This window comes from Nicotiana sylvestris, chromosome 12 (assembly GCF_000393655.2).
Source record: "Nicotiana sylvestris chromosome 12, ASM39365v2, whole genome shotgun sequence".
Taxonomy (NCBI): domain Eukaryota; kingdom Viridiplantae; phylum Streptophyta; class Magnoliopsida; order Solanales; family Solanaceae; genus Nicotiana; species Nicotiana sylvestris.
In genome coordinates, this window is record NC_091068.1 from 148,878,312 (window position 1) to 148,937,606 (window position 59,295).

The 59,295-nt window shown below is 38.6% G+C and overlaps 1 protein-coding gene across 1 annotated transcript; it reads left to right on the forward strand.

Moving 5' to 3' along the window:
* Window positions 1–14,672: 14,672 nt before the first annotated feature.
* LOC138883920 (uncharacterized) lies at window positions 14,673–15,218 on the forward strand. Its single transcript, XM_070164639.1, has one exon. It carries the CDS (start codon window positions 14,673–14,675, stop codon window positions 15,216–15,218), a length of 546 nt encoding a protein of 181 aa, XP_070020740.1.
* The last annotated feature ends 44,077 nt before the right edge of the window (window positions 15,219–59,295 follow it).

Here is a 59,295-nt window from a genome sequence, read left to right on the forward strand (position 1 = left end):
CTAGCAACCTGAAATGAAAAGACCATCTTGTTGCATCCTATTTGTTTCCGTGCATTTATTTGTCTCGGACATGCATGCTGCCTGACTTTGGAGTATTTGAAAAATATAAACAAAAAAAAATAATAAAAAATAACAGTGTATAAGGCTAATTTTCTACTTTGAAAAATAGCAATGCCCAATTACTGTCAAAACTCTGCCGAAATTTTGCGATAATAAAAGGGGAAAATGTTTTATTTACTAAGAAAAAGAAAAACAAAAAGATAGAAAAATAGTCTTTTATTTTTGGGAAGTTGTTTGTTGAAAAATAAAAGGAAAGACTTTTGTTCTAAATTAATTCGGTTAATTTGACCGAACTACGCGGGTCTGATTCTCACCGGATGTGAGATACGTAGGCAAACCTCATCGGTTCCGGCCCCAATTTTTAAAAATCAAAAAAAAATATTTTTCTTTAGTTCTTTCTTTATAAATGTTTCTTTAGAAAATACAAAAAAAAAGAAATAAAAAATTATATAGAAGTTTTCTTTAAACTCAAATAAAAAAAATAAAATAATAAATAGTCTCCTTCTTTCTGAAGTCTTTCATATGAAAAAATGAAATAAGAATTAAAAAGCAGCAACAAAAATCCAAAAAAAATACTCTTTGCTTTTTAGTCTCTTTTTTGTAAAATGTCCAAAAAGAAAATATTTGAAAAACTGAATTTCAAAATATTAGGATTTTTCTTTAGAAGTGCTTTTGTAAATAAATAAAACTCAGAATTCCACATCATTTTCTTAAAAGTCCCTCTTTCAAAATTTAAGAGGCAACATCATATACATTCTTTCTTCCGTAGAAAAGGTAAAACAAACAAAAAAAAATCAACCAAACACATTTTCTTTTTGTTTAAAAAATAATAAAGAAAAAAAAATTTCCAAAGTTCAAGTCAAAAGCAAATAATTTTTTAGAAGTATCTCTTTAAAAAAAAATAATAAAACAAAAATCAAAACAATAAAAAATCTTCTTTCTTCTTTTAAAGCATTTCTTTCAAAAATTCAAAAAAAAGGGTTAGTTTGGGTCATTTTTTAAGGTTTGGTCCAGTTGACCCACACAGCCTTAAAATCTTCGTCACCGAGGCGTTGAAAGGCCGTGTTGGCAATATTGAGTTTTCTAATTTGAAAAACGATAAAAAGAGTCATAAATAAGTCAGGTGATGCTGTTTTGTCATAAATAGCCGAATGTTCCCGAAAGGGACGCCGGAAGGCTGACTTTGCATAAACAGCCACCTTTGGGTCATTTTTTAAGGTTTGGTCCAGTTGACCCACACAGCCTTAAAATCTTCGTCACCGAGGCGTTGAAAGGCCGTGTTGGCAATATTGAGTTTTCTAATTTGAAAAAAAATGATAAAAAGAGTCATAAATAAGTCAGGTGATGCTGTTTTGTCATAAATAGCCGAATGTTCCCGAAAGGGAGGCCGGAAGGCTGACTTTGCATAAACAGCCACCTTTGGGTCATTTTTTAAGGTTTGGTCCAGTTGACCCACACAACCTTAAAATCTTCGTCACCGAGGTGTTGAAAGGCCGTGTTGGCAATATTGAGTTTTCTAATTTGAAAAACGATAAAAAGAGTCATAAATAAGTCAGGTGATGCTGTTTTGTCATAAATAGCCGAATGTTCCCGAAAGGGACGCCGGAAGGCTGACTTTGCATAAATAACCACCTTTGGGTCATTTTTTAAGGTTTGGTCCAGTTGACCCACACAACCTTAAAATCTTCGTCACTGAGGCGTTGAAAGGTCGTGTTGGCAATATTGAGTTTTCTAATTTGAAAAAAAAACGATAAAAAGAGTCATAAATAAGTCAGGTGATGCTGTTTTGTCATAAATAGCCGAATGTTCCCGAAAGGGACGCCGGAAGGCTGACTTTGCATAAACAGCCACCTTTGGGTCTTGTTTAGTATTTTTTATCCAGTTGACCCACACAGCCTTAAAAACCTTCGCCCCGAGGCGCTGAAGGGCCGTGTTTGCAACACCAGGTTTTTATTGTAATTTGAAAAAAAAAACAAAAAAACAAAAAACAAAGAGTCAGCGGTCGGGTGAATACCGTTTGAATTTTGTCATAATAAGCCGAGCCAGCTTCGGTCGCGTCTTAAACCGTTCTTGCCGAAGTAGCCTTAGAGTATCTTTCAGTTGTCGAAAGGTTATTTTCATAAAAGAACGGACAAGTTTGTAAAATGATCCTCCCCGGCCTCAAAATTCATGTGAAATTTGGAAGGGACCACGTTTGCAAAAAATAACCGTTCGGTTGCATTTTGTGAGTGTTGAAACCCAATTTTTATTATGAAGAAAAAAAAAAGTTTCATTACTTTTACCTTTCATTTGGCCCGAACTACGCAAGATCTGATTCATGCGGGGTCATGATACGTAGGCAATCTCTATCGAATTTGATCATAGCTATAAAATAAATTGAGAAAAAAAACAAACTGAAAGAAAAGGAAAAAGAAAATCGAGTGAAAAAGAGAATAGAAAAAAAAACAAAAAAGAAAAAAAAGAAAAAAAAGAGAGTGCAAAAAAATAAAAGAGCGGCACAAACAAGATCAAGAGTGACTAAAGAGAGGCAAGAATAAAAGAAAAGAGGTACATAGTGAAGAGGGCTAGTTTAGGGTCGGGATGAACCATGCAACCCGTTCAAACACATGGTAAAAGCGTTTAACTGTTTAGGTGCATTGCATCCCATCTTGCGATTTCCTATATGTTAAATGCTTCAAAACTAACAAGGTTGTGTGTGTGAGTAAATTAGCCAGGTTCTGTTCAGGTGATTGGTTTTGTTGGTATGCAGTGATGAGCAGCCTCGCACGCGCCACAACATTATACACAAAACTGAGCTCCACCTCCCAGAAACGCCCATCCTTACCAAGCTCCATATAGTCCCCCAATCAAATGTTCATCAGTACAATCCTCACCCAAGAGAGTCTTTCAAAAGGAATCAGTTCACCTCTATTGGTGAATCATACTCAGGCTTGTTCCAAAAGCTAGTCAGGCGAAGTCTGCTGCAGCCAGTGGCCCCAAATCGGCCAAACACCGAGTCACCCCTCCCCGCATCGAGCTAATACTAGATGTGAATGCCACTCTGGAGCAGTGGGGCACGATACAAAGGACTGTTGGTCATTAGACCCTCAAAATAGCATTTGAGGACTTGATTGAAGCTGAAAGAATCATTCACCGGGACGAAAAGGTTCCTAATATGATGAACATTCCCCTGCCTACTCTCACAAATGGGCCAATAGATGGAATGATATGTGAAGCTGAGGAATTTGATCCGGCACTGAAGGCTATTGCAGCCATTGCCGAGACAGAAGAAAAGCCAAAAAACGATTGTCAAGCTTGAAAGTTCCCCATCAGACGGGAGTCTCGGTAGCCAGTCTTGCTATCCTTTCTGCATCTGGATTGTCTCAGGGTGTGATCCAGATGTTTTACTTTATTGTCTTACTTTCCAATGTAAACCCTTCTATCTTCAAAAATTAAAAAAAAAAAAAAATCAAATGAAATTGATACTTCATTTTTCCGGAATGTCTCTTTTCTTAAAATCTTGTCAATCTTCTCATTCTCTTTTTAGTTCTGTTAAACGCAGATTTCAATAACATGACATGCTTGCGGACTTCATGCCCGGATCTTAAAACTCTGTCAGACCTCGAAATAATGAATCAAGAATTGGGTCGCAATGAAAAATAGCTTAAGGAAACAAGACAAAGAGTTGGAACAACTGAAGGAAAATTGATTCCCGAAATTGGAAAGGTCCATACATTACAATAAGAGTACTGCCAAAAAGAGTGCGTTGTACTTGGGACACATCGAAGGAAATGTCCTTGAAATAACTGTCAATGCAAATGTAGTCAAAAGGTACTATGTTGGATCCTTTATATAATAAAATCTTTTCCGGTTGAGATGACGAAGGCTTTCATTCTCGCTACCCAAACACTATCAACCCTTTGCAAACCCATTTGAGCTGGTTACTCTTCTTTGATTACCCTCTTTGGAACCTGAAAATATTATTGAAAATAAAATGAAAAAAATTGAAATGAAAAAGAAAAAAAAGAAGAAGAAAGAATTGGAAAAATAAGAAAATATATATACAAAAAAAGGGAGACAATGAAAATGAAAAAGGAAGGGAAGTGAAAAACAAAGCAAATTAGAAAAAAAAAACAAAAAACAAAAAAAAACAAAAGTGCCTGAACTACGTTTGACTTGATTCCGAAAGGATACGTAGGCAACCTCTCCTTGGGGTTCAGTCACACCAAAACTAAAATCCAAGAAGTCCCCCAAAAGTGAAACTGGGGCAGAAGTTATAATGGTTCGGCAATGATCCCGCCCAAAAGGTTCCAAAGTTGTAGTTCAATCCAAATTCTTTTCACCCCAAACCTTGTTCAAGTCCTTCTGATCAATCGGCAAAGCGGTTCAAAATAGGAGGATGGATTTATTTGGGTCTGATACAACAAAATGAGAGGAAATAAAATGAGAGAGTCTTGCTGGTGAAAACCCACACGGGCACCGTAAGGCGACGCTAAGCAAAGAAAATCAAAATGAGAAGTCTTGTTTAGTGAACACCCACACGGGCACTATAAGGAGATGGTAAGAAATGAAATGAAAATGCCAGCTCGTGAAAACCCACAAAGGGCGCCCATGACCGAAAATGAGATCCTCACAACCACCGTCATCAACAGAGTCCTAGCAAGGTTCCTCGGTATTCAAGGCAAAGTTGTGATAAATTTTTGGGAGTCAGACGGTTTACACAGATCAGGCATCCAGTCCAAAAGGCATGTCATGTTCATTGAAGTCCGCATGTACTCCAGATAAGTCCTTCTCTCCTTTCCCCGAAAGGGACACTTCTAGTTTTAAACTCATTCTCCATTCAATTATTTGTTTCTCTTTGAATCCCTTTTGGTCTAACACTGTTCCAAAACCAAGACAAAGAAAGGATGGCAAGACTGATTTACAGGGCTTTCGTTGGATACACGCTAATGTGCAAAGGGCACCCAGCCTCAGCAGGGGGCATCAAGACGACCTCGACTGGTCATGGCAGCCTATAAAGGCAATTGAAGTTGAAAGGTTTGGGTTTCACATGGTTAATCGCCTCCACGAAGTTAAAAAAAAAAAAAAAGAAATCCCCACAAAGCCTCCCTTTGTAAAAATTCTCCAGCAAGCTTGCCCCAACAAATCCCCAGCAAGTCCGTTCTGTACAAATCCCCACAGAGTCTCCCCTTGTACAATCCCCCACAGAGTCTCCCCAATATATATATAAAAAAAAATCCCCGTTGGAATTTCCCCAGCACATCCCCAGCATGCCCCGTTGTACAAAAATCCACACAAAGAATCCACTTTGTAAATATTCCCCCCACAGAGCTTCTTTTTGTACAAATCCCCACAGAGTATCCCCAATAAAATCCCCGTTGAGAATCTCCAAACAAGATGGGACACAAAAAAAAAAAGCCTTACGAGGCAAATCATCACAGAATCTGGACATACAAAGCTTGAGCAGTCAAAAGAGTTTCGCCATTTGAATCAAATCAATGGCAGGATTTCGCAACAAGAATGAGGACGCAACAAAGCAACTGGGAACGATCAAGGTCACCGAATCGACCGTCATTTCCAAACTAACAATTGTTCTTTGTCTGAAAAGTTGAAACAGGTATAATCCAAGACAACCGTGCAAGAAGCAGGTGTCGTCCAAAGAAGAAGGTACATGGGTACAAGAAATATCTTGGCAATAAGGAACTCACTCGAAAGGTAAGTTTCCACGAGACTCCCTTTCATCTTCTACTAAAACAAGAAAATCCAAAAAAAGGTTAGCTAGCATTCTCGAACTTTACCCCCAACCAGTCAGCATTAGGGTTTTAAACCCTAAACTGAACTTTTTTCAGCCAGCATTAGGGTTTTAAACCCTAAACTGAACTTTTCCAATCAGTCAGCATTAGGGTTTTAAACCCTAAACTGAACTTTTTCCTTTAATCAGCATTAGGGTTTTAAACCCTAAACTGAACTTTTCCTTTTAGTCAGCATTAGGGTTTTAAACCCAAAACTGAACTTTTTCCATTCAGCCAGCATTAGGGTTTTAAACCCTAAACTGAGCTTTTCCATGCAGTCAGCATTAGGGTTTTAAACCCTAAACTGAACTTTTCCTTTTAGTCAGCATTAGGGTTTTAAACCCTAAACTGAACTTTTTCCATTCAGCCAGCATTAGGGTTTTAAACCCTAAACTGAGCTTTTCCATGCAGTCAGCATTAGGGTTTTAAACCCTAAACTGAATTTTCCTTTTAGTCAGCATTAGGGTTTTAAACCCTAAACTGAATTTTTCCTTTTAGTCAGCATTAGGGTTTTAAACCCTAAACTGAACTTTTTTCCATTCAGCCAGCATTAGGGTTTTAAACCCTAAACTGAGCTTTTCCATGCAATCAGCATTAGGGTTTTAAACCCTAAACTGAATTTTCCCTTCAGTCAGCATTAGGGTTTTAAACCCTAAACTGAACTTTTTTCCATTCAGCCAGCATTAGGGTTTTAAACCCTAAATTGAACTTTTCATTTAGTCAGCATTAGGGTTTTTAAACCCTAAACTGAACTTTCCAGCCAGTCAGCATTAGGGTTTTAAACCCTAAACTGAACTCTTTTCCATTCAGTCAGCATTAGGGTTTTAAACCCTAAACTGAACTTTTCCTTTAATCAGCATTAGGGTCTTAAACCCTAAACTGAATTTTTCCTTTCAGTCAGCATTAGGGTTTTAAACCCTAAACTGAACTTTTCCTTTAGTCAGCATTAGGGTTTTAAACCTTAAACTGAACTTTTTCCTTTCAGTCAGCATTAGGGTTTTAAACCCTAAACTGAATTTTCCCTTTAGTCAGCATTAGGGTTTTAAACCCTAAACTGAATTTTCCCTTTCAGCCAGCATTAGGGTTTTAAACCCTAAACTGAGCTTTTCCATGCAGTCAGCATTAGGGTTTTAAACCCTGAACTAAATTTTCCCTTTAGTCAGCATTAGGGTTTTAAACCCTAAACTAAACTTTTTCCATTCAGCCAGCATTATGGTTTTATACCCTAAACTGAGCTTTTCCATGCAGTCAGCATTAGGGTTTTAAACCCTGAACTGAATTTTCCCTTTAGTCAGCATTAGAGTTTTAAACCCTAAATTGAACTTTTTCCATTCAGCCAGCATTAGGGTTTTAAACCCTAAACTGAGCTTTTCCATGCAGTCAACATTAGGGTTTTAAACCCTAAACTGAATTTTTCCTTTAGTCAGCATTAGGGTTTTAAACCCTAAACTGAACTTTTTCCATTCAGCCAGCATTAGAGTTTTAAACACTAAACTGAGCTTTTCAAGCTAGTCAGCATTAGGGTTTTAAACCCTAAACTGAACTTTTTCCATTCAGCCAGCATTAGGGTTTTAAACCCTAAACTGAGCTTTTCCATGCAGTCAACATTAGGGTTTTAAACCCTAAACTGAATTTTTCCTTTAGTCAGCATTAGGGTTTTAAACCCTAAACTGAACTTTTTTCCATTCAGCCAGCATTAGGGTTTTAAACCCTAAACTGAATTTTTCCTTTCAGTCAGCATTAGGGTTTTAAACCCTGAACTGAACTTTTTCCTTTGATCAGCATCAGGGTTTTAAACCCTGAACTGAACTTTTCCATTTAGTCAGCATTAGGGTTTTAAACCCTAAACTGAACTCTTTCCATTCAGCCAGCATTAGGGTTTTAAACCCTAAACTGAGCTTTTTCCATGCATGTCAGCATTAGGGTTTTAAACCCTAAACTGAACTCTTTCCTTTAGTCAGCATTAGGGTTTTAAACCCTGAACTGAACTTTTTCCTTTAATCAGCCTTAGGGTTTTAAACCCTAAACTGAACTTTTTCCATTCAGCCAGCATTAGGGTTTTAAACCCTAAACTGAGCTTTTCCTTCCAGTCAGCATTAGGGTTTTAAACCCTAAACTGAATTTTTCCTTTCAGTCAGCATTAGGGTTTTAAACCCTGAACTGAACTTTTTCCTTTGATCAGCATCAGGGTTTTAAACCCTGAACTGAACTTTTCCATTTAGTCAGCATTAGGGTTTTAAACCCTAAACTGAACTCTTTCCATTCAGCCAGCATTAGGGTTTTAAACCCTAAACTGAGCTTTTTTCATGCATGTCAGCATTAGGGTTTTAAACCCTAAACTGAACTCTTTCCTTTAGTCAGCATTAGGGTTTTAAACCCTGAACTGAACTTTTTCCTTTAATCAGCCTTAGGGTTTTAAACCCTAAACTGAACTTTTTCCATTCAGCCAGCATTAGGGTTTTAAACCCTAAACTGAGCTTTTTCTTTCCAGTCTGTATTAGGACTTTAAACCCTAAACTGAACTTTTCCTTTCAGTCAGCATTAGGGTTTTAAACCCTAAACTGAACTTTTCCCTTTCAATAAGTATTAGGGTTTTAAACCCTAAACTGAACCTTTCCCTTTCAGTCAGCATTAGGGTTTTAAACCCTAAACTGAACTTTTTCCTTTAATCAGCATTAGGGTTTTAAACCCATAACTGAACTTTTCCTTTAGTCAGCATTAGGGTTTTAAACCCTAAACTGAATTTTTCTTTTGGTCAGCATTAGGGTTTTAAACCCTAAACTGAACTTTTCCCCAGTTGGTTAGTATTAGAGTTTCAACTCTAAACTGAACCTTTCCCCAGCTAGTCGATATTAGGGCTCCAACCCTGAACTGAGCATGCATATCCTCTTTCATCAATTTTATGAACTTCCTGGCGGATAATTCACGAAATTTTCCTAGTGAAACTGGGGCAGAAAATTTCGTTCATTTGTTTTTCCCGCAGGTCTAACCTCGAGCCACACGGATCGAAACGACCCACAAGATGAGTCTCAACTCAGAATCTAAGAAGAAAAAGAAAAAAGATGTCCCGAGACACCGGAGAAAATGGAAGGCGGATCGCTCCAAGATTTGATCAAGGTCCCGAGTTCTACCAACCCCGTCATATTCAGTATCGCAGAAATAAATAGGTACCTACAACTTGCAAGCATCAAGATTCAGATCGGAGTCTACAAGCAGAATCAGCTAAGACCCAAGATCAAATCGCAAAAGAATCATAGATAGGAATCTTGTAACTAGCAGTTGACATGCATATAAGTGTTTAGTTCAGTTTCAATTTTTCTTTGGTTGTAATAAGGCGGTCAGTAAAGCAGCGATGACAACAACAACAGCAGTAACAGCAAGCATTGCAATCCCATGGTAGTCCCAGCTACCCAAAGTTTCCCGAACTACATTAACCTGATTCCCCTTTAGCCAGGGATATATAGGAAACCTTTGAAGCAGAGGTTCGGTTAAATCTTTATCAAAAAAAATGCTTCACACGGAGTACTCGGATAGGCAAAAATCGCTCACTTTATCTTTGCGCGAAAACCCTTCGTGTCTTCGGGCAAAGAGGGGCAGCTGTAAGCACGTGATTTTTGCCCTATATGAGAAATACTCCCAGAAAATGCAAAATAAAATGATTTTCCTTGGTGTGCAATTTTGAGTATTTTTGTGATATTTTTGGATAATTATTTGTATTTGTCTGTGTTTGCTTATTTGTTAAATTAATAAAAAATATAAAAATATGTCGCATTTTGCATGTAGGATTTCATTCTACAATTGTTAGTAATTAAATTAGTTTTACAAAAATTAAAAATTACAAAAATAGGCATCTTTTGCATTTTTAGCATTTAATGTCCAAATGAACAATTTTATGCTTAATTATTACTTAATTGTGCGTTAATTGTTATTGGGAGTTAATTTGCGCTTTTATAACTTAATTTAGTTCTTAATAATAATTTAAGTATTTTTATAATTTAGTTTTAGAAAATAAAAGAAGAAAAGATAACAAAAATACAAATAAAAATCGGATTGGGCCACTTCTTCAATTTTCAACCCCAGGCCCAAACAATTGTCCACGACCCAGTCCACTTCACACGGGTCGACCCGGTCCGCCCCATTAACCCAATACCCAACCCCTTTCTTCATTTTTTGGTCTAAACACAAAAACAAAACAAAAATAACAAAAAACCAAAAACCCTAAAGACTAACTCATCCGCCTCCTCTCTTCATCCTCTCAAAACTCCAAGCTCACAACCATGGCTGCCCAAACCATGCTCCCTTCTTCTGCGTCCACCACCCAGCACCTTCCCACCGCGAACACCACCACCATGGACGCAGCCCGGACTCTCTCACGTCCAAACACCTTCGACCAAACAGTCCCCGTCAACCACCAGCTTCCCCCTCGTCGTCACTGTTGAGTCGACGACCAAACAACCACCAAACGCCACTGCCCAGACGAACCCTCGCACCCCCAATGCTCGAACCATCGGACCCCCCTGTCGAGTAGCAGCTGTTGATGCTGATGTTGCTGCTGCGTCACGTTCTTCTCCGGCAAAAACCCAGAAAACGAACAAGAACCCGTCGCCTCCAGCTGCCTCCCCGTCATCGTCACGACCCAGTTCTGTCGCGTCTCCGCTGTTTCCATTGGCCAAGCTCATCGTCCAGTTCGAAGCCCCGTCCCCAGCTGTCGCGTCTCCGCTGTCCGTCGACCTCTCATATGGGTTTGTACTGAAACCTCGTCGTCCACGGATGCTTTTACTGCTTCACTTCGCCCCGCCAACTGCCGGTTTAGCTTCGGCGTGGTTTTCAGTTGTCAACCGCCGATATTGCTTCGTAGGTTCATGTTCGTTCGTCGTCTGCTCGTGTTCGCCATCGTTGGTTTGAGCTTTGGTCGAGGCTCGTCAAGTTCGTTGTTTGTTTGGTCGTTGTTCGTCGTTTCGATCCGGTTAGTAGTTTTTTTTGAATTTTATTTTGTCCGTATTTTATTTTGATATTTTCGAATCTAAAATCGGCAAATGTTTGTTTTGTTTATCGTTTGAATTAATTTTTAGTTCATGTTCATGTGTTGTTTGTTAAATTAATTTTTCAGATTTCAAAGGAAAGATTAATTAATTGTTTTTCATGTTTATTCCATGTTTGTATTGTTGTTTAAGTGAATGCTTGCTAGTTTAATGTTTGTTAGATTCAAATTAAAATTTAATTTATTATTTCTTCAATTTGTTTCATGTTGTTATGTATTTTCCAGAAATTATTTATGTTGTTTGAGTCATGTGAACCCGTCATGTTTGTTGCTAAAAATAGATTTAATTCATGTTCATCTTTGTTTGAAGTTCATGATTAAATCCAGTGATTTAATGTGAGTTTATGTTGTCTTTGATTTGTTTAATTTAGTATTTTGTTGTTTGTATTGTTGTGTTTTGCTCATACATTCATGGTCTAAATTAACCAGGATTGGTTCCCGATATGGTTAATTCATTCCATTAATTTTGAGTTGTGTTGTTCATCGTGTTCATATAATTGTTGTTGAAGATTGTTGAGAAATTGGTCATCTTGATCATATTTCGGTCAAGTTATGATTAATTGAGTGTTTAGAGCTGATGGGGGTAATTTGGTAAATTGCATTGCATTCGGGGGTAGATTTGTAATTGCAATAAGGTCGGAGGGGTAGTTTGGTAATTGAACATTATTTTGATTCTTTATGTTAAGCATGGGGGACAAATATAATGGGGTGGGGTTTTTGATGTACTTGTTTAATATAATGGGGGACAAGACAAAACATAATGGGGAGGAATCTTGCACTTGTTTAATGTAGGCATGGGGGACATATTGTAATGGGTTGGTAATGTGACATTTATTTAATGTAGGCATGGGGGACAAAGTTTTAAAATAAAGAAGACATTTGATAGTGGGACAAAGCATGCCATTGGGGGAATAATTTGGGTTTAGGAATTCAAGGCAAAGTCTTGCTATAAATATAGAGTCATTTCTTGACATTGAGGAGAAGACTAGAGAGTTTTAAGAAGGATTTTTGGGGGAGAGAAAAAGAGTTGAATATTATTGAGAGGATTTTTAGAGAGAGTTGACAGATTCTTTTACACTTGAGAGTTGACATACTTTTATACTTGAGAGAGTTTGTGATAGTAAAAGAGAAAGACAATTTGAACTTTCACTCGAACAATTCTGTTTGCTTTTCTTCGAGTGTTATTCAAAAGTCAGAAACTACTGCATCTCGTATCTTTTCTCTCTTCTGCTTTGACTGCGATTGTACTTTTGCACTGCTGAGTTTTCAATCTGTTACTGGGTTATTCTACTGGTTGTTACTGGTTTTGCGGTGTTGCTGAACCTGCTGTTGCCGCGTTATTACTGTTGCTGACTCCTACTTCTTTTGTTCTTGTACTGCTGTTTCCAGGTACACATTTGTACACTCTTGGCTTGAAGCGAAAAAATGAAATATTAATCAGGCTCCTGTTCCTGTTGAATTCTTTTGTTTGGATCTGTGTTTGAATATTAATTTTCCTCTCTTTGTATAAAAATGTAGTCGATTAATTAATGAGTAATGAGGCTGCATATGTATGATTTCTTCATCTAATAATGCTAGTTTAAATTACTTGAAGAATAGTTAATCGGCTTTGATATTATTGTGTATCCCTCTCATGTTCCAGCATTAGTAAATAATAGAGTATAAAAATGAAAGCAGTTTTTCTTTGTACAAACTCGATCGCAATTTTCCAATCGCATTAGCCGTAAACTAATAACTAATAGGTTACGTTTTCAGCATGTAAATAATTAAGAGATTTTCTTTTATTTTTAGAGACAAACTTAATAGAAAATATAGTCACTATAGGTTTATCCTTTAAAATAAAAATGAGACGAGCCTCGCCAAATAAATCACAAACCGCCGGGGCCCTCAATAAAATACATAACCATTGACTAGACTTTGGATTTGGTCGTTTAATGAACCTTCACGGCCTCTTCCTAAAATAACAATACGCTAGTTGCTTTAGGCGTACCTTTAATAATTTAACCTTCTTAAACTCGGGTGCACATTGATGTGACCCGAATCCAAATCTCAACGGAGTCGAAATGTGTTAACAACTACGGGTGCATTGATTGTGACGTGGTTCGAGATGCATTTTCATGACGTTGCAATTCTATAAAAATAAATGATAATAATAAAAGCGGTTTTAAACTTAATAAAAGCACATAAGTCACAACATGTATTTAAATCCGATATATTTAGCCATTATAACAATTTAAGCGACCGTGCTAGAACCACGGGATTCGAGGGTGCCTAACACCTTCCCTCGGGTCAACAGAATTCCTTACTTAGAATTTCTGGTTCGCAGACTTCACTTGGAAAAGTCGAAAATTTCCTCGATTTGGGATTCAAGATAAACCGGTGACTTGGGACACCAAAAGCCAAACCTTTCCCAAGTGGCAACTCTGAATTAAATAAATAATCCCATTTCGAATATTGTCACTTAAATTGGAAAAACTCCCCTCGCGCATTTATCCTTCGGGGCGGGCGCGCAAAAAGGAGGTGTGACAATAGGTAACCAATGGAATTTTACTGCTAAACCGAAGATCTATTTGCATAATGATGGATATTTTCTTGTGAAATTTAATACCCTAGAAGACATAGATGAAGTCCTATATTCAGGCCCCCATGCAATAAATAACAAGCCGATTATAATTAAACCATGAGAAACAAACTTTAATTTCGATGAGGAGGTCTTAAGAATAGTACCATTATGGGTGCAATTCCCAGAGTTGCCTCTAAACTGTTGGGAATTGGAAACACTTAGCAAGATTAGTAGTGTACTGGAAAATCCGATTTATGCTGATGAGTGCACGACTAAGGTAGAAATGATCTCGTTTGCCAGGGTCCTGGTCGAGATAGATGTGACTGTCCCTCTACCACAGATGATAAAAATCCAGGATCCAACTGGAAGAATATTTGAACAAGAAGTTTGGTATGATTGGGTGCCAGATTGTTGTGAGGTTTGCCTTCAAATGGGTCATGACTGCAATAATTCTTATGAAAGCCAAATCCCTGAGCAGAAGCAGAAGCGTAAAGAAAAGCTTGTGAAGAAGGTGATACCAAAGAAATAAGTAATGGAATGGAAAGCTAAACAAGGGACTGGCCTTGTCATACATATTGAAAAGAAGGGTGAGCTAAAGGATACAACTAACAATGACAACATGATAAATGTGAATGAAGTGCAAAATCAAACACTACAGGGGAGAGAACAAATGGATACAAATAAGGGAAGAAAACATATTTCTTGTAAGGTTGTGCAGGCGCAAACATCAAATGATGGTCAGGAGACTCAGAACAAAGAAGTATCTAAGACAGGAAAACTAACACCTATTTCAAAGGTGCAAAATCAAACATCACAGGAAAATACTTGGCTGAGTGTTAGAAGCAAATATGCTGCAAAGAATGTTACTTGTCCTAAGTCTGGTACTAGCTTTGAGACTGGCAATGGATTCAGTCCACTGTTGATCCAAGATACAACACAAAATCAAGCAAGTACAATACACGAGAGAGGTCAATGTAGACAGAAGGAGGATGAGGGGGAGTACTTCTATCACTTCAATATCCAAATGAAGCTCATTACTTAGAATGTGAGGGGGATGAATAAGTTGTACAAGCAAAAGGAATTAAAGTCCTTTATTATAGAAAATAAAATTAGTTTGATAGCTGTGCTGGAAAATAAGGCGAAGGAACAAAATGCTAAAAGTATTATTGGAAAAATTGCAACAAGTTGGGCCTGACATGCAAATTATAACTATAGCTCTAGAGGGAGGATATGAGTAATGTGGAATCCTAATAAATTGGATTTCAAGTTGATATCCATGACTAATCAAGTTATACATGGAGCAGTGAAAAGTTCAAATATTCCTGTTGAATTCTATTTTTCTGCTATCTACGGGCAATATACAATGGAAGATAGAAGAAGTTTATGGTTGCATCTGAGAGATATCGCTAATGGAATCCAAGGTCCTTGGCTGGTCATGGGTGATTTTAATACAATACTGAGACCTGAAGATAGAGTCAATGGTAATGTAGTGACGGATGCAGAAGCCAGAGACTTTAATGACTTTATTGTTGACACTGGAATGGGTGAATTAAAAACAGTTGGTAGGAATTTCACGTGGACAAATAGTCACATCTTCAGTAGAATTGATTGGGCAATTGGGAATGCAGAATGGATGATCCATATGGATCACATAGAGGTGCAGATACTAGATCCTCATTTCTCTGATCACTCTCCTTTATGTGTTGATTTTGCTGAAACAATTAATAACAGACCTAGACCATTTAAGTTCTTAAATTACTTGGAAGACCATCATGATTTCTAGGCAAAAGTAGAAACAGGTTGGAAGAAACCAGTTATGGGAAATTCTATGAAAAGAGTGTGGTTAAAATTGAAAAATATCAAGAATGAAATGAAGACACTTAACAATAAAGAATTTTTAAGTGTGGAAAGCAGGATAAAGGACACCAAAAGAGCTCTAGCAGAGCTACAGGAGCAGATGAGAGACTACAAACATGATGCAACTTTATTTGACACAGAAAGAAATTTGAAGAAAGAACTAGAGAAATGGTCAAAGGTCGAAGAAAGCATATATAGGCAGAAATCAAGAATACAATGGTTACAACTAGGGGATGCAAATACAATTTTTTTCTATGCTAGCATTAAAAATAGGACTGCTCGCAATCAAATCAAGAAGCTGAAGAACTATGTTGGAGATTGGATGCAAACTAAAGCTGAGGTAAAAGAGGAAATCCTTGGTTTCTATAAAAAATTGCTTGGGACTGCTACCTTACAAATGCCTGCAATCAAGCCATACATATGCAAAAGAGGCCATGTACTAAACAGAAGTCAACAACTAGCTTTAATTGTGTCAGTGACACAAAAAAAAAATGTATAATGCACTTCAGAGTATAGATGATGTGAAAGCCTAGGAAAGGGATGGTTTCCATGCCCTATTTTTTAAAAAAGCATGGTCAATCATTGGAGAAGAGGTTACTACTACTGTAATGTATTTTTTCGAAACCTCAACTATGTACAGACCTGTCAACTGCACCTTAGTGACCTTAATTCCTAAAGTGAAGAATCCTTCTTCAGTAAAGGAATTTAGGCCCATTTCATGTTGTTCTGTACTTTATAAACTGATCTCCAAGATCCTAACCACCAGATTACAAAGCGTGATGGGTGACCTTATAGATTATAGCCAATCAGCTTTTGTTCCCGGGAGAATGATAAGTGACAACATTATCTTAAGTCACGAACTAGTAAAAGGATATGAAAGAAAAGGGATCTCTCCAAGATGTATGCTAAAAGTGGACATGCAAAAAGCATATGATTCACTGGAATGGAAGTTTATTGAACAAGTACTGATACATATGAACTTTCCTAATTTGTTCATATAGTGGGTCATGGAATGCATAAGTTCAATTTCATACTCTATTGGCATTAATGGATGGCCTACGGAGCCATTTGCAGCTAAAAGAGGATTGAGGCAAGGGGATCCTATATCCCCCTTCCTTTTTGTTCTTGCTATGGACTACTTTTCCAGAATGTTGAAAGGACTGAGTGAACAACCAAATTTTAATTATCATCCCAGATGCCAGAAAATGAATTTGATACAATTAGGCTTTGCTGATGACCTACTATTATTCTGTAGGGGCGATTTAATATCTATCCAGATGCTTTATGACTACTTCCAGGAGTTTTCTCAGTACCTGGTTTGATAGCAAAAAGAGAAAAGCTCTATCTACTTTGGAGGGGTGAGAGATGAGACACAAAGGGCTATAATGGATATGATTGTGTTCAGTAAATGGGAGATACCATTTAGATATTTGAGTGTACCACTCAGTACAAAAAGACTGTCAATCAACCAATGCCAACCTTTAATTGAAAAAATGCTAGGAAGGATTACAAACTGGACAACAAAGTTCCTTTCCTATGCAGGAAGGGTATAGTTGATAAAAAAATGTTCTTTTCTCTATTCAGATTTACTGGTTGCAGATTTTTGTTCTGCCTACTAAAGTGATAAAGCTGATAGAAGCTACATGTAGAAGATTTCTTTGGACCGGAGGAGTGGATTGACAAAGAGAGCATTACTTACTTGGGAGAAAGTATGTTATCCTGCTAGTGCTGGTGGACTTAATATCCTAGATATATCTATATGGAACAGAGCAGCGATTAGCAAGCTATTATGGAACCTATGTTGTAAAAAAGATAAACTCTGGGTTAAGTGGGTTCACAACTATTACATCAAGGGTGGACAAATTTGGGATGCAGTACCTAAACAAGCTTCATGGGTAGTGCAAAAAATTGTAAAGATACAAAGTTATGTCCAGCTAGCCGGGATCATGGAAGAAGACCTAAAAAACATGACAGTCTTCTCAATCAAGAAGATGTATCTAATGATGAGAGGTGACTTTCCAAAAGTTCAGTGGAGGAAAATGGTTTGCAACAACTATGGATCTCCCAAATGGATTTTTATCTTCAGACTAGCAGCTCATGAGAGATTGCCCACAAAAGATAGATTGATGTACTGGGGAATTGTTGACAATCAAATATGTCCATTATGTGCTTCTCAGACAGAATGTATATCCCACCTATTTTTCCAATGTGAAGTTTCTACACAGGTATGGAATAGTTTGCTGCAATGGCAACAAATTACAAGAAAAAATATGAGTTGGCCAGAAAAACTGAAGTGGGCAGAAATCCACGCCAATGGAAGAAGTCGGGGTGCTGAACTCTATAGAATGACCTTGGCAGCATGTGTATACCATCTATGGATTGAAAGAAATCAAAGGGTCTTTCAGGCTAAGCATACAGGCCATAAGAGCATTGTTAGAAGAATCATCCAAGAAGTATTCTACCGAGGATCACAAAGGAGCAGACTAATTAAAGAACTCGATAAGATGATTTTTTATCCTTAATAGCTTAGTCTGTGGAGAGTAATTAGGGAAAATTGGTTGTTATAGTTGCAAGGAGTGGCCTGTATTCTTTTTGTTTTATTTTTGGAGTGAGAACTCATCCCTAGACTTTTCTTGTTATTTGTACTTAATGCCTTTGGTAATAAATTCTTTTATTTATCAAAAAAAGTTTTTGATACCTAAGATTAGTGAGTACAAACTTCTTAAAAATTACAAATATTATTAAAAAGATAGTTGAGTTTAAAGTAAAACAATAATGATTGTTGATGTTATTTAGCTAACCCAGTAAAACATAAAATTATACTTCACAAAAGTCCTTAGATACCTTATTGAGTTATTCACATATTATATTTAAATTTTAGCTTAAAAATGGCATGAATGCCTTCTTAATTAAGAACTTAGTCAAAGCAAACAATTTTCAAACAAAGAATAAATAATGGGCTTCAATAAATGAAAAAACATATCCAAATGCCAGTTGAGGTCAACCAAATTAAGTTATCTTTGGATTTCAACTAAAGCAAGAGTCACTATGATATGCATAACGTGTTTAGATTGCAAGAAGACCTAAATTATAATTCTAAAATTTTGTAAGAATTTAAAGAGTGGACTCGACATATCTCTAGTTCCATTTGAATATACACTTTATTAGAACTTCAGAAAAATTATATTGAAGTGCCGTGTGGACTCAAAAAATGAAACATATCACATAATTGCACAAAATTAACCAAATTCTACAAAACCTTTTATAATAAGAAGCAAAAATTGCGGCTAAACAGATAAAATAACAGAAATTAACAAATAAATTGAAATTTGAAGAAAACTTCAAGTGCACAAAAGTACCATAGAATCACACAAAATAAGCAAAACTCACGAAACATTTTAATGAATATTAGCTTTTCCAATGCAAAACCTATTTTGGAACATAAAATTTAACAAAAAAAGAAAAAAAGAAGAAGATTAAAACATGGAAAACATGTATTGAGAGCATAAAGTACCACATAATTGCACAAAATTAAAGAACACCTAATTTGTTTTTCAAAATAATAGCATATTGAGAAGCTAAACAAATAAAAAATAGGAAAGATTAACCAAAATTTGGAACTTGAAGAAAACAATTCGACATAAAGGGACATGGCTAACTTTTCTCTACTGAGCTCGCCATATTTTTTTTGTGTCTTCTCACCTAACTTAGTTTTTCAAAAAATAAAAACAAACTCATTAGCACTTGCAAACTTCTAAATGACGGTTTTAAGAAAAAACTTAAGACTTATAATCTAGTTTTTTGTTTAATTTATTGTTATTCTTGATTTCTAATAAAATGCATGTTAAATATGCATAAACATGTTAAACTTTCTTTGAGAGAGTAAAAAGAAATAAATGAAACTAGATGAAATCTAAGGTATAGATAAGTGATCTTTCTAAAATGAATATATGAAAATAAAAATTATAAAGTATTTTTGTCCTTGGTGGTTGTTTCAAAACAATAAGAAAAATTGCAACTAAGAAAAATGATAGAGATGTCCAGAGGCACAACCAAGAGGCAAAATCGTACAACCAGAACCTCAATCCATCAGCATATATAGTCCTCGATCAGTCTTTTCATTTGCTCACAATTTCAAGTTACTTAAGTATTAGCAAACATCATATTTATTTTGAAGAACATAATAGCTGTAGGAAATTGAATAGACGAAATATTATTATCCTAATAAATGTTATTTACTGTATTGAATTATTCATTCCCTTTTGTTTGACCAAAAAGTATTAAACCTCTTTGTTAAACTTATTAAATAAATAATAATGGGTTAATTCTAGTTAAATATAAGAAATCCTAGATCCAAGATTAATGGATAATAATAGTCTAAAAACCGCATTTAAAGCTAATAAATGCCAAAAATGTGTTTAATGATATTGTTATGAATGAATAAGGGGATAAGGACAAACAATAAATATGATAAATTGCAATAAATGTAAATAGAGAGAATGATTCACTCAAATGTTCAATGAGGTGGATGATTCTCCCTCTGACAGTGATGTAAGGTAACCAAATGTGGGCATATCGAATACTTATCGGATATGATGTAGAAAGCTTGGAATAAACATCAAATCTAATCTTGTGTAAAGATAATGTTTATAGTTACTTGAGAGTCAACTTTTCTAGAGAGAGCTTATCTAAATAGAATATTAGATACCTCTTCTTTCTCTCTTTATTTTTTCTTATATGGGACATATCCCTTACCTACTGAAAGTACAAATGCTGAGAATATTCTTCAAAATATTGCTTTAAAATATCTTATTGTTAAACTAGCCGTTTTGGCCGATCTGAGTGCTCGACCTCGACATTAGCTGCTTGGCTTGCTAGTGCTGCTTCTTAAGCATGACCTTGGCCTAATTGATTCTTGATTGCCTTATTTCAGGCGAGGTCCCCTTGATCAGATTTTGACACATACAGTTAGTCCCTCTATCCGTCGAGGTTGTTTTTGGACGAGCTCGATGGCGGACTTTGCCAGTTGCAATTTTGAGAAATCCGAGCACGTTGGCCGAGGAGTGTCCCTTTTATGGCGGGGTAATGATATGGCGCTTCAAGAACCACTTCTGACTGTTACGTCAATTCAAAATGACATCATTTCATTATGCATCATTATGGTGCATGTTCCCAATACGTTACGTCGTTTCCCGCGCCTCTTCCTTTTCGAAATTAATGAGGCGACGTTTGGGATTTCTCGATTAGGGTTCCCATATTATTATAAATAGGGATGGACATTTCTTGCTTGAGCTGTTGCATTTCTGAAGTTTTTGAAACCCCAAGCTTTTTCTTTTTCTTCAAGTTTCCTGCACATGTGTTTTCTTCCCCCCTTTAGCATTTTCCACCATTGTCATCTTTTTCACTTTTGCATTTACTTTTCGCATACAATCAGAAAAATGGCTAGTGCTTCCTCTAATCCTGTAACTTTGGTTGTGGACATGCCTTCTTATGAAAAAGGAGCAGCCATGGTAGAAGACGAGAATTTCTCTACCGTGGATGAGATAATTCCACGTTCGGGGAAGGACAGGTCGGATTTCAAGAACCCACCCGAGGGTGAACCTGAACCCGTCGTTTTTGAGATGGATGCGGTGACGATTGCTACATTTAGGGCTAAGTGGCGAATCCCGGACCACGTCGAACTTATCCCTGCTAGTAGCGATGTAGTGAAAGTACATCCCCTAGGGTACTGCGCATTTTGCGCATACCCGTTCATAGTCGGCTATACACTTCCTCTTCCTTCCTTGGTAGAGGATTTTTGCCGTTTTTACGGTGTGTGCCCGGCTCAGCTCTCCCCGTACATATACAAGCTTTTCCTTATGCTTATCAAGTATGCGGAGTTGGCCAACAGTGGTGTCTCTCTTCGCCATCTACTTCACCTCTTCGCCCCAAGTTTTCATAGGGGCACGATGATACACATCTGCCACCACGGGGCCAAGGGATTAGTGATGAAGATGGACGATAAAACCAATCGTCGTTTTTTGGCCAATTTCTTCTATGTGAAGACAGAGCACGTGGTATCGAACCCTAGCAGATTCCCCGAGGAGTGAAACTTTGCTCGTAAGGGTTTTCTCCCAAATGACTTCATTGTTTATTTTTGGCGATCTGATCTTTCTCCTTCTGTTTTTGCAGCCGAAGGATCCTCCTTCGCCAGTTGTTGACATTCTCGACTGGGTGAGTTAGATTTTTCCTCACACGATGGGGATTTGGGAGAGGTTTGGGCGTAGGCACACTGCTGGTGAGTCACCTTGCTTTGCTCTGCCGCTGAAAATAGGACCCTTTAGGCGCTCCCAGATTCCGACCTGTCATTGGGCATATCTAGGATGGCTCTGAGGGTGAGTTTCTTTCGTCATTTATGCAATTTGCGTCTCTTTCCTCTTTCTATCTTTACTAATTTTCTTCTTATTCTCTTTTTTTATAGACTTTCATTTTGGAGATCGAGAGTGCCCGCCGAGAAGAGAGACGAAAGGTTGTTTTTCAGAAGATGGGTCTGAAGTACGTCCATTATCGTGACAAGTACCGTGAGATGTGTGCATGGTTTAGAGCAGGTGGTAACCTTCAGTCCTTTAGAGACGAGTTGAGTCAGAAGGATGAGGAGCTTGTGCGAACTATTAGTAGATGTAGTGAGCTTAAGGGGTTGCTCAGGGCCAAGGATGACGAGCTCGAGGTGATAAAGGGGGTTGTGGCCGAGTGCGTCGACCTTCAAGCACAAGTGGCTACCTTGCGGGCTGAGTTTGAGAAAAGCTCAATTAGAGTTTCCGGCCTGAGTGGTGAATTGACCGAGAAGGTGGCAGAGTTGGTGAGGGATGGTAAGGCTCGGGTAGCTACTTTGGCAAAGGCGGCAACATTAGAGAGCTCTATCCGTGTCCTTAGGTTTGAACGTGCAACGGATGCGGAAACGGCCGCACTGATGGAGATGCAGCTTGATGAGTGAATTGGTGGGCTTGAGGAAGAGGTTCTGAGCCTATGTGAGCAAGTTGCCACTCTTGAGGTTGAGAAGGCACAGTTGTTAGCTCAACTTTCTTCCCCTCATGCTTCCGCTTTCCCCGACGTTCCTCGTGACTCATACGAGATGTGGATCCATGCTGAGGCAAATCTGGACATATATAGGAACTTGATAGCGGCAGGGAGGGTTCTTGAGGCTGACTTCGAAGATGCTCGTGTTAAGGCATGTGATGCCAAGCTTGCCTGTGGTTATGACCCCTCCACACCGGGGAACAACGATGATGAAGAGGACTTGGACAGGCTTGCATATGATGTTTGGTACGACGATGAGTATGCTGATGGCGCGAGCGAAGGTGAAGATGGTGCTGCTGGGCTAGGCGGTGAAGGTGGCGATGGTGCATGTGAAGATGATGTAGTGTGATTTTCTTGTACTTAGTTTTTGCTCTTTTCTTTTCTTTCTTTATTTTTTTTTGGTGGGGGAGTATTTTTGGCCCTTTGTAAAATACTTTATTTTTTTGGAATGGAATGACTATGGCTTTTTGCTGTATGTTCTTGGCTCTTTTCACTTTTCTTCGAATGCTTTTCCTTTGCAAGACTTAGTTGATTCGAACAAGGTCAAATCTTAATAAATTTGAACGAAGTCGAATGTTAATAAATTCGAACGAAGTCGAATGTGAGTTGATTCGAGCGAGATCGAATGTTGATTTTTAGTTAATTCGAACAAGGTTGAATGTCAATTAATTAGAGCGAGGTCGAAAGTGAGTCAATTCGAGCAAGGTTAAATGTTAATGAAGTCGAAGGTTGAGTCAATTCGAATGTTAAACTGATTCCGATGATATCGAATGTTAATAAATTCGAGCGAGGTCGAATGTTGACTCTTAAAGTGATTCGAACGAGGTAGAATGTTAATGAAGTCAAATGAGGTCGAATGTGAGTCGATTTGAGCGAGATCGAATGTTGATTTTTAGTTAATTCGAACAAGGTTGAATGTCAATTAATTAGAGCGAGGTCGAATGTGAGTCGATTCGAGCGAGGTCGAATGTTTGACTCTAAAGAGATTCGAACAAGGTCGAATGTTAATAAATTCGAGCGAGGTCGAATGTGAGTCGATTAGATAGAGGTCGAATGTTTGACTCTTAAGTTATTCGAACAAGGTCAAATATTAATGAATTCGAGCAAGGTCGAACGTGATTCAATTCGAGCAGAGGTCGAATGTTTGACTCTTAAAGTGATTCGAACAAGGTCGAATGTTAATGAATTCGAGCGAGGTCGAATGTGAGTCGATGTGAGCGAGGTCGAATGTAAATCGATTCGAGCGAGGTCGAATGTTTGACTCTTAGCTTGGTATAATGTATGAACTTGGCGGAGATGAAAAACTCATGTGTTTGCATATTTCTCTTTGTTTATACATTCATTAGAGAAGTTTACATGTTTTTGCTCTCTTCGTGCTTATATTGGGGAAGTCTTATACATTGGAAAAGTCCCAGGCTATCTAGTCCCTTCATTGGTCGACCTAGAAAAGTAGTTGAGAGGTCGAGCGATGAACTTATACTTAACTTCAAGACACTCTCTTCGTCACCTCATTAAAAACCTCTCTGACAAAACCCAATTGGGACAAAACTCAGGTAAGGGAAAAAAGAGTACGACTCGGGAATCGTCTATCCTTAGAAGTTGAAGTATTTGAGGTGGGCGAGGTTCCAATTGTTTGGTAGTAATTTTCCCTCCATTGTTTCTAGCTGGAATGACCCTTTGCTTACTGCCGTCATGATTTTGTGTGGGCCGTCCCAATTAGTTCCCAGTTTGCCTTCTTGTGGGTCTTTGCTTGCTTGTGTTTTGGCTTTGAGTACGTAGTCCTCGACTTTGAGTGGCCTGATTTTGGATTTCTTGTTGTAGTACAACTCTGCCTGTTGTTTTTGAGCTATCATTCTTATATAGGCCATGTCTCTCCTCTCTTTGATTTCGTCGAGGTCTTGTCTTCTGATTTCATCGTTGCTTGGCCCGCTCTCGTTTGAATACTTTAGGCTTGGTTCACCGACTTCGACCGGTATTACTGCATTAGTCCCATAGACTAGTGAATATGGTGTTTCTTCTATGCTCGTTTTCGGTGTAGTGCGATATGCCCATATCACTTCCGGTAGTAGTTTCAGCCACAGTCCCTTGGCGTTCTCGAGCTTCTTTTTCATGATGTTCAATATTGTTTTGTTGGAGGATTCCGCTTGACCACTGCCTGTGGGATAATATGGCATGGAGAGTATTCTTTTGATGTGCCATTTTTCGAAAAACTCGGCGGTCTTTTTTCCATTGAATTGGGGACCGTTGTCGCAACTGATTTCTTTGGGGATGCCGAAGCGGCATATGATGTTTCTCCATATGAACATGATTATTTTTTTCTCGTGTATTTGGGAAAATGCACCTGCTTCTACCCACTTGGAGAAATCTTCAGTTAAAACTAAAAGAAATCGTACATTACCTCATCCCGCTGGGAGGGGTTCGACAATGTCAATTCCCCATTGATGAAAGGTCATGGTGAGGTGACTGAATAAAGGTGTTCTCCCGCTTGGTGAATCATGGTGGCATATTTTTGGCATTACTCACACCTTTTAACGAAGTTGGCGGCCTCCTTTTTCATCGTGGGCCAATATTAGCCTTCTCGTATGAGGCATCTGATGAGAGCTCAGTTGCTGGTGTAAGCTCCGCAGTGGCCCTCGTATACTTCTTCGAGGACACACCACATTTGATTTGGTCCTAAGCACTTTTCTAGGGGACCACCAAATGTTCTTTTGTACAAGTTGTTATTGACAATATAATGTTGTACCTGGCCGCCTGCATTCGAAGCTTCTTGGCTTCTTTTTTGTCGGGTGGGAGAACTCCATCCTACAAGTATGAGATAATACGATTGCGCCAGTCCCAAGTCAAATTTATAGATCGTACCTCAATTTGATCTATTGATGAATGGAGGAGAGTGACCACATCCCCCTCTCCGGTTATGCTTTTGGTTGCCACTGCCAGTTTGGCGAGGCCATCTACTTCAATGTTCTATGCTTGGGGTATTTGTTCGAGCTGGCATTCGTCAAACTCGGGTAGTAGTTTGCAAATTTTGGCCTGGTATTTCTGTAGCCGTTGCTCCTTAATTTGGAAAGTCCCTATGACTTGGTTGATGATGAATTGTGAGTCGCATCGAAGGATGACTCGTTGTGCTCCGTACTTGAGATATAACTTTAACCCTACAATCACAGCCTCATTGTTAGTCATATCAGGGCATCGTATCGACTGGCAAACCATTTCGCCTGTTGGGACCTCGAGCACGAGTTCTAGTCCAGATCCTGATGCTTTTGAAGTGCCACCGATATACAAAACCCATTGGTGTGTACTTTGGTGGAAGTAATGGCAGTTTGCCTTTCGACTTCGGACATACACTGAAGTCGGCGACGAAGTCGGTGAGAACTTGCGACTTTATCGCTGTTCGCGACTGATAGGTTATATCATGTTCGCTCACCTTTATGGCCCACTTGTCCAATTTTCCCGATAATTCGGGTTTGTGCAAGATACTCCTTAAAGGAAAAGTCGTGACCACTGAGATGGGGTGACACTGGAAATAAGGTCTAAGCTTTCATTAAGCTGCGAGCAGGGCCAAACTTTTGCAAATGTAATAGATCGGAGATTGCGTACCTTTATTTTCTCGTACCAGGACTGCACTTACTGCGATGTCGGACACAGCTAGGTAGACGAGGAGGCGCTCTCTGGGTTCTGCCTTGGCGAGCAATGGTGGCGAAGACAAGTAGGCCTTTAGTTATTTTATGGCATTGATGCACTCGAAATTCCGTTGGAGTCAATTATCCTTTTCGAGTACGCCAAAAAATTTGTGGCATCTATCGGAGGACCGCGAGATGAATCTTAACAGGGCGGCTATCCGGCCGGTTAGTTTTTACACTTTCTTTTTGCTGGTTAGATTTTCAGGGATTCCTTCTATGGCCTTGATTTGGTCGGGATTGACCTCGATGCCTCGTTGTGATACCAAGAAGACGAGGAATGTTCCAGATGTCACATCGAAAGCACATTTATCGGGGTTTAATGTCACGCTGTACCTTCTAAGTATGTCGAAAGCTTCCCTCAGGTGGTCGATATGGTCTTCCTTTCTCTTTGACTTGACTAATATGTTGTCTATATATACTTCCATGGTCTTGCCGAGTTGATCTTTGAATATTTTGGTTACTAGCCTCTGGTACGTTGCCCTTGCATTTTTTAACCCGAACGACATCACCCAGTAGCAGTATGTCCCCTAGTGGGTGATGAAGGTGGTTTTTTCCTAGTCCTCCTCTTCCATGAGGATTTGGTTGTAGCTCGAGTAGGCGTCCAAGAAGCTAAAAAGTTCATGCTCGGCTGTAGAGTGGATGAGTTGGTCGATGTGGGGCAGCGGGAACGAGTCTTTTGGGCAAGCTTTGTTCAGATCTGTAAAGTCTACGGACATCCGCCACTTACTGTTTTTCTTTTTCTCCATGACCACATTGGCGACCCACTGAGGGTATTTCGACTATCCAATAGAGCCGTTCACTAACAATTTTTCAACTTTTTCACGAACCGCGTTGTTTATTACAGAGTTGAACTTTCGTCTAACGAGAGGCTGAATTCAAACACACCCAAAATCCACAAGAATCGTACGGACATCTATGGAGTGTAGCAAGGAACTTTGGCTTCAACTCTCATCACCTCACTCAATCCTACAGCGGAAGCTCGAGTCGAGACACTACAAGCGAGCAAAGAAGCACTTCTTGTAACCAAAACAAAAACCCCATGGATCAGCGAAGGCTTGTTCTGGACCACGCTGCTAGATTGAGACTGCTACCTTCCTATTTGAGTAAGGAATGAATATCAGACCCTAGTGATGTTCAACTGACGTTCGGGCCTATTGGTGCTTGCGGCTTTTTCTATTTCGGCTTGGATTAAAAATACCGGACATGAAAGGAAAACAAATTGTCCAGCCTTTCAAGCCCTAGTAAGTAAAGGGGGATGTAAGTGATCTTCAAGGGCATCTCCCCGATCCATTCTTCCCAGCGCTCCTCAATCAGATCCATAACTGATGTTGCTTGTGCAGGAGTAACTAGAGAACTGAAAATTGCAATAAAGTTGTCAACTAAGAAAGACCGAAAGTCCATGCGAGATGGGATGATATTAACCAAAAAGATACCCTCCTCGAAAGGGCCTGAAATCAAAGATCCAGTCAGGGATAGAGTTGAGAATAGCATTAGGTATAGGATGGATCAAAGATAAGGAAAGTGTACAAGAGTCCAATCGGGCTATCTCTGAAGGAACGTGGTGGCGAGGAGGGATATTTCGAATCTCGATCAAATAGAGTAGCATGGGACCACGCCAAGCATAACGAGTTAGGTATGGGCTTTCTTTCACTACCAGAATCACCATTTGGCAGGGCTACTAGGACTTGGATCTCGCTCTTGGGCGGGGCATCAATTACATCTATCTTTACCGATTAGCCAATTTCTAAACGCTAGAGTAGATCCTAAAGAACTACCAATTCCTCATGAATTTATCTTGAATCGAGATCTTTTGGCCCAACTTTATCCCAGTTTGTCGAGGGAGAAACCCCATTTTTCACCTTGAAATGGTCAAAATATGCGAAATTTCTTACTTTTCGTGGAGGATTAGATCCTGTAACTGGGGGTCTGTGGCTGACTGATATTGCCCATCTCCATTTAGCTATTGCATTTATTTTTCTCGTTGCTGGTCATATGTATAGGAACAATTTCGGGATTGGTCACAGTATGAAAGATCTTTGAAATCCTTGATAGTCTTGAAAGGGAATGCGAATCTAGCCACCACTTTCTTTATTTAAAGAAAAAGAAAGATGGTGGGGGTCAAATCCGCATCTTTGCGCCCTTTAATTACTTCAAGGGATGGTGCGTCCGATACATGAATGGTTAATTATGATTCTCAACAGCATCTAAAAGATCTCGAGGCTTACTAGACGAAATTCGATCAAAAATGAAAACTTTAAATATTTTTCTTAGAAGGAGATGAACTACCTATAGATTTGTATGTAAGTGCATGATAGGAATTAAGAAAAAGCTGGCATCCAATCAAGAAAGAATCACTTCGAACAATTAGACTAAGCTCCCCCCTTCTCTTCTTCTTTAGCTAATGATGAAGCAAATCTCTAAAGTGAAAGTAGTCCATGAAAGTATATATTTTTTCTGTTCAAGAAATTGCTTATGTAAAGATGGGGTGAGTGTCCTATAAGATCTTCCTTTCTTCTCTTTTCTTCTATTAGTTAGCTTGGATTGAGAAAGCTCCGCCCAATAGCGCTTAGCCATGTGTGTGTAGACCGAAATGGTCTTGCGAAGCCAGTTAACGGTAGCCTAAGAACAAGTCAAAACTACGAGAAAGGCGTAAGGGTGTTAATCGGTCCAGGCTGACCCGTTTTCAGCCCGCTTCAACCCGGGTCAGCCCGGTTCAGGCTGCTACTATTCATATTAGGACGAGTTGGGACGGGTTGTTAAGGGGGGGGGGATTGTGTACGTTCACGTTAAGATTAACGGTGCCCCGAACCCGTTGAACCCGAAATCGCTTAATGGGTTGAACACGGGCTGCAGCCCGTTAGCAGCCCGGTTACCGTTTGAATTTTTTTAAATTAAATTAGACCGTTCCCAACGGTCAAATTCAGAATGACCGTTGGGGAACAGCCAGAAATTGCAGAAATGGCCAATTTTGGCACCCCCATTAATAATATAGCCCTCCCACCCCAAAATCTATAAATAACCCCCCTTCTTCTTCATTTTTTCTCACAAATTCACTCTCTTACTACTCTAATTCTGTCTCAAGTATCAAACTCTCAATTCTCTCTTAATATTATAGTTCTTAAATTCTCAATTCTCAAATCTCAGATTCTCAATTATTTATTATTTCAAGTTTCATCAATTATTCAATTTAGCCATTACAAAATTATTATTATCAAATATCAATTATTCAAGTGAAGTGTGGTATCAATTATCAAGTATTCAAGTATTATCAACTATCAAGTTTCGTTCTATCAATGGAAGTTTGAATTTTGATATCAAAAATTCAAAATTAGTGCAGCATAAGGAATCCTGGTACACTCGTTCCATCTCTTTCTCTTATTTTGTGTACACTTATTTTATTAATTAGTTTCTTAATTTAGTTTCTTAATTTAGTTTCTTAATTTAATTTCTTACTTGAATTTCCTAATTCAATTTCTTACTTTAATTACTTACTTTAATTTATATAATGGATTTACTTAGAGCGGCCAAAAAAGCATGCACTAGTAGAGGTGGTAGTAAGAAACTTCAAAAAAAATAAGAGGTGGTGTTGGTTCTTCTAGTAGCTTTACACATATTTCTGAAAGTTCACCTGAGAATTTAAATGTAGATTATAATCGAATGCAAGAAAATTTTGGTATAGATGATGATTTAGATGCTTTGTGAAATGCTATTCAATCACCCGATACTCTTGAAACACCACCACCTATACCTGGTAATGCTAGTCAAACCCAAAATGTTAGGGGTGCAACAAGTAGGCCTCCTCTCCCTATTAAGAAGAATCGACAATTAAAAAGTAAGTGTTGGATATTTTTTGAAAGACTAGAAGATCAAAAAAATTATGTAAAATGTAAAATTTATAGTGAACATTATAAACATGAGCCCGGTAAAGGAGGGGGAATGGGTCAACTTCGTAGGCATATGGAAGAGAAACACCCTCTTGATTGGGGAGTAGATGAGAAATCTGGGCAACAAAAACTTAACCCGATACTGGGGGGTTATTGGGGAAATACGATATTAAGAAAGATCGGAAAGAATTATCTAAAATGATTGTTTTAGGTTGTTTACCTTTTAGTTTTGCTTCTTCACCGTATCTTGTTACTTATATTCAAAGAATTTATAACCTTATGTTTAAAGGTATTCCTAGAAGTACTTGTAGAGCTGATATCTTTAGGCTTTTTGGACAATATCAGACATATATATGTTATTTGTTCGCAAGTCTTCCTTGTAAAGTTTCTCTTACTTCTGATATTGATCGTGTTGTGAATGGAAATGATTATTTGACTGTTACATGCTATTGGATAGATGATAATTTTTGTATGCAAAAACGTATTATTGCTTTTAAATATGATGAAGATCAAAGTCATACTGGTGCATTTATAAGTAATACTATACATGAAGTTGCTATATTTTATAATCTTGCAGAAAAAGTTTTATGTATGTCATTTGATAATGCTTCTAACAACACTGCTGCTATTACAATATTAAAATTGCATCTACACCCACCAATTCCTGAAATATTTCATGCTAGATGTGCATGTCATATTTATAACTTGATTGTGAAGAGTGACCTTGAATTATTTAGAGATGAAATTACTTTAGTTAGGAGAGCTGTTGGTGTAATTCAAGAAAATAATAGAAGTGCTAGATTAAATGCATTTAAGGAAAAATGTGTACACTATGGACTAAAACCAAGACTCATACTTGAAGAAATAGTTACTAGGTGGAATTATACTTATTTGTTCTTAAGATGTTGTTATAAATATAGAATGCCTATAACTGAAGTTGCTAATTCTCATTGTACTGATCCTAACCGTTTGTTAACGTCTAGAACTCGAAAAGTCATTCATGATGTTATACATTTTTTACAAAAATATTATGTGGCTACACTTGAGTTTTCTGGAGCTTATTATCCTACCATTTCAAATGGTTTAGTTCATATTGCTGAAATCTCTTTTACTACATAATTTGAAGCAGAAAGAAGGATATGCTAATGTTGTTGAATCTATGCTAGATAAGTTCAAAAAGTATTTTTATCCAATTCCCTATATTTACCTAATTGGTGCTATTTTAAGCCCTACTGTCAAAATGATAAAGTGTCGCCAATTAATTAGAGCTTTATATACTTATATGGATATTGGCCAAACTGAAACTCCTGATATTGACACTTGTATTTCTGAGCTACACACACATTTACAAACTTTATATAATTATTATGCTAACATTGTTGATGCTTGTTCGGTTGTAGATGCAAATATTCCTTCAACTAATCCTTCAATATCTGGAACAACTATGGATGATGATGATTGTGTTCAAGATTATCAGATTTGGTCTACACTAGGAGAGCATCAACAAACCAGTAGCAGGAATATTGATAAACTACAATTCTACTTGCAAAAGTCACCAGAGCTCCTCACAAAGGATTTTCTACCGCTGAATTGGTGGAGGAGCAACTCAAATCAATTTCCTGTTCTTTCGGCCATGGCTCGAGACGTGCTAAATGTGCCGATTTCAACAGTCGCATTAGAGAGCACATTTAGCCAAGCAAGGCAGCAACTAGGAGATACCCGTCATTCATTGGGCAAAAACACTTTGGAAATTCTAGTGTGCTTCAAAGATTGGATAAGATCATAACGACGAAATCAAGGGCGTGACGAGGTAGACGAAGATGAGGACCAAGAAATTGGAGATATAATGGTTTATGGTTCCGATTCAACCAATCCCGGAAACCAAGAACCTCATGTTGACATGGAAGAACTTACAAAAATGATGCAAAGCATGTGATGTACTATTTCTTATTTTTTATAATTATTGTAAACTTTTAAGTTTTAATTTGCAAGTTCAAAAATAAAAAAATAAAAAAGAACTTGCAAATTAATTTGAAGTATTAAAAATATAAATGAAAGCCTTCGGAGTTTGTTCCTTACATTTGCCTATTGGTCTTATACTCTTATTAAATAATTTTTTGTAGCCACTTACTTTCTAATTTCAATTTTATAATTTTAAAATACAAATTTCAAATTTAAAACTTTAAACTTTAAACTTCAAAGTTTAATTCTAACCCTTAAAAGTTTGCAAATACTTAACTATCAATAACATTGAATAAGAAAAATAAAATTTAAATTAAAAAAAGAAAAAAAATTGGAGCCCGGCCCGCCCGAGCTCGTGTGATCCCTAACCCGTACGGGCCCACAAAAACCCAAAAAATCACAGCCCTATAACAGCCCGTTATCCCCAGCCCGCTAACAACCCGCCCGCTAACCTAACGGGCTGGGGGTTTTCCCGTTCAGCCCATCCCAGCCCACCCGATAAACACCCATAGAAAGGCACGGGAAGTTTTGTGAAGGTAGAGAGAGATTATCAAATCAAACTTCAAGTTGGTGTGCCACATGTTAAGAAGGCAGAGACCGCCCCAGGCTTCACCCTAATTCCCATATAAGGTTGAATGAGATTAGATTAGTCTCGCTAAATTCGTTCTCGAATGATTCATCTATGGAATTAAACCTAGGTCTATGCAAATTTCTTGTGATTCCCCTTCTTTCTTCGACGAAGGCATACATGCATCCATAGGGAACCCAAAGAAGAGCTAGAAAAAGGAAAGCAACACCTTAACTTAATAGCTCCATTTCTTGTTTCAGAGCGGAAAGTACGCTCAACCCCTAATACATTGCTATTTCTTAATCCTTGCGGCCAGGGATGATGAGTCGGTTGGCTGTTAGAGTATAGCCACTCTCGGGGTTAGCGATAAGAGTACACGACCCGTGTGGTAGCTGGCAAACTAAGGATTTCGTGCTTGCAAGGAAGCATGCAAGTGGGTGAACGCATCACCAACCAAGCTAGTCACTTGGAACATAGGGGTATTCAATCCCCGAGCTTCTGGGCTTTGAGAACCGACTTTGGATTTGCTTCTTAGATAGTGAGTAGCAAAGAAGGGTATGGTTTAAAATTTAGGGTTTTCACTTCCACGTCCCAGCTCATCGAAGCTACCGCCTATCGATTGAAATTTTGCTCCTCAGCCGGAGGCAGAACCGGCTCCCCCTGAGCCATCCTCGGAAGAGTAAGGAAGGAGAAGGGAACGACAGTTTCTCGCCTCCTAAGAGTATAAAGAATCGGAGTGTCATCCTAACAAACTACACACACGCATCAAGGCGTTCTGCTAACGAGCGAAGACGATCGCTCAAGAAAGGGGATTCGGCCCCGACAAATGCAATGTAGTGAAAGACGCTGCGGACTATGTGGCCGATGATGTAAAAGATATGCCGGAAGCTAGCCAACTTTGCTTTCTAATGAGGTTAAGATGTGACTTAGAAACGGAAATAGCGAGACCTGGGTCTGATCGAACAAGAAGTTCGAAGATGGAGACCAGGTTCGGCATGAAATCATAAAGGTTTAAGGACCCGTTGGTCAAAGGAAAGGGAAGGTCATGCTTTCGGGACAGAGCCGTATGATGCGAGAGTGTCACGTACGGTTCCTTTGAGAAGGGTGTGATACCACCATCTATCAGGCCCGATGAGTGGTCCACGGAGCTACATCCCTACTCACCTGGTCTATGCACATCGCTCTTTCCAGGAGGTTAGCAGCCTAACCTAGATCTTCCCATTTCCAAGAAGATCCCGGGCTCGATCTGGTTTAGTATCTAGGTGATTATTTTTTTGTTCCTATATATATGGGTCCGTGTAGCATTTCCACGATATCGTTATGATCAATTAATGGGACTTGGCCGAAAAGTGTTCTTGCCTCTATCATTAGCTCGGGTAGTCCCCGTTTTTGGTGTTTTAGTCACCTTTCAATGGCTCCCTTAATTATGTGTGAGAAATTGCCATATTGAGTAATGGGAATCGGGCTAGTCCCCGAAAATTCCCCACCCGTAAGTTGCTTTATCGTTAGGGAAAAAAATCTCTTTTGATTTTTAGATTCAAAATTCTTCCTTTTTTTCTCCCATGCTTTCTGTTGGTCAACAACCAACCAAAGTCCTCTATAATTCTTCACTACTCGTACAATCTTGACGGAGTTAAGCTATATTGAGGGAATCATTTTGTCTCAATTAATCAAGAATGCCCCAACTGGATAAATTCACTTATTTCACACAATTCTTTTGGTTATGCCTTTTCCTCTTTACTTTATATCTTGGTAGAAGGTTTCATGAGAGACTTTTCCTTTTTTTATGTACTAAATTTTTGGCGAGTTATTTTCTACTTGAAATGTTTTTTTTTCTTTTCTTTTTCTTGATACGTGTCAGCTTTCTCCTTTGCCAAAACACATCTCCTTCTTTCTTTACATACCCTTTTTGGGGTTCTTATGTCGGAACTAGACATGCGTCTATTTAATCCAAGGGCATCAAGACCTGGAATAGGTAGAAGATGTACCCTCCAATGGGCCTTCCAGCCCTGGCTCTGGCTGGACATCCTTCCTAGAAAGCGGGGCAAACTCACTAGGATCTGGCTTTGGCTGGACATCCTTCCTAGAAAGTGGGGCAAACTCGCTAGGCTCCGGCTCTGGCTCTGGCTAGACATACCTCCTACATACCGGGGCAAACTCGCTAGACGCTTCCGAAGCTGGCTCTAGCTCTGGCTGGACATCCCTCCTAGAAAGTGGGGCAAACTCGCTAGGCGCTTCCGAAACTAGCATAAACCAACCCCCTCTTATTCCGGAACTCCACCCTCCCTTTTTATATGACAACATACGGAGAGCGGAACTCACTAACCAGATGAGAAGTATTTTATGGGGGGAATATTACGAAGAAGAAATGCTAAACTCCGTTGTTCGCATTCAGATCCAAATAGAAAAGATTTCTACTATAATCTCAATCTCTACTCTTTGCAATCGTTTCCCCCTTCTATTAGCTGTGTTTGGAGCTATTTTTGGAAGATAGAAATTTGTTGTTCTTGATGGTTCTTCAGGCTTTATACTTGATTTTCCAAGGTAATCATCTTGGGACTCTTTTATGATCGTTTTTACAAAGTTCTACGGACGTTTCGTCAAGTTAGGGCCATATGGAAAATCTGCCGATTTAAACTCAATTATGAACTATTTATAAGTGTGTATAAGCTGCATATATATAGTGTTTGCGAAGCTTAGGATGTAAGGAACAACTTTCGTGAAGGAACTACAGGCATTCGGACGTTCGTTGGGAAGGTATGTTAAGGCTAAGCTCCGTCCTTCATTTTTGCACGAATTCTTGGAAATTCCTAAGACGTTAAATGTGATATTTTACTATTCTATTGCTAGAAAGACCTTCTGTGAAAGGCATTGGCATCGTAGCTGAATAATTTCATGATGCTATTAGGTTGATATTCCACTAGTTCGGTTAATTAGGGTATTCGACATCTATATATGTCATTTTGTCAGTTTTCTTATCAATATGTCTATATATATGAATTCTTGTTCGTCTTTGGGTTGTGTGACTAAACAAAATAAAGGCATTTAGTATTTACGATCAGTCCTTCTTCCTTGTTAAAGTATATTTTAAAATCTCTAAAGTGACACATCGATTTCCAAAAATCTCAAATATAAATTTTACGTTTAAACTATTAAAACACTTGATTTTTGATATACTTTCCTTTACTAATTATCAAGAAATCAGGTATAAGGACTAAGTGAAGCACCTTAAGTTTTTTATGAACATCTTCAGAGTTAAGTTATCTTTCTAAAAGTCGAATTAAGTTTTCAAGTTTATTTTATTCAAAGAAAACATATGAGGTTCCATGAGACAATTGTATGCGATACGAAGGTGATTATGAGATCATGAGGATAAGAGTACCTATGAGCCAAGATTGGTTAAGTTCTTGTTATGGCCTATTATATGCATTCAAAGTTCATATCATACATGGCATATTATGCATGGACTTCGAGCTATAATCAGAGGTAAGGGGCCTATTTGCCCGAAAAACTACATATATTATACAGATGGCCAGAGGTTGGCAATACGATACCGGTTAGCTACCGGGAGAGACCACCATTTCTAGCATTTGGTTGGGTATGTCATGCATTTGTATCAATATATATGTATTCACGACATACGCTTACACAAGCATACCATGCATAATTGATTACTATGAGGTCGAATGTCGGTCATGGAGGCTATAAGATTTTCTGTGTCAGGTGGTTTCACGATTATTTTTTTAACATCAGCTATGTATGATTCTGCTTTTTGCCTTACATACCAGTACATTTTTATTCGTACTGATGTCCCGTTGCCTGGGGACATTACATTTTTGTTTCGTGCGTGCAGGTCCTGGTAGGGACTCTAATCGACCCCTACGCTAGGATTTCAGGGTTCAGCTGTGAGTTGGTAAGCTCCACCTATTCCTAGAGCTTTCATAGGATGGTTACTTTTGTGTACAGTTTGGGTATAGACGGGCCTTGTTCTGACAGTGCTTATGACACTCTTAGAGGCTATTGTGGACACAGTATTTTGGGTTTCTTTTTGTAGCTTTCGGTCTCCAGCCCATAGGCTTGGCATGCATATATATGTGTGTAGGCATGTATGTCTCCAATCGCGGACTCATCGGCCAGCTAGTACTTTATTATTTTGGCTCGTCTACCTTTGTTTATATGGCTTATTGTTATTCAGGTCATGACCTTAATGGTCCAGGCTTAGTATTTCAGATGTTGTTCTGCCCAATCTGTTGGGGCCCCAGTTTAGTTAGCTAGTATGTTTAGTGGCTAACTCGATCAAATATAGTATCGAGTGCCAGTCGCGCCTCCCCTAGTTTGGGGCGTGACAAACTTGGTATCAGAGTGGGTCATGTCCCAGGGAGTCCACAAACCATGTCTAGTAGAGTCTTGCTTATGGGTGTGTTGTGCACCACACTTATAATCAGGAGGCTATGAGGCATTTAGGATTGGTTATTTTTCTTTCAATTAATAGATCGTGCTATAGAGCGAAGTTATAAGAACATATGAAATCTAAATTGTGCTTTGTGTTTCTTATCTTACAGGCTACCTATACTCAGGAGATGGCACAACGAGAGATAGGTATGAATCCTGGGGAAGGTGCCAGTCGTTCCCCACTGGGTCGGAGGGATAGATTTCCCTTAGAGGCACACAATGAGTCTCCAATACCCCGAGTTTCAGCTTCCCCAGCACTTGTTGGAGCCTAGGGAGATGAAGTGCCCCAACCTCACCAGTTCCATTAGTACCTAAGGCAACCCGAGACACAGGACCTCTAGCATCTGTTGTTCCGCCATCAGAGACTGGGGAGCAGGGGATGAGGGAGGCAGTTCAGTTGCTGACTAGGATGGTTTCTATTCATGAGCGACAGATAGAGTCAGGAGCAGATGCCCGGAGAGATAGGACAGGAAGCTCGACGGTACGAGAGTTTTTTCACTTGTCCCCTCCATTATTTACAGGATCCAGTTCCACTGAAGATCCCCAGGACTTTATAGACCAAATGTATAAAGTATTGAGGGTGATGCATGACTCCGTCACCGAGGCTGTGGAGTTGGCTTCTTTTCAACTACGTGATGTAGTCGTCCTATGGTATGAGGCATGGGAGAGATCTAGAGGACCTGATGCTCTGCCAGCAAAGTGGGAGGACTTTTCTGAGGCTTTTTTATCCCATTATTTGCCACGGGAGGTTCGAGAGGCCCGTCTTGACCAGTTTCTTAGCCTGAAGCAGGGGGATATGAGTGTGAGGGATTATAGCCATAAGTTTAATTCTTTGGCGAGGTATGCACCATATATTATACGTATCATGAGGGATAGAGTTCATCATTATGTGGATGGTTTAGGGGATCATCTGATTAGAGACTATAGGGTAGTATCCATACAGGATGATGTAGATATTTCCCGCATACAGGCTTTCGCTCAGACTACAGAGGACTTTCCTCGTCGGATTCGTGATACTCGGAGGGATAGGGAGCAGAGTAAGAGGGCTCGTACTATTGGGTCTTATAGGGAGCCACGGGGTGATTTCAAGCCCCCACTCCATCGATATCCACCTCGATCAGCAGGTAGTTTCCCTCCACAGATGCAGGGCCAGCGGTTTGATCGTTATATTCAGTCAGGACCGGGGCAGAGCTCAGGCCAGCCTAAGAGCCGTCGACAGGAGCGTTCCGTACAAATGAGACAGCTTATTCCTCCATGTACTCAGTACGGTAAGCTGCACACCGGGTTCGAGTGCATGTTATCATTGTAGGCAGACAGGACATTTTATTAGCCGGTGCCCAGGGTTAGGCAGAGGTGCACCAGCTCAGCCTTCAGGATCCACAGAAGCCTCTTCACCCTCAGTCCGTGCTCCCCGACCAGGTCCACAGTCTACTCAAGGATGTGGTAGGGGGAGAGGTGGAGGAGACACCTCAGGTTCTAGTGGTGGCCAGAACCGTTTTTATGCACTCACAGGTCAACAGGATTCAGAGGCATCCCCAGATGTTGTCACAGTAGAATTGGTTATGCTAGACTTCGATGTCATTATGGGTATGGATTAGTTGGTAGCTTGTTATGCTAATATTGATTGTCGTGCAAAGTTGGTCCGATTTGATTTTCCGGGTGAGCCTGTCCTTGAATGGAAAGGGATATAGATAATGAGCCAGTGACTCTTCAATCAGTTCCTATTGTGAATGAATTCCCGACGGTATTCCCTGACGAGCTTCTAAGAATTCCCCCGAAAGGGAAATCGATTTCGCTATAGATTTGCTTCCTGATATGTAGCCTATATCCATTCCTCTATACAGAATGGCTCCTGCAGAGCCATGGGAATTGAAGGAACAACTGAAGGACTTACTCTATAAAGGCTTTATTAGGCCAAGTACATCCCTATGGGGTGCTCCAGTGCTCTTTGTTCGAAAGAAAGATGGCTCCTTGCGGATGTGTATTGGCTACAGGCAACTAAATAAAGTCACTATCAAGAATAAGTATCCTCTTCCATGGATTGATGACTTGTTCGACCAGTTACAAGGTGCAAAATGCTTTTCGAAGATCGACTTGCGATCCGGTTATCATCAGCTACGAGTCAGGGATATTGATATCCCAAAAACATCATTTAGGACGAGGTATGGCCATTTTGAATTCCTTGTCATGTCTTTTGGGCTTACAAATGCCCCAGCAGCCTTTATGGATCTTATGAACCGGGTATTCAAACCATTCTTGGATGAATTTGTGATTGTGTTTATTGATGATATCTTGATATATTCACGATAGAAAGCCGAGCATGCGGATCATTTGCGAGCTGTATTGCGGACTCTCCAGGACTACAGGTTATATGCTAAATTCTCTAAATGTGAATTTTGGCTAACTTCTGTAGCTTTTCTTGGTCATGTTATTACCAGCGATGGTATCAAGGTTGATGGCCAAAAGATTGAAGCTGTGATGACTTGGCCAAGGCCCTTGAATCCGACAGAGGTTCGTAGCTTTTTAGGCTTGGCAGGGTATTACCGAAGGTTTGTGGAAGGATTTTCCTCTATTTATGCACCATTGACGAAGCTGACACATAAGGGAGCTAAGTTTCAGTGGACTGAGGCATGTGAACAAAGTTTTTAGGAGCTAAAGAAAAGGCTTACGACGACACCTGTCTTGACTCTTCCGGATGGCACCGAGGGTTATGTTGTCTATTGTGATGCCTCGAGAATTGGACTAGGTTGTGTTCTTATGCAGCGTGGTAAGGTTATCGCGTACGCCTCCAGATAGTTGCGGAAACATGAACAGAACTATCCTATGCACGATCTTGAGTTAGCTGCAGTTGTCTTCGCCCTAAAGATTTGGCGGCATTATCTATATGGGGTTCATATTAATGTTTTCACCGACCACAAGAGCCTTCAGTATTTATTTAAACAGAGGAAGCTGAACCTACGACAAAGAAGATGGCTAGAATTACTAAAGGACTATGATGTTGATATTTTATATCATCCCAGCAAAGCTAATATTGTTGTTGATGCTCTTAGCCGGAAGTCCATGGGCAGTCTAAGCCATGTTAAAGTTGATAAGGTCAAGATGACCAAATATCTATGACAACTAGCTAGTTTGCAGGTGCGTTTGGTAGATGCAGAGGGTGGACGCATTCTTGTTCAGAATACGGCAAAATCTTCTTTTGTTATTGAAGTGAAAGAGAGACAACACGAGGATCCTGAGCTTATAAAACTGAGGGAAAGTATTCCACAGCAGCGACAACCTTTATTTGAGCTAACTGGAGATGGAGTCCTTAGATACTAGGGCCGTTTATGTGTACAGATAGTCGGAGAGCTCCGCGCCAAGATTCTTTCGGAGGCCCATTATTCTAGATATGCAGTTCACCCCGGAGCGACAAAGATGTATCGGGACCTTCGATAGATCTATTGGTGGAATGGAATGAAAAAAGATATCACAGAGATGGTAGACCAATGTCCTAAATGCCAGCAAGTTAAAGTCGAACATCATAGGCCTAGAGGCCTAACTCAGTGTATTGAACTTCCATTATGGAAATGGGACATGATAAATATGGACTTCATCACCGGTTTGCCTCGCACTCCACGGAGGTATGATTCTATTTGGGTAATTATTGATAGGCTTACAAAATTTGCTCATTTTCTGCCAGTCAGGACGACATATTCAGCCGAGGATTATGCCAAGATTTACATTCGGGAGATTGTGCGCCTTCACGGGGTACCATTATCTATTATCTATGATCGAGGGGCTCAATTTACAGCACATTTTTGTAAATCTTTCCAGAAGGGTCTAGGCACGCAGGTAAATCTTAGCACAGCTTTTCATTCGCAAACTGATGGACAGGTAGAGCATACTATTCAGACAGTTGAGGATATGTTACGTGCTTGCGTGTTAGATTTTAAAGGAAGTTGGGATGATCATCTACCTCTTATTGAGTTCACTTATAATAACAGCTTCCAAGCTAGTATTCAGATGGCCCCTACGAAGCACTATACGGGCGGAAGTGTAGGCCGCCGATCGGTTGGTTCAAGGTCGGGGAAGCAGAGTTGCTAGGTCCGAATTTAGTCCAGCAAGCAATGGAAAAGGTAAAACTTATTAGAGACCGTCTGCATACAGCACAAAGTCGGCAGAAGTCTTATGCAGATGTTCGACGACGAGACTTAGAGTTTGATGTAGAAGATTGGGTTTTCTTGAAAGTATCGCCTATGAAGGGCGTCATGCGATTTGGAAAGAAGGGGAAGCTCAGCCCCAGGTATGTTGGACCGTATAAGATTATTCGGAGGATTGGTAGGGTGGTGTACGAGCTTGATTTGCCTTCAGAATTGGGAGCATTCCATCCTGTGTTTCATGTATCTATGTTGCGAAAGTGCATTGGAGATCCTTCACGTATTACGCCCATTGAGGATATTCACATTGCTGAAGACTTATCTTACGCAGAGGTACCAATAGCTATTTTAGATCGGCAGGTAAGAAACCTTCGAACTAAAGAAGTGGCTTCCGTGAAAGTGTTATGGCAAAATAACAACATCGAGGAAATGACCTGGGAAGCTGAGGAGGAAATGAGGAAGAAGTACCCCTACCTATTTACGACTTAAGGTGAGTCGCATTTAAATAATTGGCAATTATTTCTTTACAACACTTAATTGGATTTTAAATGACAAGAAAGTGCCATTTAAATTTCTTATTGCGAGATAGCTATACGAAGCCTAGTAGTTTGAATCTTCAGAATTTGATTTATGCTTTGCAAATGCAACATATATATCCTCACAAATAACGTATTAGCGGAAAAAAATGAACCAAGGAATTGATTTGACCCATTCGCGGACGAATTTTCTTAAGGGGGGGAGACTGTGAGACCCCATGTGTTTTATTCTCTTCTCTTACGTAATATACGTAACGTGGCGTGGTTAGATTAGGTATATACGATTGGGTATAGAACATTGGGAGAATAACACTGAAAATATGTGGTAATATCAAGGAACTAACTAAAGCTTTAGGTCAAAGGAATCCCTCAAACAAAGGTTCGTGGTTAAAGAAATGGCTCGGGTAGCACCCCGCGCGTTCAGAAGATTTAAGTTAACTTGCACCTGTGGGATAAGACTAAGAGTGTCTAATATGCTAAGAATAGTGTATTATGAGGTATTATAATATCACATGGGTCACATGTTAAGTTTTGGAGCCAAGCAAGTTGCGAAATAAAGGTCGGCAAAGGTTATCGTAAATTTCTCTAATAATTTTTCTAAACTTTGGGTCAAATGTATCAGATTATTTATCCCAATATATAATGAGTTATGGGACCCACAACCTATCAAATTGAATGTCTACAAGTCTAGTTTGCAACCAAAAAAACCTCACATCAAACGGACATTGGAGTAAAGAGTTATGGCTGTTTTACCCCGGACTATCCAGGCTAAAACCGGATCACGAACCGAGTCGGGTCAAACAAGTGGTATAAGTCGGAAAATCCGACTTGTAAGACCCCAAAACATTTCATTTTTGTCCTAAAACAGTGAGGGAGATGAAGAGAGGGTTCCATGGTGTTCTTGAGTGATTAAGGTACGTTTTTAACGATTTCTACCATTAAAGTTTGTCCTCGTGCCTAGAAACTCAATCTCTACGCTTTGCAATCTTTCCCCCCTTCTATTAGATGTGTTTGGAGCTATTTTTGGAATATAGGAATTTGTTGTTCTTGCTGTTTCTTTAGGATTTATACTTAATTTTCCAAGGTAATCATCTTGAGACTCTTTTATGATCGTTTTTATAAAGTTCTACGGACGTTTCGTCAAGTTAGGGCCATATGGTAAATCTGCCGATTTAAACTCAATTATGAACTATTTATAGGTGCGTATAAGCTGCATATATATAGTGTTTGCGAAGTTTAGGACGTAAGGAACAACTTTTGTGAGGGAACTACAGGCATTCGGACGTTCGTTGGGAAGGTATGTTAAGGCTAAGCTCCGTCCTTCCTTTTTGCACAAATTATTGGAAATTCCTAAGACGTCAAATGTGATATTTTACTATTCTATTGCTAGAAAGACCTTCTGTGAAAGGCATTGGGATCGTAGCTGAAGAATTTCATGATGCTATTAGGTTGATATTCCACTCGTTCGGTTAATTAGGGTATTCAACATCTATATATGTCATTTTGTCGGTTTTCTTATCCATATGTCTATATATATGAATTCTTATTTGTCTTTGGGTTGTGTGACTAAACAAAATAAAGGCATTTAGTATTTACGATCAGTCCTTCTTCCTTGTTAAAGTATATTTTAAAATCTTTAAAGTGACACATCGATTTCCAAAAATCTCAAATATAAATTTTACGTTTAAGCTATTAAAACACTTGATTTTTGATATACTTTCCTTTACTAATTATCAAGAAATCAGGTATAAGGACTAAATGAAGCACCTTAAGTTTTTTATGAACATCTTTAGAGTTAAGTTATCTTTCTAAAAGTCGAGTTAAGTTTTCAAGTTTTTTTTTATTCAAAGAAAACATATGAGGTTCAACGAGACAATTGTATGCGATACGAAGGTGATTATGAGATCATGAGGATAAGAGTACCTATGAGCCAAGATTGGTTAAGTTCTTATTATGGCCTATTATGTGCATTCAAAGTTCATATCATACATGGCATATTATGCATGGACTTCGAGCTATAATCAGAGGTAAGGGGCCTATTTGCCCGAAAAATTATATATATTGTACAGATGGCCACAGGTTGGCAATATGATACCGGTTAGCTACCGAGAGAGACTGCCATTGCTAGCATTTGGTTGGGTATGTCATGCATTTGCATCAATATATATGTATTCACGACATATGCTTACATGAGCATACCATGCATAACTGATTACTATGAGGTCGAATGTCGGTCATGGAGGCTATAAGAGTTTCAGTGTCAGGTGGTTTCACTATTATTATTTTTACATCAGCTATGTATGATTCTACTTTCTGCCTTACATACCAGTATATTTTTATTCGCACTGATGTCCCGTTGCCTGGGGACACTGCATTTTTGTTTCGTGCGTGCAGGTCCAGGTAGGGACTCTAATAGACCCCTCCGCTAGGATTTCGGGGTTCAACTATGAGTTGGTAAGCTCCACCTCTTCCTGGAGCTTTCATAAGATGGTTACTTTTGTGTACAGTTTGGGTATATTCGGGGCCTTGTTCCGACAGTGCTTATGACAGTGTTAGAGGCTATTGTGTACACAGTATTCTGGGTTTCGTTTTGTAGCTTTCAGTCTCCAGCCCACAGGCTTGTCATGCATATATATGTGTGTAGGCATGTATGTCTCCAATCGCGGCCTCGTCAACCAGCTAGTACTTTATTATTTTGGCTCGTCTACCTTTGTTTATATAGCTTATTGTTATTCAGGTCATGACCTTAATGGTCCAGAGTTAGTATTTCAGATGTTGTGCTGCCCGATTTGTTGGGCCCCCAGTTTAGTTAGCTAGTATGTTTAGTGGCTAACTCGATCAAGTACAGTATCGAGTGCCAGTCGCGCCCCCCTAGTTTGGGGCGTGACAGAATATTCCTTTAAAATATCTTATTGCTAAACTAGCCGTTTTGGCCGATCTGAGTGCTCGACCTCGACATTAGCTGCTCGGCTCGCCAGTGTTACTTCTTAAGCACGACCTCGGCCTAATTGATTCTTGATTACCTTATTTTAGGTGAGGTCTCCTTGATCAGATTTTGACCCATACACCTTTATAAGAGAAAAGAAGAAAAGTTTTAATGCACCTGGTTTCAAAGGGTGATACATGTATTAATTTAAGACATAACTATTATAAATTGAATACCTCATATACATTTATCTACAAATATTTAAAATTACATAACTAACCTTGTAACTTACGTATGTTGTGTACTAAACAAAAGGTATTCTTTTGTTTTATAAGGATATAAAAGTCTATTAATTTTTTATGGGCATTTAAGTAATTTAATCTTCTACTTAAGATCTTCCCATTTTTAGTATAGTATGATATGATATGATAATTGTACAAATTTCAGATGGTACTACGCGAGATTAAAATCATTTGTACACTAAAATGAAATTTAACTAAGAAATTACCAGACGGCTATACATAGGAAGTCCCTTTTAATTTCACTGATTTCCTTCCAAAAAATTACGGAAAGCATTCTCATTCGAACATCATTCATGAAAAAGTGCAACTAAAGGTCTCTGCTCACCGTATCATCATATTTCATTACCTTATGCTTAAAAGTGATTAAAACAATAAGTGCAAATCATTATAGTTTTGGATAAAATTATTCTGAGCATAAGAAGAATATATTATGAAGGCAGAAAGAAAAGTTCATATTAGTAAAAGGCAAAGACTTTGTGTCTTTCACGGTAACGGAACCAATTTGTTTAACCAAAAATCTGAGTCCTTGGTCAAAGCTAAAAGAAAAATTCGGGTTACTGATAATCAGGAGACAAAAAATAAAATACTTTTGAGAACAATGGTAGAGGGTAAATAGATAAGTATTTCAGTGTATTCTCAATAGTATCTCGTGTCCTTACAAATGATGATACTTCTTCCTTTTATAGATCATTCTAGGTAAAGGAATGAAACATCAGTTTTAATGATATAATCATGAGCAATAAATGACATTAAATAAGCCGTTATACAATCATTCCTATTAAATACCAACTTTATAACGTATCAGACATTTAATAATGAATTTGAACTCCTTTCTGTCATCTGATCCTTGCTTTCAATGCCTTCTAATCCGTTGGCTGCAAATAATTTAAATTGGTACGAGACTCGTATCTATACGTCGTCTCGTGCTTATTTAAATTCTTCTTCCCGTGGCTGTTTTCACCGTGCCTCTTAGTCAATTGCTGTTCTTTGACCATTCAACTAATCCACGTGTCATGCCACATCATTTTTAATATAAATTCAGTTTTTTCCCAATACAGATAGTCCCCCCACTTTCCATTTTTTTTATCAATTAAATAATTGGGAAGTGGATCTTCATGTAAAAAGAACTTTTGCCACAATTAATGCTCATGACAGTACTAACGTCTCAGCAGTCTTTTCCATTTAATGCTCTGTCCATGTGTCATTTTATAATTGATTCCGCTATTCATTCCTTTCTTCGAGACTTCTTCATTCTCACTGTTTACGAAGTGATAGCTGCCTTTATTATAGGCTTTTCATCATTATACTTAAAAAGTTGACGTTTCCCATTTTACATATAACTTTGTCTTCCTTTGTCTTCTTCACTAATCTTCGACACATACCTTCTTCTTGACAATGTCTTCTTCAAACCCTAACCATAAAAAAGTTCCAATTCTAGATCAGTTCCCCAACGCCCCTATTAGACACAGAAGAGGAGGAAGAAGTAGGCCTCGAACAGGGTTAGAATCTACGCGAGGTGGTTCCTCTGGTTCTTCTTCAAGGAGTTTTGTTCCAAAAGCCCCTTCTTCTAAGAGTAGGGAAATTCTTGATACTTCTCAAGAACCCTCAATTGATGATATAGTTCCCAGTGATTTGTCTTTTGAAAGTGACAAAACGTCTCTTCAAAAACAAATTAAAAATTTAGAAAGAGCCGATACTTACCCAACATTAGTAACCGAGCTTACAATCCCCACTATAAGAAGAGATTGTAATTGGAAGGATAGTCTTCGAATGTCAATTCCTTCCCCAAATCAAAGAATTTCTTCTTTTAGAAATGGGTATTCTTCTGTTTACACTTACCCCTTCACTTTGGGTTTTAATCCTCCGATTGACCCAGTTATTCTCGATTTTTGTCGTTTCTTTACCATTTGTTTGGCCCAAATTGGTCCATTGGTGTGGAGAACAGTGGCTTGTTTGAGATATTTATCATCCAAGGCCAATGTCAATTTCACCTTTTCTCATCTCATTCATCTATACCATCCCAACTTAATACGCCATGGGGTTTTCACCTTAACTGCAAGGAGCAAAAAAGTTTTGGTAAACCCTGAGGATGACAGAGATCGTGGATGGTATATCCGTTATGTTGCTGTCCGTACAGTGGATTTGATTGGTGAAACAAATATTCCCTTTCCTGAGAAGTGGAATTTTGAACGTAAGTTTTCTCTTATTTACCGTACCTACTTTTGAGAATTTCAAAAGAATGTTGTTTTTTAACCTCGTCCCTTCTTGGTTTTTTGTAGCAACCATGGGAGATGTGGAACCTATTCCCAACTTTCGTGGTTGGGTAGACTCACTTTTGAAAATTGCTACTAGGGAGCAAAGAACTTGGAAATCAATTTCTTCCTTACATGGCTGGAAAGTCAAAACACACGGTATCCCCTTTTTTACAAAATTTTGTTTTACATGTTAAACACTTTTTCCTCAACTTTAATCATGTATATCCACTCTTTAATCAGGATTTGGCATTAGAGGAATGACAGCTGAAGTAGCTATGGCCATTCGCATGTCTGCGAATGCTGCTCTGGATTTAGATAAGGCTCGAGCCTTGTTGCCTAAAAGAAAAGCTACAAAGGAAAGTTCTGAAGAAGAAGAGGAGGGTACCTCCCTAATTACCAGGCCAAGGGCCAGGAGACGAATAGTCATTGATGATGAAATTGAAAACACTCCTGCTCGTACCTCCGCCACCGAGCCTGTTTTGATTCAATCTGATGAGGATGCCGAACCAAGAGATAATAATGAATCAATTCAGCACCTTTTTGACAGTGGTTTCGAGAGTGGCGAGCTCGGACCTGTTTTTGACGAAGCTCCTCTTTCCTCACTTGTTCCTATTTCCTCCATTCCTCTGCCTACCGTAAGTGTTTCTTTACCAGCTTTAACACCTTCCATTTGTTTGCCAATTTCTACTGCTCCTATATCTATTCCCTTGGCTACTTCAACCGCACCTGCTTCTGCTCCGGTGTTGGTTTCGACATCTTTTCCCTCCATTCCTTCTATTCCCTCCGCTGCTCCTCTTTCCTCTGTTCATCATACAGAGACAGGTTCTAGCAGCGGAAATATGTCAATGAGAAGTGTTACTTTGGAAGTTCCTGCCAATCATAGCCTCCTGAGGAAGACTGGCAGAGCCGATGTTTGACTTGAACCTCTCATTGGTGATATCGAGAAGAAGAAGATGGAGAGCCATAGCTGCTTAACTTTGATGAACGACGTAGTTCATTCTACTTTGAAGGTATTTCAACCAACAAGTTTTTTTTTTTTTTTTTTTTTAAAATTATCTTCAATTTCTCATTTCCATGACTTACCTCTGTAGGCTAACCTTATTAGCACAGAATTAATGAGAAGAATTTCCTCACTGGAAAGAAAAGCTCATGAGTCTGAGAAGTCTGTCCACGAGGCTGAGGAAATTGCTAGGGGTGCCCAACTTGAAGCAACCAACTGGAAGGAGCAGTTCGAAAATGCTCAAGGGGCTATAGAAGAGTTGCAAGAAAATAAAAACCTCCTAGAGCTGCAAAACCGTGGTTTAACTTCTGAGCTGGCAACAGTCAAAGCTTCTTCAAGCCAATTGAAAAGAGATAAAGAGGTTTTGGAATGCTCTTTATCAGAACACTTATCCAGAGCTAGTGAAGAAGTTAGAGAGCTGAAGGCACTTTTGGCTAAAAAGGAAGAATATGCAGGAGAGTTAGTGCAAAACTTAACTCAAGCTCAGGCTGACTTACAGACTTCTTCTGTCGAGATTCAAGCCTTGAAGAGTTCTCATGCTTCTCTTGAAGCTTCCCTTGATTCCCATTTAGCTGAAAATCAAATTTTAAAAAACGATCTTGCTATGTGGGAAAAGGAATATGGACTTCTAGAGGAAAATTTCAACATAGAAGTGAGTTGGGCTTTTCTGAATTCTCGTCGTGATGCTTTGATGGAAGCTGCTCAAGAGGGTTTTGACTTGCAGTCTGAACTGGCTAAAGTCATAGACACCATCGAGAAAAGCCAACAGTCTACTGATACTCCTTCTCCTACCCTTGAAGTTCCTGAAAATGTTGCTATTCCAGCTTCAGAGGGTGAAACTTCTACAACCCAGTCTATGGAAGTTGAAACTTCCGTGACAATCCCCTCAAGCTCAGCTGAAACCATTCCTGTTGCTGCTTCTTCAGAAGTTGCCACCGTGCCTGTGGCTGAAAGTGAAATTCATATTGCAACTTCTGATGTACTAAGCCCTTTAATTGAATGATGATTTTATCCCTTAGTTTTTAAGGGATTTTTTGGTGAAAGTCCCCAGTTATCATAATGGGGCAATTGTATAAACGTTTATTGACTAAGTTTCTACTTAGTTTTTTTTTTTAATTAGATCAAGAAGTTTGTTAAACTTCAATGTGTTCTACTCTTGCCTTTTCTTTACTTATTTAGGACTTATAGAATAGTTTAGCATTTTTATCCTTTGAAAATGCTTTATGATTCTCCCATGACTTATTGACATGAGGCTTATAAAAGAGGGCCCTTTTATTTTATCGACACTTAATGAAGAAGACGTCTCAACTTCATAATGGTGTTAAAATACGATGAAAGTAATAGGAAAACACACGTTTTGTATGAAACAACTTTGGCAAGTTTTCATTCATAAACTTTTAACAAGTGTTTGACTGTTACATGTATTACAATACATCTACAACTTTTCTCGTAACTGTTTTTCTTGTAACAGATTTGTAAATAACATAAACTAAACAAGGTTTTTTTATAACCTGTTTCAGTACATAGTCATGACCCTATCTTTACATGTTAAGAAGGGTTTGATAGGTGACTTTGTTTATGAGTTTGAGAGATGACTCTGTTGTTCTCATGAATGCTGAAGACTTCGTAACTTCTTCTCAACACTTGCTTCAGTTTGGCCGACTTTTATTCGATACTCGTATCTGTTTCTTTGCACCTATCTGTGTATAATATGTAGTCCCCCAAGTGTTTGAGCGGTGAAGTATGAAGCCTCGAACACTTGTTTATTTCTTTTTACTTTGGCCCTTTTCCTGAAACAGAAAGATATACGGGACTCGACTATGTGATTATAGATGAAGACTGCCTAACTCGTGTGTATTTCCATCAGATTAATTGTAACCCTGGGCTAGGAATTTATGCATACTCCATTTTGCCTTGCAGGTTGTGACTCATCATTTGGCACGAGTTAGGATATTTAGCCTAGCATCTAAAATCGTTAGTAAAATATTAAAAAATCAAGAGAAGAATTTTTACATGATGATACCTGACCGTAGGTACTTTCTTAAAAGTAATATCTTTTTAAGTGGACAGCATTCCAATGTGAGGGTAAAACTTTACCATCCATTGTTTCCAACTGGTATGCTCCTTTTCCCGCAATGCCACGAACTTTGTATGGTCCTTCCCATGTTAGACTTAGCTTTCCTGAGTTAACAACTTTTGTAGATTGGAAAACCTTTTTAAGCACAAAGTCCCCAATTTTGAAAAATCTGAGGCGTGCTTTCCTGTTGTAATATCGTTCTATTACTTGCTTTTGTGCTGCCATCCTTATCAAAGCAGCCTCTCTTCTTCCTTCAAGTAAATCTAGGCTAACCCGCATCTCTTCATTATTAGATTCCTCCGTTGCCTGATCGTACCGTGTGCTTGGCTTACCTATTTCAACTGGTATTAAGGCTTCCGTACCATAAACCATCGAAAATGGTATTTCTCCAGTGCCTGTTTTGGTCGTTGTACGATAAGCCCATAGTACTCCGGGTAACACCTCAGGCCAATTACCTTTTGAATCTTGTAACCTCTTTTTCAAGTTATTGATAATAACTTTGTTAGTTGATTCCGCTTGTCCATTCCCCACTGGATGGTATGGCGTAGATGTTATTCTTTTGATCTGCCAACTTTGAAAAAATTCTGTAACTTGTGCTCCAATGAATTGTGGTCCATTGTCACATACGATCTCCTTTGGTACTCCAAAGCGGCATATTATATTGCGCCATATGAAGTCTTTAACTTCTTTTTCTCGTACCTGTTTAAATGCCCCTGCTTCTACCCATTTAGTGAAATAATCTGTAAGTACGAGTAGAAATTTTACCTGACCTTTCGCTTGTGGAAGTGGACCTACGATATCCATTCCCCATTTCATAAAGGGCCAAGGGACTAAAACAGTATGTAGTAACTCAGCTGGTCTGTGCATATTATTGTCGTACCTTTGACATTTATCACATTTGGACACGAAAATGGTTGCCTCTTCTTCCATCTTAGGCCAATAATATCCTGTGCGAATTAACGTTCTTACCAGTGACCGTCCTCCTGCGTGATTCCCACAATGTCCTTCATGTACTTCTCTCATGACATATTCGGTTTGAGAAGGGCCGAGACACCTTGCTAGTGGTCCGCCGAACATCTTTCGATAAAGATTACCTTGATATAAACAATATCGTGCAGCTCTTTTGCGAAGCGCGAAAGTCTTTCCTTTGTCATTAGGCACGGTTCCGTGCTGTAAAAAGGCAACAATTTCATTTCTCCAATCCCATGTTAGATGATTAAAATTTACCTCGTTTTTGTCAGGTTCGAGAACGGAATGAAATAGATGTATGACTGAAGCATCTGTATTGTTTGCCACGTCTGCTGCGGATGCAAGGTTTGCTAAAGCATCTGCCTCTGCATTCTCATCTCTTGGGACTTGCACTACTTTCCAAGTTTGGAATTGCTTTACTAACTCCCGTACCTTTGCGAGGTATTCTTGCATTCGTGACTCTCTGGCTGTGTAAGTCCCCAGCATCTGATTAACCACGAGTTGAGAATCACTCTTGATTATAATCTGTGTTATGCCGAGTTCTCGTGCCAATTCTAAACCTGCAATTACAGCTTCATATTCTGCTTCATTGTTAGTTATAGAATGACATTTTATAGCCTGTCTAATGGTCTCACCCGCAGGTGGTACGAGGACTATTCCTAAGCCTGCCCCTTTTACATTAGATGAACCGTCAGTGTATAAAACCCAAGTCCCCGGGTTCGCACCATTAAAAACTAATAATTCTTTTTCTGCTTCTAAATGCATCCCCTGGCTAAAATCAGCCACGAAATCAGCTAGTACTTGAGACTTTATAGCGGTCCTGGGTTGATAAATAACTTCATATTCACTTAGTTCTATAGCCCATTTTGCTAATCTTCCTGAAAGTTCATGTTTATGCAAAATGTTTCGAAGCGGAAAAGCAGTAACTACAACAATGGGATGACATTGAAAATAAGGTCTTAACTTTCTAGATGCCATGACCAAAGCTAATGCTAATTTTTCTAGCTGTGGGTATCGTGTCTCAGCTTCCAATAAGGACTTACTTACGTAATAAATAGGAGATTGTTTACCTTGGTCCTCGCGGACTAAAACAGCACTTACCGCGACTTCAGATACGGCCAGATAAATAAGAAGTTTTTCCCCTGCCTTCGGTTTTGCCAACAACGGTGGTTTTGACAAATAAGTTTTCAAATTTCTAAGGGCTTGCTGACAATCTTCATTCCATTCAAAATGATCTTGCTTTTTAAGTGCAGAGAAAAACTTAAAACACCTTTCTGAGGATTTGGAAATAAATCTCCCCAAAGCTGCAATTCTTCCCGTTAATCGTTGTACTTCCTTTTTATTAGTAAGGATATCCGGGATTTCTTCTATTGCTTTGATCTGAGAAGGATTCACCTCAATACCACGGTTAGAAACAAGAAAACCCAAAAACTTACCTGATGCAACTCCAAATGCACATTTTTCTGGGTTGAGTTTCATATTAAATTTTCGCAAAATTTCAAAAGTAATAGATAGATGAGAAATATGATCATGAGATTGCTGGGTTTTGACGAGCATATCGTCTATATATACCTCCATTGTTTTCCCTAAATGTTCTTGGAACATTTTGGTGACCAACCTTTGATAGGTTGCCCCAGCATTTTTGAGACCAAAGGGCATTACTTTATAACAATAAGTCCCCCTGTCTGTGATGAAAGAAGTTTTTTCTTCATCACCAGGATCCATTTTGATTTGATTATATCCTGAGTATGCATCTAAAAAACTTAAAAGTTCATGACCTGCGGTCGCATCAATTAGTTGATCTATATGTGGTAAGGGAAAGGAATCTTTTGGACATGCTTTATTTAAATCAGTATAATCTACACAAACACGCCACTTACCATTTTTCTTGGGTACAACCACCGTATTAGCTAACCAAGTTGGATATTTTACCTCACGGATTGATCCGATTTTTAATAATTTTTGGACTTCATCCTGAATCACCTGGTTCTTGAAAGCACCTTGTTTCCGTTTCTTTTGCTTTACTGGTGTGAAAGAAGGGTCCTCGTTGAGTTTGTGAGTCATCACATTTGGAGGTATCCCTGTCATATCAGCGTGGGACCAAGCAAAGCAATCTAAGTTAGCTTTTAAAAATTCGATTATCATACCTCGCATGTTCGTGTCTAAATTAGCCCCGATATAAACCTTCCGTTCAGGCTGTTGATCAAATAACGTCACTGCATCAAGCTCTTCAATCGTCATTTTGATGCTTTCGTTCTCTTCAGGTTCTTGAATTGTGTCAGGCCTTGAGTCCAAATCTGTTTTCTCTTGTTCAGTTGAAGTTTGATCTCTTTTACTTTCAACTGTTTCCTGTAATTGCTATTTTGCTTTATTTACGGTGCTCGTACTTGTTACAACGTTGACATTTCTGGCCATCTGCTGATCCCCACGTATTTGACAAACTCCCCATGGTGATGGGAATTTGATAACTTGATGCAGGGTTGATGGGACAGCATCCATATCGTGTATCCATGGCCTTCCTATGATCATATTGTAGGCCATTTCCATATCAACTACCTGAAATTTAGTTTCCTTCACAACACCCATAGCAAAAGTTGTTAGTATTACCTCACCTTTTGTTACTACACTTGAGTTGTCGAAACCTGACAAGGTGTGCGCCTTGGGTAACATTTTGTCTTCAGCTTGCATTTCCCGCAGTACCCTTAGTAATATAATATTTACAGAACTTCCTGGATCAATCAAAACTCGCTTTACATTAGTATCATATACAAGTAAAGATATTACCAGTGCATCATTATGTGGAGTTGTCACTCCTTCGTTATCTGCGTCATCGAACGAAATGCTTTCATTGTCAAGGACCTGCCGCACCCGTTTTCCGTGTGTAATTGTTACCTTAGAAACCTTGTTTGAAGCTGTGTAAGTTATGCCATGAATATCTTCTCCCCCGCTTATGACATTCACTGTCCTTTTGGGTGAAGGAGGTTGTGGTGGTTCTTGTCTGTTCTTCATATAAGCTTGTTTTCCTTTCTCACTAAATAACTCAGTGAGATATCCTTGCTTTAATAGATGATCTACTTCACTTTGCAGGAATCTGCATTCTGAAGTTTTGTGCCCGTGATCGTTGTGAAATTCGCACCAATGGTCCGGATTGCGTCTACTTGGGTTTGACCGCATTTCTTTCGGCCACCGTACCTTATCTCCCATGCTTCTTAAAACAGCTACGAGCTCGGAGGTAGAGACGTTGAAATTATATCGACCAAATCGTGCCTTTAAACTCCTGTCATTATCACGTGATTCTTGTCTATTCCTATCATTCCTGAACTTTGTAGAAGAGCTAGAATCCCGGTTCCTTGACTTTTGATCGTATTGTTGGTTATCTTGCTTCGACCGTGGGTTCTTTCCTGCGGGTCCCATATATGGATCGTACCTGTTTTTACCTGATCTTTTTTCGGAATCTGACCTTCGGGTACCGCCCCTTTCTTCATGATGGAGCTTAGGTACGGTATCTTCTTCGATTCGCAGCTTCGTGCTATACCTATTGTAAACATCATTCCATGTGGTTGCAGGAAATTCTCGAAGACTTTCTTTGAGTCGTCTCGTGGCTTCAGAACTTTTGTCATTTAAATTACTTGCAAAAGCTATAGCAGCCCAATTGTCAGGCACACGAGGTAGAGTCATTCTTTCACGTTGGAACCTATCAACGAAGTTTCTAAGCAACTCCGAATCCCCTTGTTTGATTTTGAAGATATCTTCCATCCTTTTCTCAACTTTTTGTGCTCCCGAATGTGCTTTAATAAAAGAATCTGCAAGCTCAGCAAAAGAATTAATAGAATTTTCAGATAAAAGAGAATACCAGGTTAATGCACCCTTGGTGAGTGTTTCTCCAAATTTCTTGACCAATACTGATTCAATTTCTTGTTTGGTCAAGTCGTTGCCTTTTACGCCGGTTGTAAATGCAGTCACGTGGTCACGTGGGTCTGTAGTACCATCATATTTCACGAGATTGACGTGGTGAATTTAAAGGTACGGTATCTTCTTCGATTCGCAGCTTCGTGCTATACCTATTGTAAACATCATTCCATGTGGTTGCAGGAAATTCTCGAAGACTTTCTTTGAGTCGTCTCGTGGCTTCAGAACTTTTGTCATTTAAATTACTTGCAAAAGCTATAGCAGCCCAATTGTCAGGCACACGAGGTAGAGTCATTCTTTCACGTATTATTAAGACCAGAACGGGGGTTCTCCAATGTATTATTATTAGGAGTCGGCGTAGGTGGCGCAGCAGGCAATCGACTAACAAGTGCCTGAAGAGCTTTGCCGACTTGTGCATCGATTAGCTTTTGCAAAGCTTCAGTTGTAACTCCTTCAAAATGTTCAGATTGCTCTTGTTGATCAGCACGGGATTCAGTAACAGGAGTGCCTTCACGACATGATGGAGCTTAGGTACGGTATCTTCTTCGATTCGCAGCTTCGTGCTATACCTATTGTAAACATCATTCCATGTGGTTGCAGGAAATTCTCGAAGACTTTCTTTGAGTCGTCTCGTGGCTTCAGAACTTTTGTCATTTAAATTACTTGCAAAAGCTATAGCAGCCCAATTGTCAGGCACACGAGGTAGAGTCATTCTTTCACGTTGGAACCTATCAACGAAGTTTCTAAGCAACTCCGAATCCCCTTGTTTGATTTTGAAGATATCTTCCATCCTTTTCTCAACTTTTTGTGCTCCCGAATGTGCTTTAATAAAAGAATCTGCAAGCTCAGCAAAAGAATTAATAGAATTTTCAGATAAAAGAGAATACCAGGTTAATGCACCCTTGGTGAGTGTTTCTCCAAATTTCTTGACCAATACTGATTCAATTTCTTGTTTGGTCAAGTCGTTGCCTTTTACGCCTGTTGTAAATGCAGTCACGTCCTTTTATTATTGGTGGAACACCAGGGATTTGCTCTATTCGCTCATTTTGTTCCTTCAGCTGTTTCTGCAAGGTTAGTACTAAATTTTGCAAATATGAATTATTTAAATTACCTGGTCCCCCTTCTTGTGGTTCACTGGGGGTTGCTCCGTTTCCAGAATTATCAAGACCAGAACGGGGGTTCTCCAATGTATTATTATTAGGAGTCGGTGTAGGTGGCGCAGCAGGCAATCGACTAACAAGTGCCTGAAGAGCTTTGCCGACTTGTGCATCGATTAGCTTTTGCAAAGCTTCAGTTGTAACTCCTTCAAAATGTTCAGATTGCTCTTGTTGATCAGCACGGGATTCAGTAACAGGAGTGCCTTCACGAGATTGACGTGGTGAATTTAAAGGAGAGGGAACCACGATATCTTGATTTTGATGTATTTGATTCTCATGGTTTCCCAATGTGTTGTTACTGTTGTTGTCGGCGTTATTGTTTGACATGGTGACAATAATAGATAAGATATAGCTTAAAAGGAAAGATTATCAGATTCCCGGAAACGGAACCAATTTGTTTAACCAAAAATCTGAATCCTTGGTCAAAGCTAAAAGAAAAATTCGGGTTACTGATAATCAGGAGACAAAAAATAAAATACTTTTGAGAACAATGGTAGAGGGTAAATAGATAAGTATTTCAGTGTATTCTCAATAGTATCTCGTGTCCTTACAAATGATGATACTTCTTCCTTTTATAGATCATTCTAGGTAAAGGAATAAAGCATCAGTTTTAATGACATAATCATGAGCAATAAATGACATTAAATAAGCCGTTATACAATTATTCCTATTAAATACCAACTTTATAACGTATTAGACATTTAATAATGAATTTGGATTCCTTTCTGTCATCTGATCCTTGCTTTCAATGCCTTCTAATCCGTTGGCTGCAAATAATTTAAATTGGTACGAGACTCGTATCTATACGTCGTCTCGTGCTTATTTAAATTCTTCTTCCCGTGGCTGTTTTCACCGTGCCTCTTAGTCAATTGTTGTTCTTTAACCATTCAACTAATCCACATGTCATGCCACATCATTTTTAATATAAACTCAATTTTTTCCCAATACAATGAGTCCTGCCTTAACGACTGGTGCAAACTTCAAAGGAGTGAGGAGGGACGACTGACTGGATAAGATTTTTGTAACCAATTAAAGGTACGACTAAACATGAGTTGCAAATTTGTCATCTAGTACTAATGCACAAGCCAATTTGACCAATATTTAAATTAGTTTTACGTAAATAAATATAATAAATTTTACAGTGTGTGGTCTAATTCTGAAATTTCTAAATACACCCTAATATATATATACACACTTTAAATTTTCTTCAAATTAGTGTCTAAGTTCATTCTCTTGCAAAATATTTTTCCAAGAATTGAAGTCGTCCAAACGGTACTTAAAATGACCACAATGAGAATGGCAACATAAAGAAATAATGGAAGAAATAAATATATGTGTCAGGAATATAGTAGACATGCGCTAGATCGAATATCATATTTGATGATTTAAACATATTTTTGTGAACATTGTTTGATATAAAATATGTATGGCATTTGATATTCTTTTATCATAGTTATTATTAATTGCCTGATTAATATAATAAGGTTCTTTATTAAATTTTGTGATTTGTCATCGTGCTGGAGATCATGATAATGAGAGAAAAGTCTATTACAATTTAAACTAAATTTTGTTCTTGATTGTAGGATTATTAATTTGGACATTAGTAATCCGGTTAAATCAATGTTTATGTGATCGTCTTTATGAGATAAAGATTAGTTGATCTCATTAACTAAATTACATAGATAGATGATGTATATTAGAGATATGATCATTGAACCGACTCATTAAATAATTTCTAATGATTAGAATTACCATAAACTGTCAATAAGATATTCTCTTGAAGAATGTGATGTAAAAATTTCCTTTAATCTGAGATCGTCATAGTAATTAACAAGTTATTTATTGTGCTTTGATACTAGACACCTATGGCCCTAGGACGATAGTTGAAAGGATATTGGGTACGACTGAATACTTGTAAAATTAGTGATCGATCAAGATAGAATCTGTCAACTCTTGGTAATGAGTTTAAGCTCTATGTTGTCATGAATTATAACGACAAAACTAAGACCTTGACCAGGCAATTGAATGAAAGAAGAAAAGAGTTTCTTAGGTCATTCAATGGTCGATTATATTTGACATGAACACACAGTTGGTCGCCTGTTAGGATTTGGCAGTTGAACCATATCCTAGGGTGATCTAGATCTATAAAGACAGAAAGAAATACTACATTATTCTTCTGTGAGTTTTTGAGAGTAAATTGTATACTTCATGCTATCCGGTCGTTAAAGAGTGTTGCTAGACACCACCCTTGATTAATATATTGATGTGATCAATTTGCTACCAGTTTAGTATTGAACCTATGGGGTCGCACACTAACGAGTGTTCTGATCTTTGCTAAAGGATTAATTAAATTATTTAATAATTAAATTAAAGAATTTAATTAGTCAACTAAATTAAATTATTAGTCAAAATGAAATATTATTATATTCCTTGCTAGTACAGGGGGTATAATTAATATTGTGAACAAATTGAAGTTTTCTATTTAGAATAGAAAATTAAATTATATCTTTTGGTTGAAATATATATGTGATATATATAATATAAAATAAGATTGATTTATATAAAGGGTATATATATAAAATTAATTCACTCTTACCAATTTGGAATTGGAGATGAAAGTCCACAAAAGGACCATGACGTACACGTAATTCCCATTAGGAATGGGATATACATTTTCATTGAAAAACCTTTGTGGTGTCTCATTTGGAATTGGACTTATGGAAAGTCCATAAAATACCTTCGGCAGTCACCCAGGGAAACGTGATTCAATTTTTCCATAAGTTTGTTTTTGAATTAAACTTTTATCCTAAGTGAATCATTACCTCAACTAAATAAAAAAAGAGTTTATAGGTAATGTTATATAAAGGGTTATGGAGAAAATTTACCTCATTAATTCTTGAGAAGAAAAACACTTTGTGAAAAGGAGAGTGCAATACAAAGCCAGGAGAGAAAATACAATTACAAGAAAAATGTTTCTTGTTCTTCTAATTTGAGTTGAGATTTTTGAGAAAAATTTTAGCACAAGTTTTTCGTTCAATTTATTCGCGGGTTTCATTGATCAAAGAGTTGATAGCAAGGATCGGTCTCGGTGTGAATACGTAGAGTCTTCGCACTATCGAAATTTTTTTGAAACG

What these genes read in the sequence shown, in the direction of transcription:
- LOC138883920 (XM_070164639.1), top strand. Translation starts at nt 14,673, where the DNA reads ATGTGGAATCCTAATAAATTGGATTTCAAGTTGATATCCATGACTAAT.